Source organism: Mauremys reevesii, unplaced genomic scaffold (genome assembly GCF_016161935.1).
Source record: "Mauremys reevesii isolate NIE-2019 unplaced genomic scaffold, ASM1616193v1 Contig130, whole genome shotgun sequence".
Lineage (NCBI taxonomy): Eukaryota > Metazoa > Chordata > Testudines > Geoemydidae > Mauremys > Mauremys reevesii.
Genome location: NW_024100750.1, coordinates 30,098 through 100,606, shown reverse-complemented (window position 1 = coordinate 100,606; position 70,509 = coordinate 30,098). Strand labels below are relative to the sequence as shown.

The window sequence follows — 70,509 nt, the reverse complement described above, 5'->3', positions numbered from 1 at the left end:
GACACGCTGGAGCCGCACTGCTGTAAGGCGGCTGTGGTGGAGAGGATTGTGGTGAGTGAGACCCGTCATCCGGCAGCTGGAGGGGGGAGAGAGACGTGGGATTGGCCGGGGTATGGCCGGGCTAATGGGTGGGGGCTGGGGGGTGTGGGTGGGGGCAGCAGAGGGCAGGGATTGCTGGGGCTGAAGGCAGGGAGAAGAGAAGGGAGAATTGTGAGATTGGGCAGTGGGGGAATTGTGGGGCTGGAGGGCAGCTGTGACTTGGGGACAAGAAATCACATGGTCCCAGCTCGGTTGTGGGAATGGTGCTGAATGGGGGCAGGTTTGACAGGGAGGAGGGAAGAAGGGGATTGGGACTGAGCTGGGCAGGAATCCTGGAAGGGGACCAGTTTGCTGGGCAGGAAGAAATGGGAGGAGCGGGAGGTAGTGGGGGATCCTGCTGGCCATGTGGGGCACTGGCTGTGTCATCTCCTCACGGGGAGGTGTCAGCAGGGCCCGAATCTCTGACGCTCCTTTGTCTCCTTCGCGTCTCACAGGAGCTCATTGAGGAGCTTCCTAAAGACTCTCCACCCAGCGAGATCCTCGCCAGCTGCCTGGCTGCTGTGGGCAACCTCAGGTACCGAGACAGCCCCCTCCTCCCCACTCCCACCTGCCCTCCGCTGGCTCCCCTAACCCCAGTGCTGCCCAGGCCCAAGGCTGGGAGACTGTCCCTCCCACTCCCAGGTCGCTCACCTCCCAGGAGTGGCTCCTCTGGCAGAGCTGGTGGGGCGGGAAGGGTCACTCTGTCCTGGCTGGGCTCTTCTTTTCACCCCACTAACATTGCAGGGGCCTTGGGGAGGGGCTCACTCCCGGGCTCAGATACAGGAGGGGCAGCAGGCTCCAGGGACCTGCCCTGCCACTGTCTGTCTGTGACGCCTCGGCCTTGTCATTCCCTAGCTCAGTGCCTCAGTTTCCATTCTCGCCAGCCTGTGCCTGTAGCCCTGTGGTTTCGTGTCCGTGTTGGCGACAGTCCCACTCCCGCACTGCGCAGTCTAATACCAGCTCCTCTCTCTTGCCAGCACCATGAAACCAGCCCTTGAGCCTGAGCTAGAGTCCCGCCTCTTGCAAGCTGCCCTTGGCTCGGTCTTCACCCTGGGCACGGAGACGGACGCCACCGACATCCAGGTACATCCTCCGCCTCTTCCAGAGTGGTCCTTGTCCGGGCTCCCTTGATTCGCTGGAGCTCCAGATTTAGGGGTGGGGTAGGCAGAGATGGAACAAGCTGTAGGGTTGGATCCTTCCCTCCAGAGGATTACCCCCTTCTTTCTTTCTTTCTTTCTTTCTTTCTTTCTTTCTTTCTTTCTTTCTCTTCCATATGCCGTGTTTTGCCCAGCAGCCCAGCTACCATCCATAGCAACTTGGCTGTATCCTACTCTTCCGCCTACAAGGCCGTCTGCAGAGACCTGCTAAGCTCATGGATCAAAGATCCAGGTGTCATCAATCCTTGCTAATTGCCTGCAGTGGGACATGAATGAGCGAGGCCAGGAGATGTGTTTGGGAGTCTCACCAGTGCTTCCCAGAGAACCCTCTTCCCATCCTGTGGCAGGGGTCGGCCCAGTTTCCCTAACTCTGACCCATGCTTTGCAGGCGCTACACAAAGTCATGCCAGAGCTCCTGGATGCTGTGCTGGGGAACCTGCTGGCAGAGTCCCCAGACGCAGGCAGGCTCCACTTCATCTTGGAGGTGAGTCCCATAAGGAGGGGTGGGAACCAATTTTACCTTAACTCTTTGGGGGCTGGTAAGGAGAGACTGGCAGATCCAGTTTCTATTCTGTCCTCCTAGCTGGGTCCCCATTGGGGCGTCCTTGGCTGGGGAGGTCAGTGCAATGCAGTGTCAGGTCCTGCTTTCTTGAGGGACAGAGGAAGGAGCTGGGACATCAAGCCAGAGCTCTGCCTGCTTCTGTTGAACACTAATCACAGGGCCCCTGGTTGTCTTGGGGAGTGAGAGTCTGAAACCCCCCCTTCCCCCGCCCCCCCAACACACACACCCCACGAGTTTCCAGAGATGGTTCTCAGAGAAGAGGCACACGCTCCTTCCTAGAGAAACAGGAGGAACCCAGGGAATCAGCCCTTCTCTCTGATATGCTCTGAAATTCCTGGGGGGATTGTGCTCTCAGTGACTCCTTACATCCCACCAAGGATTTTAGTGGCAGGGAAGGGCGAGGATTCAGTCTCCTTTCTGGTGAACTCTTCAGGAATCAGGAGCTCTGGGAGGATGGGACCAATCTAGAGAGACCCTGACAAGTTGTGACCTGCAGGATACAAGCTGCGTCCTGGGGGAAAGAATCCCCTTCTAAAGCTCTGTGATCAATGACTCAGCTATTCTCTCTGTGCATAATGTCTCGGGCCCCTGGGGCTGGGGCGGGGGATGGGGCTCATTTGCAAAGCACCACCTGCCCATTCATCCTGACCTGCCTCCTTTCCCCACAGCATGTCAACCGCTGGATCGTGTCCAGGGTGCCCCAGGAGACAGCCAGGGCCATTAAGAGCAGCACGGCCCTGCTGAGATTTGCAGTCACCCTCCCCGAGTTTGACGTAAGTGACCTCTGACCCCAGCTTCCTGACTCCAGGCGCAGGCGGGCTGGCTCCACCGGGCTGTAGGATCTGCTGCTGCAGGGGCTGTGGGTTCGCAGTGTTCCTCTTGGGGAGGCAGAGTCAGAGCAGGGAATGAGATAGGCTTGAGTCAAGTTCTTCTTGTCCTGGTCAAGTGTCGTCCCTGGGCCTTGAAGGGGATTGTCATAACTATAAAGGGAAGGGAACAGCCCTCCTGTGTACAATACTATCCAATCCCTCCTGGCCAGAGACACCAAAATCCTTTTCCCTGTAAAGGGTGAAGAAGCTCAGGTAATCTGGCTGACACCTGACCCAAAGGACCAATAAGGGGACAGGATACTTTCAAATCTTGGTGGGAGGGGGAGGCTTTTGTTTGTGTGCTCTTTGTGTTGGGGGTTGTTCGCTCTTGGGACTAAGAGGGACCAGCCATCAATCCAGGCTCTCCAAATCTTTCTGAACCAGTCTCTCATATTTCAAACTTGTAAGTACCAGCCAGGCAAGGCGTGTTAGGTTTCTCTTTGTTTTTTCAACTTGTAAATGTTCCTTTTTGCTAAGAGGATTTACCCTGTTTGCTGCAACTTTGAACCTAAGGCTAGAGGGGGTTCCTCTGGGCTCCTTGAATCTGATGACCCTGTAAAGTTATTTTCCATCCTGATTTTACAGAGATGATTTTTACCTTTCTTTCTTTAATGAAAAGCCTTCTTTTTAAGAACCTGATTGATTTTTCCTTGTTTTAAGATCCAAGGGTTTGGATCAGTGTTCACCAGGAAATTGGTGGAGGAGTCTCTCAAGGCTACCCAGGGAAGGGTTCTAGTATTTGGGAGGGAGATATTCTAGGGGGGAGGTCGACAGAGTTTCCCAAATAACTCTTAAATGCTTTGGGTGGTGGCAGAAAAACCAGATCTAAGCTGGTAATTAAGCTTAGAGGTTCTCATGCAGGTCCCCACATCTGTACCCTAGAGTTCGGAGTGGGAAGGAACCTTGACGGGGACCATGTTCAAGCCCCTGCTTGGCATCCCAAAGCAGCTCCTGGCTCCCTTGGCAGCAGAGCAAATGAAGGGTCTGTCTCAGGCTCCTCTCCCCCAGCATCTCCTGCAGAAGGAGCCTTCTGGCCCAGGGGGGACAGGGAGCTGACAGGAAAATGCTGATGGAGTCTCCTCTCCTCTCCCTTCCATTAGATCTCAGCAGAGTTCCCTAGGCTGGGTCAGCACGTGGCCCAGCTGGCTCTGTTTGTGAGTTACCCAGACCAGGACATCAGCCGGCAGGCCAGGGAGGGGACTTACCGGCTGTACCAGCTGCTGCTCGAACAGAGGGGTAAGGAACCCACTGGGACACGGAACCCATCAGGGGACTGAAAGGGACCACAGGTGGATAATGGGACCCCAGACAATTTCCCTCAGCCTGACACCAGCTGGAGAACAAGTCTCTCTCCGCCTCTGTTCTTCTCCACTCCACTGGGCAGCCACCAATGGGATTGGAAGGACACAGAAACTGCAACCAGAATGATCAAAGTGTCTCTCTCTCTCTCTCTCTTCCAGGGCTGAGCATACACGAGGTGGAGGATCTGTGGTGCCACAACTGGTACCAGGACAGCAGGCTCCTGGGCTATCAAAACACAGCCAGGGTGGGGGAGGTAAGGACACTGTGGCAGGGTAGGACACAGCTCAGGGAGTGGGGCTGGCTGGGGTCCCTGCAGTGGATGCCTCCTGGAGACAGGACAAGAGCCCACTCCTTATTTCCAGCTCAGAGTTCCTCACCCAGCACCCAGTGGGACAGGCTGGTGCTAAAGGTCCCACATTGGAACCTCGCTAGTTGCTGTGATTTGAGTGTCTTCCATGGAGCCGTTGCTACGTGGCATAAGGAGAATCCCCGGGTGGGTGAGTTAATAGAGGATTATGGCTCTGGGTGTCTCTCTGCTCCTTGTCCCCTTGGCTGATCCCCAAGTGTCTGAGAGAAGAGCACTGGGTCCGTCAGTCACTAGTGCTTGAGCAGACCCTTGTTTACTTCCCTGCACCCTGTAGAAGCAGAGAAAGGAGGTGGGGTTTGCCCAAGTCCATTGCCAGTCAGGAAGCAGAATGCCCCAAGCCGAGAACTGGGGAGGGGACACAGTGAGCTCCAGAGCCAATATGCACCACATGCGCCTCCTCATGTCTCCAGTCCTGGCCAGGGAATGGCAGAGTATCTGGACCTCAGCCACTGTGCCAAAGAAGCACATTGTCACTGACCCAAGTTGCGACTACTTGCTGCACAAGTAGAAAATCAAAGACCTCCCGGCCCCCTGTCTCACAACTGTGCTGAGAACATCCAAACCTTGGAACACACCATAACCCAGTGCTCCCAGATTGGAGTCAAAGGTGAAATGTGTGATTTTGATAACATCACAGAGGAGGCCTTGGAATGGCTCCTGGATCTCCAAGTGCATCTACAGAATGCTGCCCTATAGATGCAACGTGAGAGAGACTCTGTGAGCTTGTCCTGCCTCCTGTGGGAACTTGGCAGATAAGTATGTGAGAGCTGAAGTGTTTAGACTTCAAGGTCGAGGCTAGTTTTTATCTGCTGGTAGGCAGTAAATAGGATGATAAGTCAAACAGGTGTTAGGATGATAATTACCCTATGGGGTTACAGCTGCGGCTGTGTAAATTTTGTTAACCAATTAGCAACTGCTTGCTTGCCTGCTTCAAGAGTATAAAGATGTATGCTGGAGAGAAATAAATGACTTTGCTGCCAATCAAACTGACTGAAGAGCTTTGTTCATATACGCCTGCGATGCAACAAATGGTGACCCCGACGTGATTGAATGAGGACAGTGTTGGTGGCCTGAACTGAAAAGAAGAAAAGGAGGCGCACCTGAGTCTCAGTGTCGAGCGGCTAGGAGCCGCAGGGCGTCCGAAAAGAGGGGCGCACCTGAGCTCAGTGTTGAGCGGCGGCCGCAGGGCGTCCGAAAAGAAGGGCGCACCTGAGTTCAGTGTTGAGCGGCTAGGAGCCGTAGGGCGTCCGAAAAGAGGGGCGCACCTGAGCTCAGTGTCGAGTGGCAAGCCGCAGGGCGTCTGAAAAGGGAGGCACACCCCAGCCCAGAGGTGAGCAGCTAACATGGGAACCGCTGCATCAGCGGAAGAAAGGACGGTGCATGAATATCTGATGCGCATCGCGGAGCGGCAGGGAGAGAAGCTCCCCTCTGATACGTTATCCCGTCTGCTGCGGTGGGGACGGAGAAGGGGACTTTCTGTTCAACCAAGTACAATTTTTGATAAAACTGTTTGGGAGCGGCTAGGCTCTGAGCTTTGGAAGTCGGTGGCTCAGGGCGATAAGGAGGCCTTCTCCCTGAGTCCAGTATGGAATAAGGCGAAGGAGATAATAGAAACTCTCGTGGCCGAGGCAGGAGTGCAGGTGGCCCTTTCTGAGCTCTGCCGCCCAACGCCCGGAATGCCTTCTGTGTTGCCGGTTGGAGCCAGAGAGTTTTTTGGTGGTGAGGACACGGTGATACCTTTGGCTTCCAACTCCTACCCTATGGATGATGTTGCCCCTGCTACGGCCCCACTACCCTCCAATGTGGCTATCGGCCCCGACATGATTGATCCTGCTACGGTCCCGTTACCCCCCGATACGCCCGAGCCTATGGAGACAGCCTTGCCGTATGCACCCCCTCCAAAGCCATGCCGTGTCCACGGGACCTGGGGGTGCCACGATTGCGGGGGAACGAAGGGGGCTCGGGTGGAACATGTGCCATCAAAGCCATATCCCGATTTGACTACGTTTACTCAGTTTACTCAGTCTGATGCCTTCTATAAGGAGATGGAGCGCCAGGGTCGACAGCTGCAGCATATATGTGACAAGTTGGACCAATTGGAAGGTCTTCCACCTGGATCATCGCGATCGCATCTTCACAAGTGCTTTCATTCGACTCGCCCCCCCGCCCCGCCTGGCCCCGGGGACCCTCCAACTGGGGACCCTCCGGATCCGGTACAGCGCTGGCATGGAGTTTTAAGAGAAGCCATCCTTGAAGGTCTAACACCTGAGGCCTTTCCGGTGATTACGCCAGACCCTCAACACCCTAATCATAGACGGTGGGCCCCTTTGGACTGGAAGTTGATCCGTGAGGCACAGAAATCGATCATGGCTTATGGACTAGATAATCCGTATGTACAGTCTATCATTGAACAGGTATTTGCTGGCCAAGCAATGTGTCCGTATGATGCGATTAAGCTAGCTGACATGCTTCTTACACCTACACAGAAATTGTTGTGGAAAGATGATTGGGCTAAGAGAGTTGACTTGGCTCTTGTCCGCAATTTGGATTTACCGGATGATGATCCTCGGCGCGTGGCCACTGCTGATATGTTTTTGGGAGCCGGTCGCTTTGTTGACCCGCATTTGCAAGCCCGCCTCGATCCCCGGATCCTGCAGCAGTCGCAGGAACTGGCTTTGGCTGCCTTTAAAGCGGTGCCCCAGATGGGAAAGCCGAGCCCTCCCTACGCTAAAATTATGCAAGGCCCATCGGAACCATATTCCACCTTTTTGGATCGCCTTGAGAGGCTATTGATAGATCTCCTAATCTGACGCCAGAGGCCAGAACTGCAGTTGGACTTGATCTTGCAACCCAGAATGCAAATCCCACTTGCCGTGATATTAGCCACCTTGCCCAAGACTGCGACCCTGATGGAAATGATTGAGGCATGTGGTAGGGCCGCTATGCTTGAGGAGACGGATAAGGCAGCAATTCATGCTAAGGCACAGGCCTCTGCACTGGCCGTGGCGTTACAACCCCTGCTCGGGCGACAGCGGGGGGCTAGAAAACCGACCCGGCCAGCCGGCCCCTGTTTTGGTTGCGGAAAACCCGGGCATTTCCGGCGGGACTGCCCTATGCAAAATGGGCAGCGGGCCTCTGATGTGTTACCTGAAGCTGCAACTGGCGCTTGCACACGATGTGATAAGTTTGGACATCGCGCCACCGACTGTTGGGCGCGTTACAAGAAGGATGGAACACCGCTGCCGGGAAACGGATCACGGAGCGCCCCTCGGAGGAGCGCGACGACACAAGTGCCTCCACCCGCCAACCCGGCTGCCTGGAACACCTCACCGGAGCAACCCGTGGCAGTGCCGGAGTGGATTTGGCCACAGCGACAGATGTAGTTTTAGAGACTGACGAGGTTCAAGTTCTTCCTTCCAACACCGATGGTCCATTAGGATTTGGCCTGAGTGCCCTTTTGATTGGCCGCTCGTCAACATCAAAACAAGGTATTTTTGTTTTGCCTGGCCTTATTGATGCCGATTATACGGGGAATATTGGGATAATGGTACGTGCCCTTTGTCCCCCTGTGACTATAACTGCTGGTACACGTCTTGCTCAGTTAATACCTTTCAAGGGATGTGTGCCCCGATCGACCCCGATTGACCGCGGGTCTCGAGGGTTTGGATCCACTGGCCCTCCCCACACTGCCTTTGCTATGGACATCACTTTGCGCAAGCCCACCCGAACTGCTCGGCTTCAGGGATCCGATGGGCGGCAGATCACTCAGGAAGCTTTTATTGGGGATGCAATGCAGAGTGGGGTAACTGAGGCACCTGTGACGACAGAGGTAGAAGATACTGTGTTTACCTTGGAATCAGAGCCCACTGAAGCGGTTGCAGCTGAGGCCCCCATGCAGAATGATGTAGGAGATGCGCCATCTAACCTAGTATCAGAATACCCAGGGGCAGTTGTAAATGGGGCCCCTCTACAGAGCGCCATGTGTCCTCAAGAACTGCCTGTGTGTAGAAAGGGAGACGAAGAGGAGCAAGAGAATTTAGCAGTGCAGCTGGCAGATACTGGCTCACCCATTTTTAGTATTGAAAGCTCTGGGGCTCAAAAAACATTTGTGCCTGTTACAGCTGCAGCAATTGAAGAACAAATCATTGCAGAAACTGTAACATCTATGGAAACCTCAGCTGAAACTTTAAAGCCTTTAGAAGCAGTGCCTGGAAAACTATTTCCTGAACTAGTCCAAGATATTACCACTGCTCATTCGGGATTTGAGGCTGCAAACAGTAGGACTGAAGAAACTGCAACAGTGTCAGTATCGGAGATGACTGCTGCAATGGTGGATGGAATGACTGAGAAAGCAACAAGATTTACACAACCTGAGCCCCTGGAGAACAACTGCTTGTTAGCTGTGCCAGGATCCCGTTTGTTTGATCCTCCCTGATTGATTTAATTGATTGAAATAATTTTTGCTTTGCCTGAATGTATAGGATGGTGTCCTGATAATTTCCCCAGTAGAACTTGAACCACGATGGTGGTGGAACAGAAGAAAAAACACTCGCATCATTGATATTGCCAATGTCTAGAAATTCCTGACTAAAAGGGCATTGAGAACTGACCCTGGTAAAGAAGCAAAGAATTGCACACTGGCAGGAAAAAATTTGGACTCCTGCTAAAAAATGTGGTATTGATTGGATTTTGGGGTTTATTTTACAGGCTGCGCCCTGTGTTGTGGAATTTTTTTTTAGCATGTATTGCGCTCCCTAATTGGATTGTAAATGGTATTACCCCCCCCCCCCCATTACTAGCCCTGTTTTTTAGAGCCTAATTGTTTTTTGTTTTTAAAGTTTGAGAAAACTCAGCCAAAAGGTTTGTTGAGTATTCTCAAAGGGGGGGGGAGTTTATGGTGTTATTTAGGCATAAATTTAGGTAATTTGGGAGAATGGCTTTGAATTTATGTGACCCAAAATACCTTTATGTAAAGTGCTTTGGATCGGGCCTAGGCAGGTAGGCAATAGACAGAGGCTTGGAAAGGAAAAAAGGATCGGGCCCAAGCGGGCAGGCAACAGACAACAAGCTTGGAAAACTGGTTGATAACCTTGAGGGTGTAGTTGATAGAAAAGGTAATTAACTACAAGCGAGTAATGTTAGGCAGAGTACAAAGTTAACTCTGTGGTTGCTGGAGGGAATAGCAGTTGAATTTTGTAAGGATGCTAAAGAGAAAAGTTTTTGGTGTTTTTGAAATGTTTGTAAATAAATTTAGGCAAATAAATTAGTTTGCAATTGTTTGGCCATAAATAATTTTGTTGCATTAATTGAAGATTGTATATTGTGCTATGTAATTGTATTAGGCTACGGGCATATAAGTGGTGATTTTTTTGTGTGTTTAAAAGTAGAAGTTAATAGTAAGAATCCTTAAGCTGTGAATAGCTTTGAATTTACAAGTAAGCCAGGATGCAATTGTATTACTGTAAATGATTTAATTGATGATGTAATTTTCCTTTTTTGCCTGATGGTACTAAGGGTATTTGTATATTGTATGTAATGATTGCTTGCCCAGTAGGGGTAGTTTTGTTTTGTTTTTTAGATATTAAGAAAATTGGTGTTAGCTGCATAGCATTTTATGTACCATGCATTTATTTATGGAGTTCAATTTATGTTATGTGTTTTATGTTTTGTTTTGTGGTGTTTGTTTGTTTTTCTGGCCAGAATTGTCTTTTGCGTTTTATGTGGTTTATGTTGTGTTTTTTCTAGGACCCCCCCTCCCTCAGTGTCAGTTTGATCGCCTGACATCTGAGGGATGATTTGGTAATAGAAGTTTGCCACAAGTTGGTGTGCTATAGAGAAGGGGGGAATCCTGTAGAATTTACACCATTTATTTGTTGTGCTTTGTTTTTGTTTGGTGTTGTTGGGGTTATGTTAAGAATTGCATGGTTATATAGGTTGGTTTTATAAAGTTTTAATTTTGGTTTGTGATAGATTGTAGTGTTATGATGTTATGAGTTGGGAATGTTTTGCTTATGCCTTTTTTCTTTTTTTTTCTTTTTTTATTTTGAGAAAAGGTGGGAGATGTGGGAACTTGGCAGATAAGTATGTGAGAGCTGAAGTGTTTAGACTTCAAGGTCGAGGCTAGTTTTTATCTGCTGGTAGGCAGTAAATAGGATGATAAGTCAAACAGGTGTTAGGATGATAATTACCCTATGGGGTTACAGCTGCGGCTGTGTAAATTTTGTTAACCAATTAGCAACTGCTTGCTTGCCTGCTTCAAGAGTATAAAGATGTATGCTGGAGAGAAATAAATGACTTTGCTGCCAATCAAACAAACAAGCTTTGTTCATATACGCCTGCGATGCAACAGCCTCCCACAAGCTGAATTGCTGCAGCAGAAGAAAAGTTTCCTAGGAGTGTCTGTGATGGGGACTGGGACATGAGTCTCCTTATCCTGGTCAGGTTGCAGATTGGATTCCCTTTGGCAGAAACCAAGGAGCTGCCGAGGCCATAGCCAGCTACTAGAGAAATCACTAATTTGGGGGCAATAGACCTTTGGTCTGTCAGCTCCAACCCCTCCCCCCCCCCCCCACGCACACTCCTCTAGCCACTGAGGTGCAGGAGATCTCTCTGCTGGAAGCAATACAGGGTCCCCTATCATCTCGGTGCGCTGCACAGCAGAGTGGGCCCTGCTCACCCACATTAGAGATCTATTTCCAGCCCATCATGGCCCCTGCGATCAATTGCCCTCCAGAAAGAGACACTGGAGGCTTTGGTCCCTAAGCATCTGCCACCTTTTCATAAAGGTGCTTCCTGAGCATCGGGACCCTGACAGCCTCCTGGGGAATGAACGGCCTTGGCTACAGCAGCTCTCTTACCCTTCCTTTGGGGCACCGGACACTGAGGCCATTCTATCTCCAGGGCTTGGAGGCTGGCTCTGGGCAATCTGCTACAGCCTCCTGTCCTGTTGGTTTTAGGTCTTTGGAAAATTCTTCTCTGCGGGGCAGAGGAAATGCTTCCTCAAGACAGCCGTGCCAGCGATCTACAACCCCCTGCTGTGCATTAGCCAGGCTGGGCTTCTCCTCACATACGCCATCCTGGGGGAAGCCGAGCAACTGCTGGGGTACACGGTAAGCAGCTGCATTCGACTCAGGAGATTGGAGCGGGGCCCAGGCCTCATTCCCATCCTATCACCATTTGCTGGCCTGGGAGCAAGGAGCCTAGTGGGGACTTGTGGACTTCATGGACTTGTGTTCTTAGGACGTGATGCTCTGCTCTCACTCCTGGGAAGGGCAGGAGAGTCCCCTAAGTGCCCTGTGTGAACCTTTCCTGCCCCACAGAGCTGCACCTATTTCCCCATGGCCTAGTGTCCATGTCACCCCAGCCACCACCCAGAGTTGCTCCCATCACTGGCAGCCTGGGAGGCCAAGGACTGATGGGTGATGGCGACCGGCCAGGCAGTTCTGAGGCACATGGGTGGGGGAAGCTTGTCCTGCTGCTGGCAGGGCTGGACCCGCTCTAGAGAGAATGGGAGGATTCAGCCAGCAGGGGCTGCTGACCTGCCCCGTTCACCAGGGCTGCCATCCTCTGGCTTCAGCATTTGTCACTGGGGTGACTTGGGGAAAGGTCTCAACCTTCCCCAAGGCCACTTCACTGCTGTCAGAATCCCTCCTGCCCTACCTGGGTGGGAATGGAGGCAGGGGTGGAGGAGAGGGTTCTACCAACTTGAGCGGTGTCCCCAGGTGGGTTGGAGGTGGAACAGCTGTCAGGGGCACTGAGGGGGAGGCGGCAGGAGCTAACCCTAAAGGAGGGGGGCTGGCACTGGAGGTCACTAGAGAGGACAAGAAGCCTCCATCCTGGGGATCAGGAGAGTGAATCCACCACTCAGACATGAGCAGCTGCTGGGTGGAAATGGTGCTGGTTCCAGGTGCCCTTAATCCTCCCTGATTCCTGGGCAGTGTCTCAGTCTCTGACATGTTCTCCTTCCCCTGCAGCTGGAGGACATCACCGCCAAGGTGATGGGTCAGCTCCGCAGCATCCGGCAGCTGCACCAGGTGCCTGAGGTGCTGCAAGGGCTGAGCCTCACCTGATGCCCTTAAAGGTCCCCCCTCAGCAACTCCCGCTCCCTGCTGCAGGTACTGCTCTGTCTCCCTGGAAATGGGGGCTAGTGGAAGGGGAAATGGAGGCCCCTGTCACTGACAGAAACTCTCTCCCCTCTCTGTGGAGCAGGGTCCTTCCTCTGACCCCAAACTTCCTTCATCTGGGGCATGAGCTCTTCCCTCACTCCCTACCCTCCCCTCTTTCCTTGCTCTCACCCCCATCCCATTCCCTGGGCTCCCAGGCAGAGCTCTCCTGCCCCAGATGGCGCAGAAGCACCTTTGTGCCAGAGCTACATTTTCCATCTGCCCAACTGAAGCTCAGGAAGCTCCACATTTGAGGAGGTGAGGATGGGACAGAGGCTCAGGGCCTGCTTCACCTCTTGCCCTTAATTCTTCCTTTGGCCCTTCTGTGGGCTCTCAGAGGGTGACATGAACGGGAACCTCCTCCCCACCTGTCTGCTAGGCCCTGGGGTGTGTGACAGCCTCCCAGCTGGGCCACCTCAGGGAGCAGTGGGGACAGGTCACCTTGTCCTAGGAAACCAAGCAGTGCTAGTTCTCAGAGAGGCTGAGAGGGAGACCCCGCTCCCTCGTGGAGGTAAGAGCCATTGACTGCTTTGGGCAGATGGCAGTGGTGAGCTGGAGCCGGTTCGCAGGAACTGGATGTTAAATTTAGAAACCCTTTTAGAACCAGCTGTTCCAGGACAACCGGTTCTGAAAAAGCTTTTCCGTTTAACAAAAGCTCGGGCAGCCGTCCCCGCCCCAGCTCACCTCCCCCTCCTCCCTGAACGCTCCGCCCTCCTTCTCCTCCCCCACCCCTGCTTCCCGCGAATCAGATGTTCGCTGGAAGCCTGAAACAAGCAGCAGGCAGGTAGGCTGGGGCTGGGGGGTGCGAGTACAGCTCCAGGGAGGCACAGCGCGGCCCTGTCTGGCCCCAGCCGAGTGCCCCAGCCCAGTCCCTGCCAAGCACCCCCGGCTCTGGCCCCAGTGGCTCCGGCCTGGCTCGGCCCCGTGGCGCCAGTGCTGGTCCCGGACGAGCGGCTCCGGCCCGGCCCAGCCCAGGGAGTCAGGCCCCGCGGCGCCGGTCCTGGTCCTGACTGACCAGCTCCGGCCTGGCTCGGCCCAGCCTGTGGAGTCGAGCCCCACTGCACCAGTCCCGGTCCTGGCCAAGCGGACCTGGCCCCGGCCCCGGCCCCAGGCAGTGTGGTAAGGGGGCAGGAAGCAGGGAGGGGGGGTTGGAAGAGGGCTGGGGAGTTCGGTGGGTTGTGGGAGGGATGGATAGGGGTTGGGGCGGTCAGAGGGCAGGGAACAGGGGGATCGAATGGGGGCAAGGGTTCCAGGGGGGCAGTCAGGAAGGAGCAGGGGTTAGATGAGACGATGGGGGGCAGTCGGGACAGAGAGAAGGGGTGGTTGGATGGGGCAGGCGTCCTGGGGGGCCATCAGGAATGAGAGGAGGGGTTGGATGGGATGGCAAGGGGGCAGTCAGGGGACAGGGAAGGGGGGTGGATGGGTCAGGGGTCCTGGGGGAGGGCGTCAAGGAACATGGGGGGCTGGATGAGGCATGACCCCCTGGGGGGGCACGGCCCCCTTGTGGGTGAGCAGGAGGGACACCCTTTGAATGGATGGGCTTGGACTTAGTGGGGCCTTTGGAGAAGAGTAGCTCCGGCCATAAGTATATCAGGTTGTGGTTGACTATGCCACACGGTATCCAGAGGTGGTACCACTATGGTCTGCCACGGCTCCAGTTATCGCCAGTGAACTCTTGCAGATCTTCGCACGGGTTGGCTTGCTGCAGGAGACACTGACGGACATCATCATCTACAGTGCCAACTGGAAGGAACAGCTCCAGCTGTGGGCGCTGGGCAGAGCAGGACTCACCGCAAACCGAACCAAATGTCACCTGGGCCAGAAAGAACTGATCTACCCGGGCTATACAGTGGGCCAAGGGAAAATACGGCCTTTGGTATCTGAGCCACAAGCTGTTCTACCTAATAGGGAACCCCTTCTCCTTGGTAACAGACCACGCACCCCTCAGGTGGATTAACAGCATGAAGGACTCACACACACGGATCATGTGGTGGTACATGTCCCTCCAACCCTATTCCTTTCGAGTGTTACACCGGCCGGGAAAGGCTCATGCGGATGCAGATTTCTTTTCCCGAGATGGGGGGGGTCGGAGGGGTAGGGGGAAGGGGAGGAGACGACCAAGGGTCAGGCTGCCCAGGGGACTGTCTTAAGGGGGAGAGTGTGTGATGGGGCAGAGCAGTCCTGCACTGGCATAGCAGGGGTTAACCCTTCCTCCCTGGCAGAGGAAGCCCCGCCCCAGAAGTTCTGCTGGGCATGCTCCAACTGGAGCTCAGATATAAAAGCCTGCACATCAGCTCAGTCTGGGCTGACCGCCAGAGGGGAAGGACACACGCTGTTAGCTCCTGCAGAGAGAGGGGCTGCGAGCCAGGATCCAGGCATCAGCCCTGTCGAGGCTCCACCGGAGACTCTGACGGAGGACGACCCAGGGGAGGAACAGACCGGAGAACCCCTCGCCGCAGAAGCACTGCCATTCCCAGGGGAAAGTAGAGATAAACGGTGTTAATGCTGTATTACCACTGGCGTGTTGCAGGCGGATCCCCGCTGAGCAAGCGGCAAGTAGAGCTTGCCGCTACCAGGGCCCTGGCTTAGGGCTCGGTGGAGAGGGTGGGCCCGAGTGCCCCTACCCCCCCACCCTGAACCGTGAAGGATTATATGGACTCTGGCTGTTAGGCCGTGCTACCCCATGTGTACAGGGGGATTATATGGACTCTGGCCACTAGGCCATGCTCCCCCGCCTGCAAGGGGGGATTTTATAGACTCTGCTCGCTAGGCCGCGCTACCCCACCTGCAAAGGAGGATTAAATGGACTTTGGCTGCAGGGGAGAGGGAGGCCAGGGGAGGGGAGACCAGGAGGGGCTCTGACTACTGGAGGCCCGGATGTGAGTGGCTCAATCGGGCCTGGCCGCCGCTTCAGCTGAGTCACACTCTGCATTGGGTGGGGCCACCCAGAGGATTCAGGGGTCCCGGGTCTTTGGCGGCGGGACCCGGAGCGAAGGACCCCCACCGCTGAATTGCCGCTGAAGAGCCAGAGCAGAAGAAGCTCCGGGGCCTGGCCCGCGAGAGTTTTCTGGGGCCCCGGCGCGAGTGACAGACCCTTCTCCAGAGGCCCCAAAAACTCTGAGGATGGGCCCAGGGCCTGGGGCAAATTGCCCCACTTGCTCCCCTCTGGGTAGCCCGGCATTGGGAGGGAAATCACGGACCTTTAGATTTTTACAAATTCCTCCCGACGGCTATATAAAAACCAAAAAGCTGGACATGTCTTGGAAAATCCGGATGCATGGTAACCATATCATAGGGACTCCAGGATCTGAAGCTGATGCCAGCTATATGGTGAATCCTCCAACAAGGCACCAAACAGCTCTTCCACATGCTGCAAACTGGCCTCACTGGCTGACTATGTAGGAGAACAGAAACCCTTTGTTACCGCAGGAGAGTCTCTTCAATGCTGCACTCTTTGCATGGCTTTCAGAGGTCACCGTGAAACACGACTACCCTGCCCCTAGGAGTCTCTCAAGCAGCTGCCTGCGCACTCACTTGGCACCCACCAGTAATGGTCTCTGACAGTGGCATTGCAGAGGGAGCTTAGCAGACCGTCCCTTCTATGACTTCCTGAATTGCTGCCAGGACTGATTCTAAGAGAAGAGCGGATTTCTCCTCTGCGCTAGGGAGATTCTCATAGGAAAAGCAGCTGTGGTACGGGATGGGGCAATACAAGCACTACCCCTGAGCCCTTGAATAGCAGCAACTAGGACTTTGGGAGCCAGGGGATTGGTGTGTCTTGCTGGGAGAGCAGAGCTGGAGAGCAGAAAAGGGCATTGGAGGAATTGTAGAAAAGTCAGTGTCATGGCCGGGTCATGAGCAGCCAGATCTAGTGCTCAGAGGCAGAGTCTACACTCAGAAGACAGGAGTCGAGAGTCAGCTGGGTCAGGATACTGGAAGAGCAGAAGCAAAAGATCAAATTGTGTTCAGACCCTCAAATCCGATGAGCCACAGCGAGTCACATGGTCCAGAAGACAGGGGAGCCCCGGTGAGCAGACAGCTTCTTGTTCCTGCTGTTGGTTTAAGGAGGTCCCGGGGGCCGATTAGCTGCTCTGGGACTCTGCCAATAGGCCTCAGGGATGGAGCCTCAAACTGGGTCTGGACTTTGTAAGTCGTAGGTAAGCAGTTTTTAGTAGGCTTCCAGATGGCCTGCTGGAGTGTGGCTGCTCCCATGAACCCTGCAGACCCGAGTGATCTTCTGAGTGATCTCTCCCCGCTCAAACCTCCAGCAGGAAACAGTCTCCAGGATCCCAGACACGTCCTCTGAGAATAAAAACAAAGTCATGATGACAACTAGGCTATGGAACAGGAAGCCCAAAGTGCCCAGAAGAGTGAATGGTTTTTACCTCCACGAGATACCTGGGATCTTCCATCTAAGCCTCAATGCGACCCATGTTGCTTGGTTTGACAGGATGAGATCATGTGTCTCCACTGCTCTCTGAGCTGGGCTGGCTGCAGCATACGTCTGTGGAAGAGGCTGGGCCAGAGACTGGAAGAGAGATGTTGCAGTCAGGTCCAGGCACCCCAGAAAGAGAACAGAGGGTCTGAAACCGAAGGCTAAGCAATCAAATCAGCAGATTCGACAGAGAATTTTTGTACCGTACAGGGACATCAAATAAGGTCTGTTAGGAAAGCGGAGATGTTAGTCTGAAACTGCTAAGGCCACAATTGTGACTCTTATGATTCAGTTTGAGTCACTACAAAGTGTGTTTTGTTTTGTTTGTCTGTTTGAAATTTGTCTCTTTCTCTTGCTTAGTATCACTTAAATCTCTTCTTTGTTACTGTGCTTCCCAAAGCCCCTCAGTGTTGTGTGTGTGAGTGAAGTGTGAGTCTCCAGCCTACCTACCAGGCTGAGCTGTGCCCTATTTCTTTGAAGGTAGCGAATAATTTCGGAGCGGTGCGGGGCACAGAGTCCACAGGCAGTTCACCAGACATCTCCTGTGAAGCCCAAAGAGAACAAAGGAGCAGGAGAGATTCAGGCCACACTAACCCATGAGAACTTCCCACAGAAGAGGCTGCACAGTGCGCCAGACACAGCCGGCAGGATCCTTCCCACAAGCTGGGCCATGTCCTTCCCCTCCCAGCCCCACAGCTTCTTCCCCACCCCAGCCGCAGTAACCCCACCCAACACCCAGGTCTCCCCACCCACTCGCCAGTACCAGGCTGTTTCCATAATGGAAGCAGCTTTGTACCAGAGTTCACTGGCCACTAGATCCGAGGCTGCTCTGTTTGTCCATGGGCGTAGCAGGTTCATTTCCCTTTGCAGGATCTCTGACAGGTCTTGCTGCTGCTCCCTCAAGATTACCAGCTGCATCTGCAGCTCTGCCTGCACTTCCTTCTGCTTCTGGGGAGTTTCTAGGAGCTGCTGGAGAAACCCCGAGCCCTGCTTTGCCTGCTTAACCAGTCCCTGGAACTCAAATGGGATTCCCACTTGCGGGGACGGACCTTCCTTCAGTATCCAAGACTTCCATGAGCCATCGCAGATGACGAGAGGAATTCATTTCTGCTGACGATGCCAATAATCAATGAATCTACTCATTGTTAGGTGCCCTCTGGTCCTTCATTGACGGTCACTCCAGCACCATGGCAGTCTCTCTGCCTGGTAATTCGGCCCTCTGGCCGGCTCACTACTTTTAGTCACCGCTTCTGGGGCTCAGTTTGTCACACAGTAAAAGTCCAAAAAGGTCTTCCCAGAGAAAAAAGTTCTTCTCCTCTCACTGGGGCTCTGGCTCAGCCTGCAGCCCCCTTGCTGGGCTTGGTAACCTCTCTGGGTGCATTTATGCCCCCCTTCTTTGGGGTCAGTAGAGGAACCCGGTCCCATCCTGAACCTGGTAGCAGCCCAGGGCTCTGTGCTCAACAGCTAGGTCTGCTCTTTTCTCTTTGCTGCAGGTTTCCCTGGGCACATCCTACCTCTCTTCTCAAGTTCCCTTCTAGGCTTTCCTTGCTGCTTTCAACTTCCTACCTAGTTCTCATTCCAGTGCATAGCCCAGACAGGCTTTATCGCTGCTGCAGTCTGGTTCTTTCGGGGCCAATACATGGTCCCTCGGAGGTAGGACTCATTCTGTAATCAATTTGGCTAAGCCCCAGGCTGTGCCGCCCAGGGGAAAGCACTCTCCTTTCCCTGGTACAGACCTGCTCTGCCCAGGCCTGCTCTTCTTGGGTCGAGGTGAGTCTTGCCCACATGCTCAGGGTTTAGCTGATCACCATAGCTGGGCTTTTCACCTTCCTCTGCAGTACAGGGCCTGGTTCACTTGCTGGAGGAGTCTCTGCACCTTAAAGTCTTGAAACCATTATTTGAGGACTTGAGTAGTTCAGACATAGGTCAGGGGTTTATTACAAGAGTGGGTGGGTGAGCTTCTGTGGCCTGTATTGTGCAGGAGGTCAGACTAGATGATCATAAATGGTCCCCTCTGACCTTAAAGTCTAGGAGTCTGTAGTGGACCTGGCACCGCAGCGCCCCTTTGTGGCAGGTGCCGGAACGGTGCTGGGGCCTCGCGTCTCTCTAGTCTCGGTGTTTGCCTCTCTACGGGCCGTCTGTTACTGTCACTCGGTCTTACGCTCTTCCCTCCCCCAGTATTTGCAGTAGCGCGACCTCGTTGGCGGCATCTATAAGGGTGGGGCCGGTAGCACGGCCTAGCGGACAAAGTCCATATAATCCCTCTTTGCAGCAGGGTAGAACAGCCTAGCGGCCAACGTTCATATAATCCAGGCCTGCACAACATACGGCCCGCGGAGCCTCACTGTGCGGCCCGCGAGGGGATTCTAAATCCCCCGCACACGGAGCTCTGCGGGCAGCCCAGAGCCCTTTGAATCCCGGCTGCGGCCAGGAAGCAGAGAGCTCTGGGCTGCCGGCAGCGGCGGGGAGCCCAGAGCCCTTTAAATCCCAGCCGCGGCCGGGAGTCAGAGGGCTCTGGGCTGCTGGCAGCCGCGGGGAGCCCAGAGCCCTTTAAATCCCAGCCGCGGCTGGGAGTCAGAGGGCTCTGGGAGGCCAGAGCCCTTTAAATCCCAGCTGCGGCCGTGAGTCAGAGGGCTCTGGGCTGCTGGCAGCCGCGCGGAGGCCAGAGCCCTTTAAATCCCAGCTGCGGCCGTGAGTCAGAGGGCTCTGGGCTGCTGGCAGCCACGCGGAGGCCAGAGCCCGTTAAATCCCAGCCGCGGCCGTGACTCAGAGGACTCTGGGCTGCTGGCAGCCACGGGGAGGCCAGAGCCCTTTAAATCCCAGCCGCGGCCGTGAGTCAGAGGGCTCTGGGCTGCCCGCAGCGGCGGGGAGCCCAGAGCCCTTTAAATCCCAGCCGTGGCTGGGAGTCAGAGGGCTCTGGGGCTGCCCGCAGCCGCAGGGAGTGCAGAGCCCTTTAAATCTCAGCCAGAGTTGGGAGTCAGAGGGCTCTGGGCTGCCCACAGATTCCCGGCTGCGGCTGGGATTTTAAGGGCTCAGGGCTCCCCGCGGCTGCCAGCAGCCCAGAGCGGTTTGAATCCCGGCACGCGACCACTGTTTGCACCCTCCCCGACTGCCCCCCGGACCCCACCCCCTATCTAAATGCCGCTGCTCCTTGTCCCCCGATTGCTCCCTCCCAAGACCCCTGCTCCAACTGCCCCTTATGACCCCAGCCCCTATCTAAGCCTCCCTTCTCCTTGTCCCCAACTGCCCCCTCCTGAGACCCCCAACTTTCCCGAGGACCCCACCCCTACCTATCCCCTGATAAACCCCTGGGACTCCCATGCCTATCCTACTGCTGCCTGTCCCCTGACTGCCCCCCTGAACCTCTGCCCCATCCAGCCCCCACAGCTCCCTGTCCCTTGACTGCCCCCTGGAACTCCCTACCCCTTCTCCAACCTCCAGCCCACTTACTGTGCCACTCAGACCAGCGTGTCTGGCTCCATGCAGCTCCAGACACATTGCTGCCATACTCCCCCGTGGAGCCCACAGCCCACCCCCTCCCCCAGCGCCTGCCTTTCAGATTTGAACACCTCAGGATTCAGGAGTGCTCAAGCTCAGTTTGGGCAGCTGTTACTTCATTTCTCCCAAATCAAATATACTGATCCACTGTAACTTGCTGTAGAAAAAGCAGGATAAAATTGAGCAAGAAATGCTTATTAGGACTGGAATTGCTATTTTCAGCAGCCATTGCCTTTTTGTTTGTTTAAGGAAGACAGTGATATTGCATAGGCAAATTCCCATAGAAAGAAAGAGGAACAAAAGAATAATAAAGGCACCTCAACTTTTCCTCATTTATGGAGGACAGTCTTATAATATGCATCCAGATATCCTCCAATCACACAAGCTGAAAATTGTTCCACTTTATTGCAGCTCTGTAACCATATGGGAACCAATCCTGTCTGTGTTTTGTGCACATCCAAAATTCCTGCTGAATGACCTGCCCTGGGAGCGCATTAGTGACCCAGGGCTGGGGAGGCAGGAGGTGTGTGGGGAGGCACTGGGGGGGGGAGCCCAGGGCTGGGGCAGCAGCAGGGTGGAGGGAGGGCACTGGTGGGGAGGAAAGGGGGAAGCCCAGCACTGGGGCGGCAGGGGGTGTGGGTCAGTGGGGGGAGAGCCCAGGATTGGGGCAGCAGGAGGGTACAGGGGGGAGCCCAGGGATGGGACGGGGGGCAGCCAAGTTTTTTTTTTTTGCTTGGGGCAGCAAAACACCTAGAGCCGACCCTGCCGGGTTCCCCCAGCCGCTGGAGCCCTGGGCCCTTTAATTTGACCCTGAGGGCTCCCAGTCACCTCTTCAGCTGGGAGCCCCCGGTTGATTTAAAATAAAGTATCACCTCCCCACCCCCAACCTTCCTTTTTGGCCCACAGCAGTTTTGGTGGGGCGGCGCTGGGGAAGGAGGGTTTGTTTCCGCAGAGCTGGGCGGCCCTGGGGCAGGGTGTTTCTGCGGGGCTGGGAGGTTTCGGCCCTCGGCTGTTTTCTTTGGAGGAATGTGGCCCTCGCCGCTTTACGAGTTGTGCGGGCCTGATATAATCCCCCTTTCAGGCGGGGTAGTGCGCCAGAGTCCACATAATCCTTCACGGTTGGACTCGGGCCCACCTTCTCCTCTGAGCCCCAAGCCAGGGCCCTGATAGCTGCAAGCTCTACTTGCCGCCGCTCAGCAGGGATCTGCCCGCAACACGCTGAGTGCTAATACAGCTTTAACACCGTTTATCTCTACTTTCCCCTGGGAATGGCAGTGCTTCTGCAGCGAGGGGTCCTCCGGTCTGTTCCGCCCCTGGGTCGTCCTCCGTCAGGGTCTCCGGTGGTGCCTCGGCAGGGCTGACGCCCGGATCCTGGCTCGCAGGCCCTCTCTCTGCAGGAGCTAACAGCGTGCGTCCTTCCCCTCCGGCGGTCAGCCCAGACTGAGCTGATGTGCAGGCTTTTATATCTGAGCTCCAGTTGGAGCATGCCCAGCAGAACTTCTGGGGCGGGGCTTCCTCTGCCAGGGAGGAAGGGTTAACCCCTGCTATACCAGTGTGGGTCCACTCTGCCCCGTCACACACCCTCCCCCTTAAGACAGTCGCCTGGGCCGGCTGACCCTTAGTCGTCTCCTCCCCTTCCCCCTACCCCCCTACCGCCCCACAACTTGGGAAAAGAAATCTGCATCCGCATGAGCCTTTCCCGGCCGGTGTAACACTCGGAAGGAATAGGGTTGGAGGGACATGTACCACCACATGATCCGTGTGTTTGAGTCCTTCATGCTGTTAATCCACCTGAGGGGTGCGTGTTCTATTACCAAGGAGAAGGAGGGCTTCATAGAACTGCTTATAGTCATTCCTGTCCGCATATGCCTGTATTTCATCTGCTTTGGCGCTCAGCCACAAGTCCCGCATTTTGGGCAGTCGGTGCTGTACTGTTCTGCGAGCATGATAAAGGCTGTCTTCTTTGCCGCTGAGGATGGGTCGTTCTGATGTGCACGATGCAGGCGATGCTTCTCAGCAAGTAGGACCTGGATTTCTGCATCATTTTCGTCAAACCAGCCTTGCCGCCTGCGTGTGGAGGGCCCCAATACCTTCGATGCAGCTGTATGGACAGTGTTGCGGAATGGCTCCCAGTCTTTCTCAGCGTCATCCTCAATACGAAGATCAGCAAGCTCATTCTCTAGGTCTTCCGCTAGATTTTCAGCGATGCGGCTATTCTTCAGCTTCGACACGTTGATCCTTTTGAGAGCCTTACAGCCTTGTGGTCGTCTCTTCGGCATGATACGGCGCTTCATTTTGGATACTATGAACCTGTGATCCGTCCAACAGTCACCACCGCACATAGCTTTTATAACCCTGACATCTTGTCTGTCCCTTCTCCTGATGACGACATAGTCGATCAGATGCCAGTGCTTGGAACAGGGATGCATCCACCAAGTCTTGTTGCGGGTACGGAGGCGGAAGACCGTATTGGTGATCAGAAGGTCATGTGCTGCACAAGTTTTCAGCAGTAACAGGCCATTGCTGTTACACTTTCCCACTCCATGTTTCCCCATGACTCCTTCCCAGGCTGCGGCATCGCATCCGACTCTTGCGTTAAAATCGCCAAGCAGGATCAGCTTGTCTCTGCGGTGCCCTGATGATAACAGAGCACCTAGTTCTTCGTAGAATTTATCCTTCACAGTCTCTGGGTTGGTCATTATGGGAGTGTATGTGCTGATCAAAGTAGCTTGTTTCCCTTTTTGAAGCGGAAGCTGCATTGTCATGAGTCGGTCATTCACACCCTTGGGGAACTGGCAAGTTTCGAACAAGATGATTCTTGATGGCGGTTAACTCCAGATTCGCGACGCTCATCACTGCTGCGGCCACTCCAGAAGAATGTATAGCCTCTGCCTGACTCGGACAGCTGTCCTTCATTAGCAAGGCGAGTTTCGCTAAGGGCTGCAATGTCAATGTTGTAGCGCGCAGCTCTCTGGCGACAAGTGCTGTTCTTCTCTCCGGTCTGTCTGCCGTGATGTTGTCCAGTAGCGTGCGCACAGCCCATGTGCCAATGGGGATCGGTGTCACTCTAAGTTTTGTTTTTGTTCAACCTCTTTGATGGGATCCCCACCAGCCGCGGTATGCTGGCCAGGGTAAGGTGAAGCAGGCAATGTTTAGGACACCTTTTCTAGCCAAGTGAGCAGTGCAGTCCTGAATAGGGCTGCTCAGTCGCTCAAGAAGATGCCGCGCTCCACTGCTGCTTCGGTCAGTGAGGAACGACCATTATACCTGAGCCGCCTGTGTGCAGGTCCGTGGCAACAGCTCCCAGTGTATCCACACCTGCTGCTTCGTCGCTTGCCCATCACCACAGGACTTGATATGTTATGATGTCGAGACTTGCGCGTGAATTGGATTAAAGTGAGGGAGAGTCTATGGTCCACAGTCTTCTGGGAGCTTTCCTCCTGAACTCTGATGGCACTGTGCTCCTTACAGAGAAGACGAGATTCTCCAGAGATGGGCTGAACATTTTGAAGCAGTTCTCAACTGCCCCTCAGTCATCAATGATGAGGCCATTGACAAGATGCCCCAGGTTGCAGTCCATGACTCCATGGATGCTTCACCAAAAGAGGATGAAGTGAAGGAAGCCATCAACCAGCTGTCAAGTGGCAAAGCCCCAGGGTCAGATGCCATACCAGCAGAGGTGTACAAAGTCAGTGGACCCGTGCTGCTACGGAAAGTCACTGAGCTGTTTCAGTCCTTCTGGAAGCAGGGATCCATTCCACAGGAATTTAGAGATGTGTCCATGGTGCACCTCTATAAGAGGAAGGGCAATCGCCAGGTATGCAACAATCACCATGGAATCTCGCTGCTCTCTACAGCGTGGAAAATTCTTGCACGGGTTCTGTTGAACCGATTGATCACTCACCTGCAGCAGGGCTTACTGCCAGAATCACAGTGCGGCTTCCGCAAGGGACGGGATTATTGACATGATCTTCGCTGTGTCAGCTACAGGAGAAATGTCAAGAACAGAATTGTGAGCTCTACACAACTTTTGTGGACCTCACGAAAGCGTTCGACTCTGTCAGTCGCCAGGGCCTGTGGAGGATCATGTCGAAATTCAGCTGTCCAGACAGATTCATACCAATGGTACGTCAATTTCATCACGGTATGATGGCTCGTGTCCTGGATGACAGTGAAACATCTGAGGCCTTCCCAGTCACCAACGGCATCAAGCAAGGGTGTGTTTTAGCACCCACTTTGTTCAGCATGATATTCTCTGCCACTCTGACTGATGCCTTTCAATACTGCACTGAAGGAGTAGGCCTGAAATACAGAACTGACAGGAAACTATTCAATCCGAGGCGACTGCGTGCCATTACCAAGGTGAAGGAAACTGTACTTCGAGACTTTGTCTTTGCCGATGATTGTGCTCTGAATGCTAGTACAGAGCCACAAATGAAAGCCAATATGGACAAGTTTTCATCTGCATGTAACAACTTCGGTCTCACCGTTAGCATCAAGAAGACTGAGGTCATGCACCAGCCAGCTCCCCACGCCCGCACTCAGAACCGTCCATCACTGTAAATGGACAGAGACTCCAGGCAGTGGAGCACTTCACATACCTGGGCAGTACCTTTCCCAAGCAGTGTCAGTCGATGATGAAGTAAACGGCAGAATTGCTAAAGCCAGCTCTGCATTTGGCCGATTGCGCCCAACGCCTGGGAACGTCGAGGGATCAGCCTACCAACGAAGCTGATGGTCTACCGAGCAGTGGTGCTTCCAACTCTGCTGTAGGCCTGCGAGCCGTGGACTGTCTATCAGAGTCATGCACGAAGGCTCAATCATTTCCACATTTCCTGTCTGCAAAAGCTTCTAAAAATCAGATGGCAGGACAAAGTGCCCGATACTGAAGTCCTTACCAGAGCCAGTCTGCCGTCAGTTCACACACTGCTGATGAGAGCCCAGACCAGATGGGCCGGACATGTCGTGGAGAATGTCAGAGGAGCGCATTTCTAAACAGCTCTTCACGGAGAACTCACCAGGGAAAGCGCTCCCATGGAGGACAAAAGAAGCGGTTCAAGGACACGCTGAAGACCTCTCTGAACTCCCTGGAGATCAACACCGCCACATGGGAAACCCTCGCACTGAACCGGCCCAGCATGGCGCAGCCTCATTCACACAGGCAGTAATACCTCTGAGGCGAGGCGTACTGCTGAGTCTGAAAGAAAGCATGAGCTGCGCGCGAGTCCAGAGCTGCCCGCACATCATCGACAGTGCCATCGCATGTCTGTCCAACGCGGTGGCAGGACGTTCCACGCCCGAATCGGACTGATCAGTCATCTCCGGACTCACAGAGTCCGGTCATCGAACGAATGAGTTGTTGAGGTCTTCATCGACAACGATGGACGAACATCACAGTACCTCAGCGCCACGAATGCCCATTTCACTCCCAGGGCCTCCCGCTCTGTGGTGGAATACCGGGTCTCTCTGGGGAACAGCTTGTGGTTCAGGTCCAAAATGGGGTGTTCTTCTCCTCCCACCTCTTGCAACAGTACGGCCCTGTAGTGAGGCGGCCTGGCTCCCGGCCGCACCCGAGAGGGAGGAGCCAGAACAGCTGCCACAGTGGGCGGAGCCACTGCCGCCTGTCCCCGCCCCCGGAAGTCAAGGGGCGGGACAGGAAGTATAAAAGCCCCGGCCCAGCGCTCAGTTGCAGCCCAGCGGCCGGAGAGGACAGACGCTCCTGACCGAGCTCTTGCTGGACCGAGCCTGCCCCAAGCCCGGTACCCTGAGGAGGACTGGCCGAGCCTTCCCCGAGCCCGTTACCCCGAGGAGCTGCCCGAGCGTCCCCCCGACCCGTGTCCTGAGGAGCAGCCTGACCTAGCCAGCCCTCAGCACGACGAGGAGCCCATGGTATGGGACCCCGCCATGGACACCGCGATGAGCAGGTATCCATGGAGGGGAGATGGGTAGCCCGGGGTAGCTGACCCCAGTCTGGCTACTGCAGATTTCGAGCCGATGTCGGTGTGTTGCGGTCAGGACTCACACAGCAGCAGACTAACTGCTGCTGTTAGCCCCGGGCTGCACAGGCTGGAGTGGGTGCTCAGGTGGGCCTCCCCTGCCACCGCCTCACGGGTGGCAGTCTCCCCCTCACATCAGAGCTCAGACCCAGAAGTCTGGACTGACCTATTGTTGCTGCTCAGCTCCTGCTTCGAGGACCTGAGCCCTGAACTATTATTGCTGCTCAGCTCCTGCTTAAGTACCTGAGCCCTGAACTATTGTTGTTGCTGCTCAGCTCCTGCTTTAAGGACCTGAGCCCTGAACTATTATTGCTGCTCAGCTCCTGCTTTAAGGACCTGAGCCCTGAACTATTATTGCTGCTCAGCTCCTGCTTAAGTACCTGAGCCCTGAACTATTGTTGTTGCTGCTCAGCTCCTGCTTTAAGGACCTGAGCCCTGAAGTATTATTGCTGCTCAGCTCCTGCTTTAAGGACCTGAGCCCTGAACTATTGTTGTTGCTCAGCTCCTGCTTTAAGGACCTGAGCCCTGAACTATTATTGCTGCTCAGCTCCTGCTTAAGGACCTGAGCCCTGAACTATTGTTGTTTGCTCAGCTCCTGCTTAAGGACCTGAGCCCTGAACTATTGTGGTTGCTGCTCAGCTCCTGCTTTAAGGACATGAGCCCTGAACTATTGTGGTTGCTCAGCTCCTGCTTAAGGACCTGAGCCCTGAACTATTATTGCTGCTCAGCTCCTGCTTAAGAATCTGAGCCCTGAACTATTGTGGTTGCTGCTCAGCTCCTGCTTAAGGATCTGAGCCCTGAACTATTGTGGTTGCTGCTCAGCTCCTGCTTAAAGATCTGAGCCCTTAACTATTGTTGTTTGCTCAGCTCCTGCTAAAGGACCTGAGCCCTGAACTATTGTTGTTTGCTCAGCTCCTGCTTAAGGACCTGAGCCCTGAACAATTTTGCTGCTCAGCTCCTGCTTAAGGACCTGAGCCCTGAACTATTGTTGCTCAGCTCCTGCTTAAGGAGCTGAGCATTGAACTATTGTTGTTTGCTCAGCTCCTGCTTAAGGACCTGAGCCCCTTGAACTACTGCTTATTGCCCCGCCCTGACTAGGGCTAGGGCTTTACTGACTCTGTGTGCTCAGCCCTGCCTGAGGGTCTGAGCCTAGAACTGTTGTTTGCTGCCCCGCCCTGACTGAGGGCTTGGGCTTCGTTGACTGTTTATTTCTGCTCAGCCCTGCCTGAGGGTCTGAGCCCTTGACCTTCGGAGACTGAACTGCTGATTTAGGCTGTGTAGTGACGCTGCCTGGCTCCCGGCCACACCGAGAGGCCGAGCCCCACACCGACTCTTACACGTGGTGCCTTCTCTGAGGACCTCTCGCCCAGGATGTGGGCGAGCTCTGACGCCGGTGAAAGGGGGCCGGGAGAGAGGCCTCCCGCCAGAGAGATGGATCTGTCCCAGCTCCTGCCCTCATGACGGAGAGCCAGGAGCGACAACAGGCGGCACGGTCGCAACAGCAGCAGCAGCTCGTCGAGCAGCTAGGTTCGCAACAACGGCAGCTCATTCAAGACCTGGTTACCCAGCACCAGGACTTCCAGCGGCAATGTGTCCAGCAGCTCGCAGCGGTGCTGACTCGACCGGGAACCCCATCCAGGAGATGCTGCAGGGGCCCCGCGCCCAGCCCCACCCGCTGACGAAGATGGGGCCCGCGACACCAAGCCTTTCGCCACATTGAAGCGGTGGCCGCCATCGCGGCTGGGCCCAGGACCAATGGGCCACCATCCTGGCCCCATACTTAACGGGACTGCTCAGACGGTCTATCGAGGCTTGTCTGTGGAGGCAGTCCAGGACTACAGCCAGGTGAAAGCCGCTATCCTAGACGCCCTGGATATGAGTCCAGAGACCTACCGACAGCGGTTTAGAAGCCTGGCGATCCTCCAGGGGCCCGACCTCGGATAGTGGCCCAGGAGCTGAGTGGTAGTATTGGAGCAGTTCGCCCATGTACTCGCCGCGAGGAAGAGCCTGGGTCCTCCGCCATAGGCCGCGACAGTGGCCGCCGCATGCTAATGGAGGACTTCCTGCGGCTGAAACCCCGCTGGGCTCGGCTGGCCGACAGCCCGCCCGGACGGAGCGCCCCAACCCAGAAAAGAAGGGGGCGCCCACCTCACAGATACAAGTTTCCTCCCGTGGAGCGGAGGCCCGACCCATCGCCACGCCCTCCGGGAGAGCCGACCCCGGTTCCCGTGCAGAGGGGACTACCGAACCTGCCTGAGGTAACCCCGACCCGGTCACGGACGGACGAGAAGACCTGGGGCCCTGTTTCTCCTGTGGAGAGTATGGCCATTTACAGTGGGACTGCCGAGGACTGGAGTGTACCTTTGGCCAGGTTTACTCAGGGAAGGCCGTGCCCGGCGCTGGCAAGCGCCAAGATCACCGCGTGCCCGGTCGCTGAGGGGCGCCCGACGGTGGCCCTCCTCGATTCAGGCTGCGCCAGACACTGGTCTGCCAAACCATGGGCCCGCAGGCTTACAACCGCCTGGGGAACATTCAGCTGCAGTGTATCCACGGGATATACGGTCCTACCCAAGTACCAGGGCCCAACTGACTATTGATGGGGTCACCCGGCTGATGACAGTGGGACTCGCCCACGGCTGGCGCACCCGGTGATCCTGGGTCGACTGGCCCGAGTTCCCGCCGTACCACGCCGCCACGCCGAGGGCAGCCCGCAGGTCACGCCAGCCTTGGAAGGAGGCCCCAGAGACTGAGGAAGACGAGGTGGAAGCCCCACCACACCAACCCGATGGAAGGACGTGAAGATCCTCCCGGAGTGGGGAGGATCCTCGGCGCCCACGGACTTTTGCCGGGATCAACGGGCCGACCGTACACTCACGCCGACATACGACCAGCTGGCCTCCTGGATGGGACGGTCCTCGACCCCATCGAGCGCGCAGTGGCCGTGACTTTGAATTGCGGCAGGAGCACCTGTATCGCGCCGAGAGGGACCCGCACGGGGATACCAGGACACAACTCCTCGTGCTCGTGTCACCGCTGGCGGTCATGAAACTGGCCCACGACATCCCTGCGGCCGGGCACCTCGGTCACGAGAAGACCCTGGCTCGGATCCTGGGGTGCTTCTTCTGGCCAGGGGTCCACCAGGAGGTAAAGAATTATTGCAACTCTTGTCCGAATGCCAGTTGGCTGCCCCAGCACGAACTCCCAAGGCACCGCTGGTCCCGATGCTCTGATTGAGACCCCTTTGAGCGGTGGCCATGGACCTGGTGGGGCCTCCCTAAGAGCAGCGCAGTGTTCCAATACATTTTGGTGATAATGGACTATGCTACCAGGTTCCCCGGCAATCCTCTCCGACCATCACGGCCCGCACCATCGCAGCTGAGCTGGTGAAGGTCTTCGCCTGTGTCGGCCTGCCCCAGGAGATCCTCATGGATCAGGGGACCAACTTTACGTCACGGCTGCTCCAGCAGGTGTGCGAACCCTTGGGGATAAAGCAACTCTGGACGACCGTTTACCATCCCCGGACAGATGGGCTGGTTGAAAGATTCAATCGACGCTGAAAGAGCTGTTGCGTAGGTTCCCCCAGGAGGACCTTCGCCGATGGGACCAGCTCCTTCCACCCCTGCTCCTGGCGGTGCGGGAAGTCCCCCAGTCTTCAGCCAAGTTCTCACCCTTTGAGTTGCTGTACGGTCGGCGACCTCGGGGCCTGCTGGATCTCATGAGGGAAACCTGGGAGCAAGCCCCATCGCCGTCCCAGGGCCTCTTAAAGTACGTACTCCAGCTTCAGGAGCGCCTTAAGCAGGCGGGGGCCCTGGCGCAGGAGAACTTGAAAGCCACCCAAGACACGCAGGCCCAGACTTATAACTGGGACGCCCAGACTCGGGACTTTCATCCCGGAGACCGGGTATTACTCCTCCTTCCCTCCAGTGAATCGAAGATCCTGGCCCGGTGGCAAGGGCCATATGAGGTGGTTCGGAAGGTGGGCCCGGCACTATGAAATCAATCAGCCGGACCGGAAAAAGAAGACCCAACGGTACCATGTCAACCTCCTCAAGCCCTGGCAGGAACATGAAGGTCTCCCGATCAACCCCTACCCGCCAGAACCTGAGCTAGGACCCCAGGTAGCCCATACAGAGGACCCCGGGGAACCGCAGCTCGGGGAGACCCTAACAGATGACCAACTCAAGCAGACCCGGTGCCTCTTGCAAGCCTTTTCCCACACCTTTACGGGCCAACCGGGATACACCACCCTGGTATACCATAGGATCCAGACGGAGCCTGGGGTGGTGATCCGGGGCGCGACCAGGCCCTTGCCGTATCACAGGAGGCAGGTCGTTGAGGAGGTGGTACGAGCTATGCTGGATCTAGGGGTGATTGAACCATCGCAACATGAGTGGCGCAGCCCTGTAGTGCTGGTACCGAAGCCCGACGGCTCACAGAGATTCTGTATCGACTTTAGGTGCGTTAATGCTATCTCCAAGTTCGATGCCTATCCCATGCCTCGGATAGATGAGCTGTTGGCCCGCTTAGGGGAGGCCCGCTATATCACCACCCTTGATCTAAGCAAAGGGTACTGGCAGATCCCCCTGGAACCAGCCTCCAGGGAGAAGACTGGGTCGCCACACCCACTGGCCTATACCAGTTTACCCGGATGCCCTTCGCCTCCATGGGCTCCGCCACCTTTCAACGCCTAATGGACCGCCTCCTCCAGCCACATCAGGACTACGAGGCCGCCATCTAGATGACGTGGTCATTTACAGTCCTCGGTGGAGAACCACCTAGAAAGGGTCGCAGCCGCCCTGAGGTCCTGCGGAAGGCCAGGTTAACAGCCAACCCTAAGAAATGTCGCATCGGCTGAGAAGAGACCACGTACCTGGGGTATACTATCGGGCATGGACAGGTAAAACCTCTTGTCGGCAAGGTCCAGGCCATCGCAACCTGCCCCCCGCCAGCCACGGCGCCAGGTGTGCCAGTTTCTGGGGCTGGCAGGGTATTACAGACGATTTATTCTCAATTCGCGGCAATTGCCGCCCTTACCGGGCTCCTGACAAAGGATAGCCCGCGCAGGTGAAATGGACCATGAGTGCGACGAGGCCTTCAGACACTCAAACGAGTCTCTGCAGCAAGCCGGACTTGTATAGTCCTGATTTCCACCGGACATTTGTTTTACAGACAGACGCCTCGAAGTGGGACTCGGGCCGTCCTTTCCCAAGAAGTAGAGGGGAAGAGCATCCGGTTCTTTACATCAGCCGGAAGCTGTTCCCCGAGAGAAAAACTACGCGTGGTCGAAAAGGAAGCCCTCGCTGTGAAGTGGGCCTGTGAAGCCCTGAGGTATTACATCCTGGGAGCCCTTCACCTTGGTCACCGACCATTCCGCCTCCAATGGTTGGCTCGCATGAAGGACCATAACATGCGGCTGCAGCGGTGGTACTTGGCCCTGCAGCCCTATGCCTTCACTGTGGCCATCGGGCCGGGAAGGACCATGCTAACGCGACTTCCTCCCGGCTGGGGTATGGAAGGGGCTGACCCCGCTGCACGGGAGCCAGCCTTGAGGGGGGGGCCGTGTAGTGAGGCAGCCTGGCTCCTGGCTGCACCCGAGAGGGAGGAGCCAGAACAGCTGCCACAGTGGGCGGAGCCACTGCCACCTGTCCCCGCCCCCCCGGAAGTCAAGGGGCGGGACAGGAAGTATAAAAGCCCTGGCCCAGCACTCAGTTGCAGCCCGGCGGCTGGAGAGGACAGACGCTCCTGACCGAGCTCCTGCTGGACCGAGCCTGCCCCGAGCCCCGTACCCTGAGGAGGACTGGCCGAGCCTGCCCCGAGCCCCGTACCCTGAGGAGGACTGGCCGAGCCTGCCCCGAGCCCCGGACCCTGAGGAGGACTGGCCGAGCCTGCCCCGAGCCCCGTACCCTGAGGAGGACTGGCCGAGCCTGCCCCGAGCCCCGTACCCTGAGGAGGACTGGCCGAGCCTGCCCCGAGCCCATTACCCCGAGGAGCTGCCCGAGCATCCCCCCGACCCGTGTCCTGAGGAGCAGCCCGACCTAGTCAGCCCTCAGCACGACGAGGAGCCCATGGTCTGGGACCCCGCTGCGGACACCCGCGATGAGCAGGTACCCATGGAGGGGGAGATGGGAAGTAGCCCGGGGGTAGCTGACCCCAGTCTGGCTACTGCAGATTTCGAGCCGATGTCGGTGTGTTGCGGTCAGGACCCCACCGACACAGCAGCAGACTAACTGGGTCTGAGACACAGTGGAGTGGGAGGGCCTGTGTCCCCCCATGCCACCGCCTCACGGGTGGCAGTCTCCCCCTCACATCAGAGCTCAGACCCAGAAGTCTGGACTCACCTATTGTTGCTGCTCAGCTCCTGCTTAAAGATCTGAGCCCTGAACTATTGTTTGCTCAGCTCCTGCTTAAGTAGCTGAGCCCCTTGAACTACTGTTTATTGCCCCGCCCTGACTAGGGCTAGGGCTTTACTGACTCTGGGTGCTCAGCCCCTGCCTGAGGGTCTGAGCCTAGAACTGCTGTTTGCTGCCCCACCCTGACTGAGGGCTTGGGCTTCGTTGACTGTTTATTTCTGCTCAGCCCTGCCTGAGGGTCTGAGCCCTTGGACCTTCGGAGACTGAACTGCTGATTTAGGCCATGTAGTGACGCGGCCTGGCTCCTGGCCACACCCGAGAGGGCCGAGCCCCCACACCGGACTCTTACACGCCCCCAACCCTACCTGCGAAGCATCTGTCTGGAGCATTTAAACCACTCCCCCGCCCATGGAGTGTCCCCTTTTTTGACAGTTCCAATATGGTAACCCTACCCTATGGGCCAAGCCTCCACTCCTGACAGTTCAGGCTAACCTCCCTTGGCTGCTTGGCCTGCCTGCCGAGACAGAGGACTCAGGGATTTCCATCAGGCTGCTCGGTTGCAAATGCAGCCCCCCAAAGAAGTGAAGAATGGAAGTGAAAGAGCAAAGCTGGACCATCCGCTGAGCTGCTGCAATCAAGTGAGCAGAGCCTGGGAGAGAAGAGGGAAAGCTCGAAGGTGGCTAGTGGCTGTAGGGAGCCAGGGGAGGAGAAATAAATAGTTAATGAGGAATCCTACGGGCTTTGTCTTGTGTGGTGAAGGGTTTCAAATGGGTCTAGTTATGATCACGTTACACTTGAAAATAGCTGGGGATGGCTGAAGGGCAGGTCTATAAAGGTAAGAGGTCACTCTAGGAGCTTCAAGTCTCAGATTCTGTCCCTACTGCCTGCTTGGATCAGCTGATCTCAACCCAACACGTCCCTCAGGTGGGAGCAGGGGCGAGCTCTTTTTCCGGAGTAGCCGCCAGAATAGGGACAGGATACATGTGGCCAAGGAACTAGAGAGGCCTGGGGGTCAATTGCAGAGTTGCCTGTTAATGCAGCTCTTCTGGGGGAGCACGGTAGGGGACTGTGCACACAGGAGCCCCATTTCAAATGGTGGGGGGGGGAGGGTAATTTAATTTAATTTACTTGCGCACCTGAAAACTCCAGTGTTTTGGCAGGGAAGTTAGCAATGAGCTGGCAGGAGCCCTGTATCTAATTCCTTTATAAAAGAAAGAAAATTAAATCGATATTAGACCCACTGAGCTCTAATACTAACGTGGTCTGACATCTTGTGGAAAATCACTGTAGGGACACTGGTTAAAATGTGACTGTATATCCCTACTTTGTTACTAACTCTGTCGGGAGAGACCCTGCCAGGAGTCCTGGGTTCGATCCCAGCTCTAGGAGGGGACTGGGGTCTAGTGGGTTACAGTGGGGGGCAGATACAGCTCGGTTAGTTATAAGAACATCAGAATGGTCCGAGTGGTCAGATCAAAGGTCCACATAGTCCAGTATCCTGTCTTCAAACAGTACCAATAAGTCTCTGTTTCCTGGCCTGGGCGTTGAGGCTGCATTAGGGGAGGGAGCTTCCCTCTGGGGTTTAAAGCTGGTACCTGCCTCTTCTGATCCCTCCTCACCAAAAGCTTCTGGCCCCTTCATTGCTGTGTCTCTGCCGCTGGGGCTGGAGCAGCCCAAGCAGCAGGGCCGGTGCAAGGAGATTTTGCGCCCTAGGCCAAACTTCCACCTTGCAGCCCCCTCCCCCCACAACAGGAGCAGAGGGGCCCTGAGGGCAGACGTGGGGCTGCAGGGGCAGAACTGAGGGAGGGGCTGGGGCAGAAGTGATGGGAGGGTTGAGGAGGAGAATTAACAGCCGGGCTGGGGACAGGCAGATGTGGGGGTGGCAGGAACACAGAATGAATTAGGATTTGGGGTTTGGGGGAGAAGCTGGAGGCTCCCCAGGAGCAGGGAGCCTGGGAGAGGGAGACCCAGAAACTGCAGAGTGTGACCTACAAGTCATGAGAGAAGGGAGGCTCTAGTGGGAAGCGGTTAGAGGGTGTGGAGGGTCAAGTACAGGGTAGGTTTACCCAAACCGGGGGAAAGAAATGAAAGAATAAAAGAGAAAAAATAAAGTAAAACCAGTGAAAGGGTAGAAGCCTGGAGAAAGTGGCGGGAAACTCAACTGAAGAGTGAAAGCCAAATGGTGCTGTGAGGGGAAATGCTCTGGGGCAGGCGGCAAGAGCGAAGGGATCTCAAGCTGCAGTGGGGATTCAGGATCCAGATGCCCAGCAACTTTAATAGCTCTTAGGCATGGATGTCAGTCACGTCCATACTGACTGTTACCGGACCAGAATAGCCATGGTTGTTATGAAAGGAAAGGAATTGCTCCTTGGAAATTGATACTCACCACTGGAGCCTATTTAGTTGCACTTAGTATTGGGCAAATAACTGACTTTTGCTTCACTGGCAGTTTTGCACACACACACAAAAAATCAGCAAACCAAACAGAAAATCATTATTGCAGACGGCAGGACTGGCCTCGCTGGCAGGAGCAATTTTAACTATTTGGACCCACTTTGATGCTAAGTAGGACCTGCTGTTTAGGTTTCTAACATGTCGCCATTTCTTATTAATTGCCCAAACATCTTCTCATTGTCTCTCTTGCTGAAGACAGATTTCCAAAGGCGGTCAATATCCCAGCCATGTCATTTTGTCCCGCCGCTACATACACGAACAGGCCTCCTTCTCCAGCATGTTTTCCGCTTGTTGGATAGAGACATTCACTTACTCAGCCAGTAGGTCTAACAGATCCTGATAACGGCAAACACGCAGTGATTTCGCCACACTTGCCTCCAGTGCCGACAATGCAGCTTCAGCTTCCGCTGGTTTCGCAAATGTATTGATCCCTTTGTTAAGCTTTTCTTAGACATTTCTCATTACCAGGTAGGGTGACCTGACGGCAAGTGTGAAAAATTGGGACGGGGTAAGGTAATAGGTGCCTATATAAGACAAAGCCCAAATATCGGGACTGTCCCTATAATATCAGGACATCTGGTCACCCTATTTCCATGTTAACTCCCCTCCCAGGTTTGGGGTTAGTTCAAATCAGTTGCTTCTAGCTTTGTAGCTACTTTATCTTTTATTGGCCTCACAAAGGTGGTTACTCTGTAGCACTAAGCATCACTACTCTGCCATACCTTAGACACGCAGCATTCTGCTAAAGATTAAGCTGTTCAATGCTATCAGAACAGATTCTTAAAAGTCCCAGCAGGCTCTGTCTCAGGGCTAAATGAGCTTCCTCCCCTGGACCAGCTGTTCTTACGGCATGTTACGCTCTTGGCTTTTGTCAGCCCAGGCTGATTTGGCGGAGGAGGAAGGGGGATACGCTGTTCACGGTGATGGGGTGTATGGGCCCTCACTGATCCAGTATTGACTAGGTGCCCTGCCCTCAACAGGTGCAGGGCCTGCTCCCAGCGGAGGAAGAATTTAAAAGGACACCGTAGCCGAGGAAGGGGGAATGAACTGCATGTGGCACCAGGCTACAAGGCTGGTGCTGAGAGCTTGCCAGGAGCGGCAACATCTTTGTGAGGGTTTCTCCAGCAGCAGGGACGGGATTCCTCCCACCCCCACCCCTTTGGGAGATGAAAGCCTGAGAGAGATGGACTGACTGAACTGGACACAGAGACAGAGGGCAATCTGCTAAGCCAGCAGACTGAGGAGCTCCAGATGGGTAGGAGGTGACAAAATTTGGGGCTGGTCAGTACCTGAACTGGACACTTTGAGAGCCCCTCAGGGAGCTGAGCTGACCCCCAATGGAGTGGACGGGCCTGGGCCTAGGTTTGGGATGTAGGAACTGTACAGGCTTGTCGGCAGTAAAGAAATTGACACTGATACAAACTCCTAACATAGAAGCACCAAGTGGGATTTACACCATTGTAGCTTAATTCAGCAACCACATGCAGATACGTACCAGTGTGCACCTTGTGGAATGCGTCTGCACAACATACACTCCCTGATGAGGTCCAGCTCCTTACGTGGGAAATAATGGCCCACGTGGGGGAAAGATTAGCGTATTTCCAAGCTATCTGATTTGTCCAAATGAAGAAAATATTAGAATCCCAAGATAAAATAGGCGCCTCATGAGTCATGAAAATCCCTTTCTTGATTTGATACAAATTAACATAATGGGTTATGGGGGGGAGCTGACGTGAAAATGCCCTGGCTTTGTCCAGGGCTGGCTTTGTCTGTGACATCAGCACTAAGGCAAGGCATAAAACAGGCAAACAGGGGCTCTTTGGCTCACAGAGTCCAATCATCGGAGGAAGGAAGCAGCATCGCACTCCAGAACTCCTGCTTGACACACAGTAAGTACTTTAGCATGTCTGTGTGCCAGCCACACACTCGCAGCCAGAGGTAAACTGGAAGGGGTTGGAACTGCACCTTATTTGAATCCACTGGTTTTTCCTCCACTCTTTGTTTGCTTGTGTGATGCGTTATCTTGGGGACGCAGCCAGGTGTTTTCATGCAGTGACCCTTGTGTGCTGTGGCAATGTGCTTGTTCGCATGTTTGAAGTTTTGGTGTGAGTTTTTCTGCACATGAATGTCTGTGTACTATCCATCCATGTGAGCAGTGTTACACGTTCAGCAAACAGTATTTCCCATAAAGTGCTCTTTGCTGAAAGTACATGAAGCCTGCAACGAAAGGCAAGTGTCCATACACAGTGCGAGCCTTTGAGCTTATATCCAAATGGCTTCTAATTCTGTTTTCCGTGACTGAACTATAACCGCTACTACAATGTTGTTTGCATGGCAAACAGGTATTTTCTGTCGATTGAGTTCAGAGCCTTAGAATTTTCAAAAGGCCTGCAAAGGAAAACTGACTTTGTCTGAGTCTGCTGCCGATGCTAAGAACATCTGAAACAATACCTCTCATCCCTTGTAGGTTGTACATGCTCGGTTAGCTCCTGAATTCCAGGCGGTTGAAGAAAACAACATTGGACATGTTAGGCATCTAGCCTGTGCATTTATACTCAGATATTAACCTCATTGTTTAAGACCCATGAAACCTCTAGTAAAACCCAATTGGAATAAAAAGTGGGGAAGCCAGAAAAGAGTAAAATGATGTGTTCAGTTTCTGATCGTATTATCACCCGCAAGGATGGTGATTGTGCATGAAGTTAGGCACCCGCAGCTGGGTGCGCTCGGTGTTAAAAACTGTGCCCTGTGTGTCTTAGGTCACACCTGCTTCCTTCGCTGACCCAGTTTTTGCATGAAGTTCCCACTGCAGATTGAGCCAGCTCTGGAAAAGCAAGGTGGAATCTCTTCTGTCTGTTGTATCAGCAGCAGAATTGCCAAATTCTGGACGTCCTGATGGCAGAATCTTTATTGCTGATGTAAAAAGCCCTTTGATTTTCAGAGCCTGGCTTGGATGTTCAGGTCTCGCACTTTTCAGGGGGAAATGGCCTTTGATTGAACTGAGCACTCTGCTCAAGCTAGAACAGCCACAGGTGCCATCACTGTCATTGAGAGGTCAACTACATGACACTTGAGCCTCCCAGGAGCCGTAGGAACTAGAAATGGGCTGGGTGGGAATGCTGTTCTTCCACTGATACTCAGAGTTACCACCTAAACATCTGCACATTAACTGGTGTCCCCGGGCCATGTCCTGCAGCAGTGGGGTGTGGACTGCCCAAAAGTCTGTCTTTGTCCAAATGGGGCAATGGACAAATGCAGCAGAACCTGCAGCCAGATCCCACTCTCATTCCTAGTGCATCGGCCCAGTGACCGTCTTTTAAATGTCCACACTCCACTTGAATGGTGAGGGCGATGCATTGAGAGTGTGCCAGTTGCACGGGGAAGCACTGGTGAGGAGTTTTGACTCCCATGCCCGGTATGTTCGGCTGCATGGTTGCCATCAATTTAAACGAGAATGTAAGAAGCACGGTGGAAATTGTGCCATAAGGGGTGTGAAGAAGCCTCAGTGCTCAGAGTCCGTCTCTCCCAAGGTTCCAGAATGCATCTGTTATCTGTAGCACAGAATTTCACATTTTAAAATGGAGTGCACCCAGCGGCGGGTGCATAACTTCATGTACAATTATCGCCGCATGCAGGAGAGAAACCGTGAGGGCTAAAAAGGAGGCGATCAATGGTGATACAGCCCAGGGGAAAAGAACAGGTGTGGATGGACAGAAGGTTCTCTAACGATTAGCACATTTCCTTCCGTTGGATATTTGCTGCTATAAGGTTCAAACTCAGCAGCCTGCTGGCAGCGCTATAACTGCAATCAGCTGGCCTTTCTGGTAAGAGATTGCCAAACAGAGTCACTTCGTTTCTACCTGGAGTCCCAGGGTGATTCCCAGCAAGGGGAAGGGCTATGTGACTTTGTCAGAGTAAATGACGCTGACAAATTGAAACCACACACCAGCTCAGTGGTGGGAGGCATCGGAGTAAACGCAAATCGAGCCTAGGACCGCCATCCACTGACGGCTCGGCCAGTTACAGGTGTGAGAGTCAGGGCTTGTGTGGCTCTGTCATGGGACTCATCCTGCTCTCCCAAAGGGGTGCTCCTGCAGTTCATAGGAATTAATGGTGTAGCCAGTGCTAGGTTGCTGGAACCATCAACCTAGCTACCACCTCTCAGGGAGGTGGATTAACTACACCGATGGGAGAATCTCTCCTGTCAGCATCGGGAGCGTCTACACCAAAGCGCTACAGCGGCGCAACAACTGTGCTGCTGTAGCATTTCAAGTGCAGACAAGTCCTAAAGCACCTGACTTCCAGCCCTTCACTAAGGCACCTGAAACCCTTCTTAGGATGCCCGCTAAGGGCCTGCTGACATCCCTGGAAAGACTCCCAGTGGGCTTTGAGCTGGGCCCGAGAGCTCCAGTGTCTGCAGTGTCAGACGTAGGGGTGCAGGAGGAGTCAGTCTGACAGTTGTCTTTGGTGTCACTGGGAACTGCGTGGCTCCTTCCCCAGGCACAGCTTTCAGTAGGTAGCCGTCCCCACCGAACACCTTCATGGCATCATCCAATTACATGGATTTCCTAGCATGATTCAGACCAATAGTTTGCGGGTGTACAGCCCCGCCCACCCCCCAAGGATCTCAGCCTGCTTAACAAACATTCATTAGGCCTCAGAACCTGCTGCCAGGAAGTATTGTGATACCTGTTTGACAGACAGGAAAGTGAGGACTAAAGAGAGTAAGGGCCTGGCAAGGGTCAGCGATAGAACCAGAACCAGAAATCTACCAGTTCTGGGCCCCAGCCCAATGGTCTCACCACTAGCCAATCCAGCTTCAAGTTCTGCTGGCCTTAGTCATGCACGTGGGCTCATTGGGCCAGAGCTTGGATCCCCTACAGCTTCCCCTATATTTTTCTAACCATTGCTTCATTAAATGACAGCCGGCCTTCCCCCCGCACCCCTCAGCACGAGTTTCCTTTTTATTCACACCAATAAGAAATGGCTTCCAAAACGCCCTCTCTGATGTGCTAGGGAAAGAATTAACAAGGTAGTAGGACTTCGCACTGAGACTGTAGGTTACAATGAACACTTACACTTGTGTTGACTCCTCACGCATGACTCCTTGGTCATTTATTTCCTAGGCTGAAGACATCTGTCTATTTCTGAACCACTTCAGTGTTTTAAGCAGGTCAGTAACTTGGATAGAAAATAACAATGAACAGAAGTAATAGACCAAGAAGCTTTTCAAAGCAATTCTTTTCTTACAATGTCTTATGGTCATTCACCAAGGAGTATACAAAAAGGAAGAGCAATCAGAGCTAGTCGGGAATGGTTTTTACTCAGTGTTTCTCATCAGAACATGCTGATTTATCAAAAACCAAAATTTCTCATGCAAAAGGGTCAGTTTTGATTAATTTCTTTACTTGACTTTTTTTGAAAATGTTCAGAATGTTTCATTTTAGCATTTTTTGAAATGAAAAGTTCTGATTCCTAAACAACTTTTCATTTCAAAATTTCAGCTAGCGATAGTTAAAGAAATTAAGAGTCAAAACTGAAATAAAACACTTTGAAATGATCAAAATGAAACATTTTGATTGACCCAAACTGATTTTTTTTTTCAAATTTTCAGTTTAGGAAATTTTTGAGATTTTGACTTCTCATCCCGAGTCAGGATGGGGAAAAAATTTTGTTCCCATTTCCAGTAACCATGGCCAGAGGGGCAGGAGTTCACCCCTTGCTCCTAGAGAGGAAGGCAGAAAAATAAACAGCGGAGGGGGTAGGGAGGATGACAGGAGTATTTCATTTATAGGCAAAGCACTTTGTTGGTGCTTCATAAATATTACAGGAGTTGGGTGGGTGAGGTTGCGGGGCCTGCAATGTGCAGGAGGTCAGACTAGATGATCCTTTTGGCCTTAAAGTCTATGAGTCTACACACACTGGGAATTGACAGTCTGCTTAGGACAGTATAGTGGCTGCGGTTGTTCCTTGACTTCAAGCTTTTCCAGGTAGCACATCAGGAGATGGACGGAGGGGGAGAGTTGTTCTATGATCCTTAAGATCTTGACATGCCTCTAACTGTGCTCAGAGGAGGTGTCTTGGATTCTTTATGTGCCCACGGCCCTCAATCAGATCACAGCCCCTTTGTGGCAAACACACGGTAAAAGACAGACCAGGCCCCGATGAACTCGGTCTGAGGTCCTGACCCTGGCCACGCAATGCAGGGTTCTGGTCACACACAGCCGCTTGCAGGGTAAGGGCCCAACTTACGACAAGACACACCAGAGAAAGTCAAAAGCAATCGAACAAGCGTAGCAAACAATGTGAGGGAATGAGGTGATGGAACAATAGATAAGGTGACCAAAGGGTGCACAGCTGATGAATGTGCACTGTAGATGGGTCTGAGTCTTCTTACAAGTCCAAATAAATTTTGAGATGCAAACAAATGCACAAAATACTCTGTCAAGTATCAGAGGGGTAGCCGTGTTAGTCTGGTTCTGTAAAAGCAGCAAAGAATCCTGTGGCACCTTATAGACTAATAGACGTTTTGCAGCATGAGCTTTTGTGGGTGAATACCCACTTCTACTCTGTGCGATCCCCACTGTCCATTAATGAGCCATTAGCAGTTGTCACCACCAGTGGCTTCGTGACACACAAGTAGGCCTTGAGGAGAAGGAGGCCTGGGGTGGCAGTTGTGAGGGCTAGTTGGGACAGGAACTCTCTGCACCTGGGAAGCATGGGAGAATTGGACAGACAGGCCGACAAGGGCGGCATCGTCGGCAGAGTGGAGGCAGTAGGCCCAGACAAAAGAAGCGCAGGTAAGGAGCCGAGCCATGAACGACATTAACAGTGAGAACAAGACGTTTAACCGACTGCAGGGAAGCAGGGTGACGTGGTCATAGCTACAAGGTCAGAAGACAATCCCAGCCGTCAGACAGGAGGGAGGGGCTTGACCTGGCTGTCGGGAGGCCTGGAAAGGAGGTTGCAGGATCGAGGCCAGAAATGACGAGGGCTCAGAGAGTTTTTATGTTCCTTGGTGCCTTCAAAATATGTAGCTTTTGGTGCAGGGCTCAATCATCTCCAGGGCAGAGTACTCTCAAAACTCTGGGCCCAGGGCATTCACTCGCACCAACACCCCTGATGGAGGGAGCAAAGGTGACGGATCTCCCCAGTGGCTGTACTGCCAGGACTTCCAAAGCCAGCAGCTACTCGGCGGCTTTACGGATGGATGGGCAGCAGAAACGATTAGCCCTGGCTGTGTTACATCTCTGCCATGAGCAATGCAAATGGGTGGGACAATGCTGGCCTGCCCACTGCCCCTTTGCCCCCACCCCGCCTCTACCCCAGCCAGCTCCTTGGACCATGTCACAGATGCAGTTACCAGCTCAAGGCATCGGTGCCTGTGTCACTCTGGTGGTACGGCTTGCAGTCCTTTCACTGCCCTTTGCTGCCCTAGAGTGTTGCTGCCGCCGAAGCGCCCCTTGTGGCCAGGGATGCCTCTGCAGTGTCTTGCCTCTAGCAGCCCCTTATGGGCCCCTTAAGCACTCCAGAGAGTCTTGTACCCAAAGCCGCCAGGTCTCAGCCCTCTGGCCTTTGCTTGCCCTCCTGCTCCTTCCTCCTCTCAGCCAGCCACACACCTGCCGCATCCTGCTGCCTCTTATATTAAATCACCTGCATCCGCTCAGGTGAGGCTCCTCTTGTACTCCGGCCTGGCTTAGCCCAGACTCCAGAACCCAGGCAAGCCGCCCTGTTACATGCCCACAGAGGAGACGCTCAGGTGTGCACCTGGGTGTGGTTTCACAGGTAAGTTTAGGTCTCAGGTTTAGTTGCAGCTCCAAAAAGGCAACTACTCACTCACTGCTTAGAGTGATGCCAACTCTCGAGATGTTTTATCCAGTTTTCGGAATCCAGAGATCGCACAAGAGTCTTGGCTTTCATCAAAAATGGTTTTTCGATCTACTGGCTGAGGAGAAAAGCTTGAAAATATAACCCAAGTGCACTGTAGCAGCTCAGAAACCAGACTGACAAATAAAAAGAAACATGTGTGTGTGTGTATATATATATATATAGATATATATATATTATGATCATAATCTCATGATTGGGGGGACCTGACTCATGACTTTTGAATGACTAAGGTGTGGTTGACAATGCTGATCATGCATCCGTTCCCACTGGTGCTTGGCAAAACACTTTCAGGGGAACCTTTTTTCCATTGGAAAAATGCAGTTTTGTCAAAGTCCAACTATTTTGTGGGAATGTGTCAATTCTGACAACATTTTAGATGCATAAAGAACCAAAATGAACCGTTTTGACTTTCTGGTTTTGTTTCGATAATGTTGAAGTGGTTCATATTGATAGAGTCAAAACACAGCGTTTTGAATCTCCTCATTTTCATTTGTTTCGTTTTGACTTTTATATTAAACCGTTAATTGTAATGTATTTAAGATTGATGGTTTAATAGTGTGTATTGCTTTGACATTAACTAAACAAAACATTTTAATGGTTCCAAATTTAAAAAAATCTTGGAATTTTTATTTTATGGCAATTTCAGCTTTTCAGTCCAATTTGGAACAAAACCCGTTTCAAAACGTTGGCACTTCCATGTTTCCTCCAGTTTCCTGGGAACAGCTGTAATTCCTGTTATTCAGTGAGTGTCTCTCCAGAGAGTGGATTGATTTGCTCACCCCACCCCCACCCAAGATGAGGTCTCATTAACTCTCCTGGTCTCTGTTTCTGCAGGCTGGACTCACACCTTGCTAAATTCCGGCACCAGCCACAAGCCTTGGGGGAGCTGAAGGGAATGAAACTGCTGGCTGCCTGCTTCATGTACCTGCTGCTCATCTGTCTGGCCCTGCCCAAAGCCGAATGCCGACTCCACGAGCGATCCATGGAAATCAGGAGTAAGTCCCTGTAACTGCAGCAGCCAGGCCAGCTCCTCAGCTGGTGCAGACTGGCGCAGAGCCACCCCAAATGGCTCTGCTGCCCCCCCCCCCCCCGTATCTCTGGCCACCCCCCGAGAATTGGGCCCAGCACAGAAGAGCCTAGGAGGTCGGTGACGGTATCAGTGGGTGGCATGGCAGGGTCAGTGTTTAATAGAGAGGCTTCTCCTGTCTCTCTCCCATGGTAGCCTATGTTCAGAGCCTGGTTTAGTCACAGGGTGGAGAGTCTCCAGAGCGCCCAGGCGTTGAACAGGGTGTAGTGCAGAGGTGCAGGAGCAGCGCTGTGCGCGTATGAAGTCTGCCCGCACTCAGAGCACCTCAAGCCACTCTGCCTCCTCCCTGTATCTCCCCGTGCACACTGACCGCAGCCGGGCATAAGCCTGGCATGGCAGGAGCAGGGTCTCCTTGCACGCACGCACACACCTGTGTAAGGACCTGTCCCAACCTGACCCCAAACACGTGGAGTTGTTCAAATGCAGCAAAAGTTTTTGAAAAGGCCTCTGGGTTAAGGCTGTCATTGCTAGTTACTGTGTGCTCGGGCCTGTGTAGCAGCGCCCTCTGCCGGTGAACGTGCAACATTGCGGGTCACTGCAAGGCTAGAGGCTGCAGCGTGAGATGGCTGAGCTTTCTGTCCTTTCATTATCTAGGCTTTGATCTTGTCCTTCCAGAATCCCCCTCTTGCTCCTCCCTCACCCAGCCACTCTGCTCTGGCTCAGTCCAGGAGCTGGACTTCAAAACGGTCCTTTAGAGAGACTTCAGACACTCTAAAACAATTCCTTACATCTTTTCACCCCCTTCCACCCCCCCACCCCCAAGGCCCTTCTCCCCACCAACGCCAACAAAGGGCCAACAGACGGAGTTTCCTGGCCCAGCCGCGTTGCAGATTCCATGAGCCAGGAAAAGTCTAGAGGAACTTTCCAGACAGCAGAACTCAAAAACTTGCAGTTTTTAATCGGCCTGTCCAGCAAATCTCTTCCTACAACGTGTGTCACGGCAGCACCCGGTGGCACCCGACGCGATCAGGCCGCTCTGTGCTAATCGCCAGGCACACCCCTGGCAGTAACAGCCCTTCCTGAATGAGTTTGCAATATAAACACACCAGACACAGGGGCGGTGACTTTCTCGAGGTGACAGGCAGGGTTAGAACCCAGCTCTCCTGACTCCCCAGCCCACCTGAATTAGCTTGGGCAATGGAGTTGCCTGGTGCTCTGGTGGTGGGGCAGCCTATACACACACCGGGCTGTCGGCAGTCTCAGGATGACAGGGCCCCACGTGCTCATAGCACAAAGCCCATGTTCTAACTGCCGCGAGGACGCACAGGTCGCATGTCAGCAAGTGAGTCACTGCAGAGCCAGAGAACTAAGCACATGGGCCAGATCCTCAGCGGCTGTGAATCAGCAGAGCCCCACTGATTTCAAAGGATCTGCTCCAAGCCAAGAATGTGGCCCTTGGTTCCCGTCAACCCGTCAGGGCCCTGTTTGCGCTGCGTGGCTCAGGGTGCCTGCTGTTGGTTTTTAGCGGTGGTTGTGAAAGGGGCTGGACGGCAGTCCCTGGAGAATCGAGTCCTGTGCTTCTCCATAGGCCTGGCACAACGGGAACCAGACAGGGGAAGAGGGTTGCACCCCATTCCCAGTGCCCTGAGTCACCCAGTCCTCTGTATGGCTACCCCCTTCCCTCCTGCATTACTGTGCAAAAGACATTGTCATTTTAAAATAAGCGAAGGCCACGCCACCTGCTCACCACCGGCAATGACAAGGCAGGTGCAACCACTGGCAAGTGTATGTTACAGGTTGGGGCCTGAGCCTGAGCCACAGAGGATATGAGCGATCACAGCCTAGAGCTTGGGAGCTTTAACTCCAGCTGGACCAGTCCATGGTTTTAGCTCGGGAAGTCCCTCCTTCTCCATCCCAAGCAGGTGGCTGTGACACATGCTCAGGAGAATTAGTCCTCAGCCTCACGTTCTAAAGACTTCCTGGCCTTTGCCTTCTAGACCCTGATATCGACCCTTCCTGGTACACGGGGTGTGGAATCAGACCCGTGGGATGGTTTGGCCGAAGGAGAGCTGTCGTGAGAGCTCCTGAAGTCGGGCTATGGACACAGGCAAGCTTGCTTCCCTCTAGAACAAAGCAGTGAATCCCTTCAAGATGAATGAAATGGCCAAGACAAAGAATGAATTTGAATGATGATAAGAAAAGACCCTTCTCCTCTCTCCCTTCCACATCCCAGCCTCTCTTCTAGGCACATGAAAATGTTTGGTCTCATTTCAATGTAAAGTATCTTTGTGGCTATAAATGATAGAAACCAAAGAGCAGTTGCTAACTCCAGTATTTTTGCAGACAATTTCCCTCTTGTCTGTTTTTTCTTTTTCTCTCCCCTGTTCCCCATTTGTCCCCATCTCTGGCTTTTGCTCTTAAATCTAACATGATTTGTGCCAGAAAATTGCTGGGGGAAAGAAATACAAATTCCCATGTTAATTATCTTCCTAGAACATGGGCTCTTTTATACAAACCAAAAAAATAATTAAAAAAATTGAGAAACCGAGCCCGGCACGTGTCTGCTGTGACTTGAAACGTATCAGACTTGTCTCAACTCTCCTGGGCCGTAGGATCTTTAGAACCGAGTGGCGTCACTTTCCCCTGAGATTGAGTCTCTCTTCCTGAACAATTTCTCTTCCACACAATAAAGTCTTTTGACGTGATCACCGGGCAGAGGAGCCAGCGTTTTAGTCTGGATTCTGAATCCATCTGAAAGCAGGTGGAATATAACTGGCCCTACTCCCCTGACCAATGTGTCATGCCAGCAGGAGTAATACGCTGGCGAATCAAGATGACCATTTCAGCAGGCCCCACACAGCTGGCTTTGCAGCAGTCCAGATGGCAGCCATCTTGCCATTGTGCATCTGTGCAGTTCCACCCACCTCCTAGGACAACAAACACTTATTGCTCTGCTGAGGCCTGAGCTGGCGTCTCTAATTCCCAGCTCTGTTAGTCACTCACTGCGGGCCACCCCTGCCGCTCTGCATGAGATTTGCCTATTAGTCAGGTCAGACCAGATGATCTAATGGTCCCTTCTGGCTTAAAAGTCTAGAAGATGCTGAATTAGGGTGACCAGACAGCAAGTGTGAACAATCGACGGGATGGGGGTAATAGGAGCCTATATAAGAAAAAGCCCCAAATATCGGGACTGTCCCTATAAAATCGGGACATCTGGTCACCCTCTGCTGAATCCACGAGGCCTGACTTCCCCTTCCACCAAACTGCCATGTCCAATGTCCCTGCTCTCCTTTAAACACTGCATGCCTGCTGCCCCGCACTGAGCTGGCTGGGCTGAGCTCCCGCTGCTATCCTGCCGTCCGCGCCCACCGGCAGCCAGCCCGGAGTGCCAGGCTGCGCCACGGTACTTGAGAAACACTGCGGAGTAGGCCAGATCCGCTGCGGGTGAAACTCGCCTAGTGCCATTGGCTTCAGTGGGGCTGCAAGCGCCTCTGGAAAAGGGGGATACGAGTCACGCACCACGTTTGGCAGTGGGAGCAATACGCAGCTGCTAGCACAGAATCAGAAATGAGGGTTGCCAGGTGTGCGGTTTCTGACCAGAAAGTCCAGCTGAAAAGGGAACCTGGCGTGTTCGGTCAGACGTAGTGACCGGACACTAACAGCCTGGTTATTGCGGGCGGGGGGGTAGTGGCAGCCTGTTACCCAGCCCTGAAGTGGCGGCTCCGCGCAGCAGGCACCAGCTTGGGCGGCAGGCAGCCCTTTGCAGAGCCTGGCTTGTGGGGCTGTGGCAGGAGACAGCGTGCGGGACCCTGGCGAGTGGGGAAGGGGCTCTCAGCAGGCACAGAACGTTCCCAGGAGGGAAGGAACACGAGCTGCCCCCAGCCGGCCGGCGCCCTGGCTGCGCCTCAGGCGGCTCCGGGGCAGAGAGGGCTGGAGCGGGCGAGGAAGGGTGCTGCAGGGCAGGAAGCAAAGAATGAGGAAGGAGGCTGCTCTGTCATCTGGGGGAGCAACATGCGTGCTGAGAGCTGCACACTGGCCTCTGCTACTAATGACCATGGAGAGCCCCACCGTGCAGCCTGCGGGGAAACAAAAGCCCAGGGAGAAAGCCCAGCCCTGAGCTCCTGCAGCATGAACAGCCGCTGCTGGGGAAAGCAGCAACTGCTACATAATTAGGGGCCCGGATTTTCCTTTCTACCCACCCAGGGTAACTCAGGAGTCACTCCACTGAAGCGGGTGGGGGAAATTCTCCACCTCCAAAAGTGACACAAGCCTTGCGCACAGTGAGGCTGCTGGGCAGGAAGCAAATGGAACGACAGCCCAGGGGCTGAGAAGGCTTCTGGAGTGTGTCAGCGCTGGGGTGAATGTGTCCCACGCTCAATCAGATGGAAAAGGGTTAATGTTCTGCAAAGGGAGCCAGGCCCCAGAGGCCCTGCTCAGCCTGCCAATTAGAGGCAGCCAGCTTCCAGCTGGGCTTAGCAGGGCAGGTATTTAAGCAGGAAGAGGCAGCAGCCTAGGAGTTCCTAAGAGGAAAGCCCCTGAGACAAACCCCTGGATTCTCTGTGTGACCCAGAGCCCAGCCAGTGATCTGCTCCTGCTGGAGGGTGGCCTGTCTCCTAAAGACCCTTTCAGATAAGCCTCTCCCTTCCCTTTCGGTTTTGAGCTGCCTGGGATGTGGGTGATGGATTGTGCCTGACAGGTCTATGCTGGAGGCAGGGCTGATTCACTTCCCAGAGCCAGATCAGTGCATAGACAAACTATAGACCCAGGCCTAAAGCTTCAGTGCCTGGGATCCCACTTCTGACCCTCCTGGCTGCAGGGCAGTGGATGGAAAATGTGACCTGAGACTAACCAACGTGGCGATGTCTGCCTGGGGTCTGGCCCTCCCTTGAAAGGCTTTGCCCCCATGGATTATTCCAGACTCTCCCCGCCGCCGCAGGGGAAACAAGCTGTCCCAGTAACAGTGCAGTTCTGCTGTGTATCGGCACTCCAGGCTTGGTGCAGGCACAGGTGTGTTACACAGGGGTCACCCCCCCGATCCAGCCATGCTGGCAGAAGGCTGTAGTGATGACCTGGCTTGAGCCAGCGGATGGCCAGAAACAACCACCCTGAGAGGTGTGAACTGCCCCATGCCTCTAAATGTTTCTTTACAACAAAACCCACTGCAAGGGGGGCTAATGTGCCACCCAAGCAGGAGGGGAAGAGAGAAGCATGCTTAGTCCACCATCGAAACAGATCCACCCTGGCTCCTTGAGAAAATACACCAGGGGGATGGGGGCGCCTGACATGCCTGTGTGACACATCCAGGACCAAGCCTGCACACTGCTAGGAGCTGTCCTGGCCTCAACACAGGTGATGGGAGGTTCCTCTTTCTCCATGTGGTGCTAAGTGCACTTGTCTGTAATACTTGAGTTGATGGCTGATGCTAATAGCAAGGTGGCCCCCCTTGCTGTATCTCAACACAGGCCAGTGATGGCCTCTGAATTCCCTATACCCTGACATAGGGAAGCAAGCTGGGAAGTTTTCCGTACTGTCTGTCTAGAGGAGAAGCTCGTATACAATTGACACCTTTGCAAAGCAATGAAGCTCAAAACCAGCTGCAAGATGCAGCACCTCAGTGTAGGAGTGTGGCTGTTTGTCAGTAACTAATTGCGGTGAACCCACCACAGTGCAAGCAAAGTTGCTAGGTTCAGCCCCAGCTGAGTCAATGTGGCATACTTCAGCCATGGAACTCTGTAACGGTTCCCCTGGGCTGAGTCTGTCTGGGGTGGGATGATGTGTATAAGCAACAGCAGGATTTTAGCGGTGAGATCATGTGACGTGCTGTAAGCACATGCGTACAGGAGGATGACATCACCCTCCTGAAATAGCAGAGACTGGCTGGTGGCTGCTACAGCTGCAGCGAAATGAGCCCCTGCACTTCCCAAATGTGGGGTCATTGAACCAATTCACTGAGTCTTGAGCACTGGTTATAGCAAATGCCCTGTAGACCCTCAGCTGTGACCCCTTCCAGGGGTGTTTTCTCGCTGCATGTGCAGTGCTCCTATTGACAGTACATCTCACCCTGGCTTTATCTTGCAACGTTGGCTGCAGTGTAAATACTGTAGCTCAGATGGTAAAATGGCTTCAGTTAAAGTCCGTTTTCACAAGCTCATGATCCTGTGCCTTTTCAGATCAAGCTTTCCATGCTTGGTCTCCACTGGAACTTAGGTAAAAAATTCAGTAAACCTGAGCAAAGTCCCTTCAGCTCTTTCGTGCTCCTCAGACATAAGTGAATCAACTCCCTCCCGCCACACACCATTAAAACTACTGCCTCTCTTCAGAGGGACAATTCCCAAGTATCAGAGGGGGAGCCGGGTTAGTCTGGATATGTACAAGCGGCAAAGAGTCCTGTGGCACCTTATAGACTAAGAGACGTATTGGAGCATGAGCTTTGTGGATGAATACATCATACATTCGCGAAGTGGTTATTCACCCACGAGAGCTCATGCTCCAATACGTCTGTCAGTCTATAAGGAGCCACAGGACTCTTTGCTGAATTCACAAGTAGATGATCTTTGAATCTTGACATGCCCTTAGCATTGAGGCATCGGTGATCAGTTCACAACTAAGTGTGCTGAAATTAACAAGGTTAGATATGTTAGTAAACTGGTTACCTGACAAGCGCAAGACAAAATTTGATTTTTTTGCATAGTCTGCAACAGAAAAAGTTTGCTGGGCTTGGGTAGCATCCTGGCAAACCCTTTTTGTGTAGATGCAGCACCACTGTGCCAGCTGGAGTTTCTAGTGTGGATGTGGCCTAAGTGAGAAGGTCTGATTCTCTTATTTACACCAATGTAAGTTAACGCCGTTCGCTTTAGTGTTGCAAGTGTGTAAGTTTGAGCAGAATCAGGCCCTGGTTTATTTCTATAAATCTATACTATTGAAGTATTGCCAATCCCAGGTACTCAATTGAGAAATCAGCCCCCATCTCCTCCCAGAAATTCATGAGACTTTTAAATAATGTTCAGAGTCTCCTTATTTACAATCTGGTTTCTGGACCTTCAGGGTGTGCTTCTTTCATGTTCTCAGTTTTTTCCACAACCAGGAGGGCCAGAAAATGTTAGTCTTGGATTTGTTGTTTGTTTAAAGATTCCCAAATGATCATTTGACTCCAGCAGCTGAAGCTTTAAGAAACGCCCCCAAAATCACAAGACTCATGACAAAATCATGAGTTCTTAAGGCAATATTAAATTCGAGCTGCATGTTCTGGCTATTCCATGTCTTGCATTTAAGATTTGGTGACCTTAATGTTAACAGCCTCTGTAAAAGTTTTATAGAATTTGCAAAGGTGAAGGGGGGGGGAGAGAGAGAGAGAGATTACTCCTCCTTTTTGCTGTTTTTATTTGTGAAGCTATTTTGCACTGTATTCTTGTATAATGATAACACTGAGCAAACACCAGCGAGAGGAGACTTGCAGCGCTTTTCAGGTTCCTTGCATTGGGCAATATCTCCTCTCGTACAGTTCTTCAATCGAACACTGACAATAATGAAAAATAAAAGCAATAATCACGGTCTGACACACCAGCTGCCCCCTAGAACCATGCTGCCTGCACACAATACATAGGGCGAGCCTCCCTTCCCCCCTTTCCCCCCGCCCAATAAAAACACACTTGATGGTAACCTTAGGTCAGTCTGCCATTTCCTTTAGTTCATGCAACACTTCTTAGTGTGATTGCTTGGCTCTCGCAGGTCCACGCGTGACTTCTTCCAGGGCTGAGGCTGAGGGGCTGGTTCCTTCTGTTGTTCCTATTTCAATAACTCGGGAGCTGTGAAGAAACTCAGAATAAGAAATTCTCGGTCCTTCTCTGCTGAGCTATTGTAACATTTTGTGCTACATACTCGGACCCTGCTCTGACTTTGTTAGGGCAACTTTCCATCCGCTAATGGAGCAGCTACGGGTTCCCCTGCTGTGTCCCCCTCCCATCAGCAGTGGGCTGGGGTGTGGCCCAATCCCCAACCAGCAGAATGGTTCCTGGTGGTGAAACTTAGAGCAGCCCCAGGGCTCTTTCAATTTATGCCAAGGACTGACCCACAACAAGCAAGAGAGAGAGGAAAAGGAACCTTAGGAGCCACTTTCTCCATCCCTCATGTGCTTTTTGGCTAGGCCTGGGGATCTGCCCCTCTAAATTTATTAAGCTTTAAAATATCTAAATATGAGCAACAGGGGATGCATCACTTGAAGATTACCTGTTCTGTTCATTCCCTTTGGGACGCCTGGCAGTGGCCACTGTCAGAAGACTGGATACTGGACTAGATGGACCTTTGGTCTGACCCGGTATGTTCTTATTTATAATGTTGATTTAAGTTAAGTTTACATTTTAACTTTATTAACTTCCTATTTTTTTACCTTGAGACCCATATGGTTCTTGGCCTAGGACTCCTGCATTTACTATTTAACAAACTTCCATCCACAATTTTCCTCATGCTCCTTTGTTCTTTCTGGAAAATGGTCCCTCCCTCAGGACTCTCCCATACACCTCTTCATTCCCCACCCTAGAACATCTACAGATTCCACCGCACCTGCATCATGGACATCCCCCTAAAAACATCCCAGGACAGCAAATGTTGTATTGCACCAAGTTGTCTGTAGGAAATCCCATTATCAGATAGAATGGTGGTGATGATGTGCAAATCACATCTCTATAAGCTTTAGTGAAATTCTTTTTAAAAGGAAGTAGAAGTAGGAGACCCTAACTTGAAACTGGCATAAGATGGGTGCTAGGTGACTCATGAATTGTCACTCTCAAACTGCTAGCATTCTTAAGGACCAAGAATATCTATGGGGTAGTAAATGCTTATTATTGGTTCATGATATGCTGTAGGTGGAATCTGTTGCTGCCGTTGTGTCCTATTATTCTAGAGCTTTCTCCAAGCGGTTTCATTAATAGGAACAAACATGAGAAGACTCTATTGCCATCTCACGGACTGCCAAGGTAATGGCAGCGGTTTGCCATTTGTGCACTAGTGCAGGGTCAAGCGGGAGGCATACCCCACGTTTGAATCCCCATATGGCAATACAGGGTCAGCTGGCTAACGTCTGTGGGGTAAGCTACGTATCAGAGGCCCAGGAGGCGAAGTGGGATGGGTGGGACAGAGCCCCAGGGTTCCAGGCCTGGGCCAGTCCAGTGGAGCGAGGCTGACTCAGTCTAGCTGAGCCTCTGGCTCTGTTGCCTAGCCCCGTGGTTCTCAACCAGCGATATGCAGAGGGCTTCCAGGGGGAACATCAGCTCATCTAGATATTTGCCTACGTTTCCAACAGGCCACATTAAAAAGCAGTAGCTAAGTCAGTACAAACTCCAATTTTATACAGACAATGACTTGTTTATGCTGCTCTGTGCGCTATACACTGAAATGTAAGTACAATATTTATATTCTAATTAATGATGGTAAAAGAGAAAGTAAGCAACTTTTAGTAGTTGTGTGCTGTATATTTGATTTTACAAGCAAGTAGTTTTTAAGCGAGGTGAAACTTGGGGTACGCAAGACAAATCAGGCTCCTGAAAGGGGGACAGTGATCTGGAAAGGTTGAGAGCCACTGTCCTAGCCGGTTCGAGGGCTTTATTCTACCCCCTAAGGAAGAAGGATGCAGGGATCTTGTTTTGCAGCCTGGGTGAGGCCTCTGATCTCTGGCCTGAGGGATGAAGGAAACATGGCTTGGTTTGTCTGGGGATCATAACTGGGGCCAAGGGGAATGGGTCTCGGAGAGAAGAGCTCCTCTGGGAGTGACAGTGAGGAATCTGGGGAGTAGGGAGAAATTCCCACTTCCCCATTGCTAGGGCCAGTGGCTGGTGTTCCAAAGGGTGGGTGAACCTCCTCCCCATTCAGCGCTCAGCAGGTTCCACCCTCACCCCGGCGGCAAAGGCAGAACCACTCCAGAAGTTTGCTTGTCTCAGAAGTTGGGGGGGGGGGCAGCAGGGGGGCAGCCTGTCTGTGTTTGCAATGGGGAAGCCACTGCTCTGGATCTGTCTCGCTCGCTCTTGGCAGCTGTGAGGCTTGACAGGCCAGAGTGTACCAGTCACCTCTTGTCTAGGCCTACAGGCAAGGCACTGCTGCAGTCACAGTAAAGACTTTCCAGTTCCTGGACCTCTTCAGGTCAAGTGACTCAACCCTAATTGCCCCTGAGCAACTGGGAGCAGACAAGCGGTGCAGTGCTATCGCTCACAAGGCAGAGAGCTGGCACAGACCTCTCTAGTGCTGTTACCTAGACCGCTTAAAACTTTAAACGGAGTGGAGATTAGGGATAATCTTGGAATGGCACAATATCTGAACGAATACTTTGCCTCGGTCTTTAATGAGGCTAATGAAGGGCTAAGGAATAGTGATAGAGGGACCGATGGGAATGAAGATATGGGGGTAGACATTACGGTATCTGAGGTAGAAGCCAAACTTGAACAGCTTAACGGAAGTAAATCGGGGGGCCCGGATAATCTTCATCCTAGAATATTAAGGGAATTGGCGAGGGATATTGCTAGCCCGTTAGCGATAATCTTTAATAAATCCCTAAATTCGGGGATTGTACCGACTGACTGGAGATTAGCTAATGTAGTTCCTATATTCAAGAAGGGGAAAAAAAGTGACCCGGGGAATTATAGGCCTGTTAGTCTAACATCTGTAGTATGCAAAGTCATGGAAAAAATCTTAAAAGAGAGAGTGGTTCCGGAGCATGAGGCCGATGGCAACTGGGATAGATTACAGCATGGATTTACGAAAGGTAGATCGTGCCAAACCAACTTGATCTCCTTCTTTGAGAAAGTAACAGATTTTTTAGACAAGGGAAATGCGGTGGATCTAATATATCTGGATTTCAGTAAGGCGTTTGATACGGTACCGCATGAAGAATTACTGGTTAAATTGGAAAAGATGGGGATCGAAATGAAAATCCAGAGGTGGATAAGGAGCTGGTTATAGGGGAGACTGCAGAGGGTAGTATTGAAGGGGGAACTGTCCGGTTGGAGGGGGGTTACCAGTGGAGTTCCTCAAGGCTCGGTTTTGGGTCCGATTTTATTCAATCTATTTATTGCTGACCTGGGAACCAAGAGTAGGAGTGGGCTGATAAAGTTTGCGGATGACACCAAGTTGGGGGGTATTGCCAATTCGGAAGAGGATCGGGATATTCTCCAGGAGATTTAGATGACCTTGTAAACTGGAGTATTAGTAACAGGATGAAATTCAATAGTGAGAAGTGTAAGGTTATGCATTTAGGGATGTCTAACAAGAACTTTAGTTATAAGCTGGGACGCACCAGTTGGAAGTAACGGAGGAGGAGAAGGACCTAGGAGTCCTGGTTGATCGCAGGATGACTATGAGTAGGCAATGTGATGTGGCCGTTAAAAAGCTAATGCGGTCTTGGGTTGCATTAGGCGAGGTATTTCTAGTAGGGATAAGGAGGTGCTAGTCCCGTTATATATAAGGCGTTGGTGAGACCTCATTTGGAGTATTGTGTGCAGTTTTGGTCTCCCATGTTTAAGAAGGATGAATTCAAACTAGAACGGGTACAAAGAAGGGCCACTAGAATGATCCGAGGAATGGAAGGCCTTTCGTATGAAAGGAGACTTGAGGAGCTCGGTTTGTTTTCCTTAACCAAAAGAAGGATAAGAGGAGATATGATTACACTCTTTAAATAAAACAGACGGATAAATACCAGTTAATTAGAAGAATTATTTCAGCTCAGTGCTAATGTAGACACGAGGACAAACGGATATAAACTGTCAGTCAGGAAATTCAGGCTTGAAATTAGACGAAGGTTTCTAACCATCAGGGGAGTGCAATACTGGAACAGCCTACCGAGGAAACAGGGGCGAAGGACCTCCATGACTTTAAGATTAAGCTAGATAAGTTTATGGAGGATGGTATGATAGGATAACGGGCTTAGTCAATAGGTCAATTAAGTGCCACACTGGTAAATAGTACAATGGGTCAATGGTATGATATAACCTTTTCCAGAGGGTTTGGCTGGAGAGTCTTGCCCGCATGCTCGGGGTTCAGCTGACCGCCATATTTGGGGTCGGAAGGAATTTTCCTCCAGGAAGATTGGCAATGGCCCTGGAGGTTTTTCGCCTTCCTCCAGCATGGGGCAGGGTCGCTTGCAAGGAGTGGGTGGATCGGCTTATGTGGCCTGCATCTTGCAGGAGGTCAGACTAGATGATCATAATGGTCCCTTCTGATCTTGAATTCTATGATTCTATGATTCTATGATACCTGTCCAGCGGCTTCTCACTTGGAACTTACCTATGGCCATAAGCACCTCGGTCACTTGGTGGTTGGATTTTGCCAACGTTTCCATGTAGATTAAGCTTTCACTCTTTGCAAACTCCTCCGCCTCCTAGTTGGGCGGGGAAGGTACAAAACCAGGGTTATTTCAAAGTAGACGTAGGTGTGTTCTGCACGGTAATCACATCCAGCTTGGGAAATGTCCTGGAAAGTGGTGGAAATAAGGGCTCCATTTACAAGGTATTGGCTCTTGTCCTTAGGCCTGGCAGGGAGGCACAGCTCCTCCCTGTATGATCAGACACCTCAGGCGTTACAGGGCCCTGCCCAGTGTGGACAGGGCTGCAGGGTGCCAACCTGGAGAAGCAATCTCGGAATGGACACAAACACTAGTGTAGCAGGGCAAGTTGCGGTTCTTCTGACTAGTGGCTGAGACGTAGGAAGAGGAGCATGCAGAAATCTCCAGCTATTTGCAAGGGTGGCTCTGGAACAAATCTCCAAGCCGGATGCTGCAAACTGCCTTAGGGCCTCGTACCCCCGTCGTTAGCTCCAGCGCTTGCACTGTCAGACTAATGATGTACAAGGAGCCTTAAGGCTCAGAACTCATCTGCATGGTGCATTAGTCTGCACTGGAGTGGGACACATTCCAGTGTGTTGCGCACTAACAGGCCTGTGCGTGCTGCAGTGATGCACACTAGGGAACTCTCCGTGCATGCCAGCAGGTCCTTATGGGCCAGTTAGTGCACAACACACAAGTGCACCCTAGACCTTGCCCCCCCCCGCTCGTGCAGACAAGCTCTTAGTTTACACTGACTTTAGTTCCCCACCTTTCTGAAGAGCAGCGTGTCCGGTGATAGAGCCACCGTTGCATTCCAGCAGATTCTGCCAAGCCTAAAGCTTCCTATTTCCCCAGCTCACGCTCCTTCTGTTCCAGGCACACGGTTGCAGCCGAACTGTTTAGGCAACACTTGTTTTCTCTCTTGCACAGCTCAAGGCATTGCAGCCGCTCTCTGACTGGAACCTGTTAAAACTCCCTGGCTCACCGGGTTTGGATGCACTAGCCTTGCAGACGGCTTGGTTTGGACTGGACATATTCAGAGCGAGATCTTGTCCAAAGTGGAGGGGAGGGGGTGAAAAGAAAGGTGTCAATACATTAATACCACAGGGTCAAAGCAGGAGCACAACTGCAACCATAGATGCACTAACAGGCTCTCCTGGGCTGAGATTTAAAGCTTCTTAGGGAGCTTCCTGTTTCCTGCTGCTTCCCTGAACCCGCTTGAGGAGAACAGGCAGTCAACTGACATAATAGGAGCCAGTTAGGCTTAAGATGCTGATATCTTCCCTCACTCAGGCCCTGCTACCAGCCTGCTTATTTGTCCCCTTCAACTGAGTGTTGAGAGCCACTCTAGCTGGCACAGAACAGCAGTCATGAGTGAAAGAAGAAAACGCCCCTCTGGGGCAGCATTCAGAAAAAGAAAGAAAGCAAAGGAAGCTTTTGTATCTAAGCAGGAAGGAGCTCTCCTGAGATACATAGACACAAATGTTCACCGTGAGCCTTCCGGCCCCAGTGATGATGTGAGTGGTGAGGAGATGCCTGATCTTCCAGTTAGTCAGAGTGCAGGTGACCTGGCAGCTACTGCAGCATCCATATCTCCCATCTCAAATGGATGTAACCAAGCACATTCCTGAAGAAAAGCGTAGATCAGAGAAGAGTGTGGTGGAGGCACAAGCAGCTGCTGCTGAGTTTAGTTCCTTAAGTCTAGATGATCCAGGACTGTGGACCCACTTGAGCAGTAGCCTGAGGGACTTCCTTGTTCTGCATGGGCCACAGCAAGTGAAACTTCATGTTCCCCAAAGACAATGAAAATAGAAGTTTCCATCCAACACATTACTGGTGTGAAATCCCCAATGGTGACAAAGTGGAGAGGCCACGGCTTATGTACTCAGAAACCCAGAATGCTGCATACTGTTTTGTTGCAAACTCTTCCAGTCTAATGTTCCAGCCACATTGGGTTCTACAGAAACAAAGGACTGGAAACATCTGGCAAGAAATCTGGCATGCCATGAGAAGGCAGCAAATCACCAGAGAGCATTGCATAGGTGGAAAGAGCTTGAGATGAGACTAAGGTTAAAGGCCACCCTAGATGATCAGCATCAAGAGAAGATTGCATCAGAGTCTCTGTACTGGCAAAATGTTCTGAAAATGCTTCCACCCAAAACCTAGCACTTCAGATCAGCTGTCTGGGCCAAACAATGGAAACTTCCTTAAAACTGTGGCGCTAATGGCTGAGTTTGATGCTGTACTCCAGGAGCATCTAAGAAGAGTCACCACTCAAGAAATGTACATACACCACTACCTTGGAAAAACCATTCAAAATGAGATCATATAGTTACTGGTAACAAAAATCAAACAGAAGATTGTGGCAGATTTGAAGTCAGCAAGGTATTACTAAAAAGAACAGGCGTACTTGTGGCACCTTGGAGACTAACAAATTGATTTGAGCATAAGCTTTTGTGGGCTACAGCCCACTTCATCGGATGCATGCAGTGGAAAATACAAGAGGAAGCTATATATACACAGAGAACCTGAAACAATGGGTGTTACCATACACACTCTAATGAGAGTGATCAGTTAAGGTGAGCCTTTACCAGCAGGAGAGGGGAAAAAGAATTTGTAGTGGTACTCAAAATGGTCCATTTGCAGCAGTTGACTTCTGGGCTGCACACCTAACATCAGCCATATGCAATAAATGACTTTAATGGTGCATTTTGTAACAAGAGAAGAACCTAGTGAAAATGTCCTTGCAATGGTGACGGTCAGAGAGCATTTTCTAGAATTTATTGACATTGATGATACTACAGGAGCTGGTATGACAAATGTGCTTCTTAAAAGCTGGAAGATACAGGAATTGATAGCTGACATGAGAGGTCAGGGCTACGATCATGGTGCCAACGTGAGAGGAAAGAACAGAGGAGTGCAGACACGGATCCGAGAGTTAAACCCTCGAGCTTCTTTTGTCCCATGCAGTTCTCATTCACTGAACTTGGTGGTCAGTGATGCAGCATCAGCTTCTAGTGAGACTGCTGAATTTTTTAATGTAATTCAAAGCATCTATGTATTTTTCTCTGCATTGACTCGTCGATGGCAAGTTTTGAAGCAACATCTGGGAACATTCTGTCTGACATGGAAACCTACCGATGCACACTCTGAACCCTCTGAACAAACCCACCAAAGCTCAGAAAAGTCTCGAAGATCCAAGAAAGTTAGCAGCTGAAACAGATGGCAAAATGGGATTTATGACCTCTAACATCACTGGCAGCCAGTGGGGCCTTGCTATATTGCTCACTGCTAGGAGAATGGCGTTCACATAAACATTTACTTATAAACTGTTCAGTGTGAAAGCCTGAAGTGCAGCACTTGGGAAACACGCTGCCGTGGTGTTTTTGAAAGAGAGAATCTGCCAAGTGCTGAGATTTTACTGTAGTGCACTTACCTCAAAGGTGAATTCCCGCTGAGCAGCAAGATCTATCTTATTGCCGACTAAAACAATCACGAGCTCATCGGGAAGAAATTCCTTCTCTAATTCCCTCAACCATAGCTTTGCTCTCGCAAAAGTTGCCTGGAAAGGTGAGAGAGAGAGACACACACACACCGACATTAAACCAACAGATACTCAGCAGCTGTCACATGGCCCAAAGGAGATTGGCAGGTGAGGGGTAAAAATGGTAGAAACAAATGGGTAATGCACTTGACAGATAGTGATGCTAGGAGCACTACTCAGCATGGAACCAGCTCTAAATATACTTGCTTCCCCAAAGCCAAGGATGACTTCTCCTCCATCAGACATGACCCAACCACCATGGATCCCCAGTGGGTCGTAGACCCAGCCTACAGGTGATGGGCTGAGGTGATTGGGCTCTCTTGTGATGGGGCAAGGATTCTTAGAAGCTTGGTCTACCTCTTCAATAAAGCTCTGTTACTGTGAGATGTTACTCGTCAGCAGCCTATGGTCTCCTCCTTCTGTAACTACCATGGCAGTAATACAGACATATGGCCCTCGGTGTTGCGGTTCCTGTGTGTTGCATATTACTAGTAAAAGGGAAAAAACCTTCATAACGTAGTGGGAGATCATGCGACATGTCCCCCTGGAACAGTCCATCAGAAACAGACATTAGTGTAACTCATTTTATCTCTCTCTAAGTCAGGGCTTGGCAACCTTTCAGAAGTGCTGTGCCGAGTCTTCATTTATTCACTCTAAGTTAACGTTTCGTGTGCCAGTCATACCTTTTAATGTTTTTAGAAGGTCTCTTTCTATAAGTCTATAATATATAAACTAAACTATTGTTGTCTGTAAAGTAAATAAAGTTTTTAAAATGTTTAAGAAGCTTCATTTAAAATTAAATTAAAATGCAGGGCCCCCCGGACCGGTGGCCAGGACCCGGGCAGTGTGAGTGCCACTGAAAATGAGCTTGCGTGCCACCTTCGGCACCCTTGCCATAGGTTGCCTACCTCTGCTCTAAGTGGTGTCGGTGCCACTAGATGGGACAGGACACCACACCCAGGTGTGGGGTTACATGAGGGTAGGGGAACAAAGAGCACTTAGTGATGCTCCCTCATTACCTACTTGGCTGGTGAGCTGGACTGGGCTGGGAGGCAGGGGTAGACAGAGAAATCTTGGCTTTGAGGGGGAAAGCGTGAGCATTTATTGTCCACTGTCAGTGAAATGTCTGTACCAGTTCCTTGCATGTCTTCACCCACCTTTACCAGAAGAGAAGGATAAACCTGCCCATGATGTGTAGCCCTTACGTGATGTGTGCAGGAAAAAGCAGTCTTGGTTGAAATGTCTGGAGACGTATTGGGAAGCGACCCTACACTAGAACTATTGCAGCCTACCAGCAGCGTGGCTGCATGATCAAGATTCAGTTGGGATATTTTAGAAAGATAAAGGCAAACCCTTCTGGAGGAGAGAGGCAGGAGAACAAGCCATCGCTGCTCTTACCTTTCTGGCTATGTCAAATACAAGAAGGGCAGCACTCGCCCCCTGTAATAAAGATGGCAAACACCATGGTACTTCTCCTGTCCTGCAGTGTCCCAGATCACAAGCTTGATCGTGGCAGTCTCTAAACATACCAGCTGGGTAAAGAAAGAACCTGGAAGCGCAGAGATGGGACAGCTCCTTGAGAAAGCCATAGCATGCACCTTAATTAATGTTAACCTTCATCTCGGTGATCTGTGTGAAAGATGGGTGTCGAGATTGGGTTGGAAAGGGCTGCAGGGGGAGGGAGGATGAGAGAGAGAGAATTAAAACACCCCCCCCCCAAAAGCAATGTAACAAACAGGCTGGTGAACTGGTCTTACCCAATCACAGCCCGGTAGTGCACCAATGCACATCAGCAGGGTGTAGCTGGGAGATGGGGAGGGGAAGAGGAATGAGAACAATGGTTCTTGCTCAATCCATCAATATTAGTGGCATTAGCAAGCTTTGGTTTTGCAGCTGTCTAGCTGGAGGAAATGTGATGGCAGGGTGGGAATTAGGAGTCTTGAGTTCTAATCCAGCTGTACAGTGCCTGGCCCCTGTTGGGTGCTGCTGTAACAGAAATACTGCTGTCTCCCGACACTGATTTGCATGACCTTGGGCAAGTCACTTAAGACTCGCAGGCCCCTAAGCACAGCCCTGATTATACAGAAGCAGCGCTGTCCCAGGAGTAGCCCCGGGGAGGTGCTCAGATGCTTCTGAGCTACAACTGCTTGTTCTTGCTCTTAGCCCATGCCAGCAAACCTGCCCCACCCCCAAACTGGCAGGGCTCTGCTGGCCAGTGGGCGGGGGTGACACCAAGGCCATGCCTGCTCCTCTCTCCCTGCTCTAGGAAGTGAGAGGTGCACGTTTGCTCCTGCACACCTGGCCCAGAGGCGTAAAGGGGGCAGAGGCCTTGCTCTCCCATACTCCCCAGGCAAATGTGTGGGCCAAGTCCCAGCCTAGCCCCTAACCTTTCTGTCTCAGCTTGCCCAGATGGAAAATGGGTCTAATTAAAATCCACCTCCCTGGAGTGCTGAAAGCCAGCAAATGTCTGCAAAATGTTTGAAGATCCTTGGTCTGAAAATGCTATAGCAGCTCAAATGTGCGGCTGTGCACAGTAGACAGGCAGAAGCCATCGGTTAAGGGCCAGATTGTCTGACAAATACATGGGCTTGAGGTAAAGGAGGCAGTACAGAGCCAAAGCTCTCCAGAGAGCCCTGGGAGGGACAGAAGCTTTCTCTGAGTGGCAAGTAATGTAGGCGAATGACACCACGCTCCTTGGTGTAGGCACTGTGACTGCCTGGTGTGTGTGGCAGCGTGGGAGACCCCTTGGGCCCTCCATCCCCACTCTCCTGGCAAAGGTCAGGGCCCTTCTTTAAAACAGGAAGAAAAGGGTCTTTCTGCCTATTTCTGACGTAAAGACACCGAGCCAGATCCTTGCTTATGTAAATTGGCCTTGCCTCCATTGAAGTCAACATCTAACAGGTGGGGATCAGTCCCATGAACATCAATGGCCTCCCTAGCTCATACCAGGGTCTGTAAGCTTGCAAAACTTCCTAAAGAGACTTAACCGACCTTGGGTTGACATCTCCAATAAAAACTAAAGCCATGTTTTCCACCAATGTTGCCTACTGAGATGAATGTTTTTGCTTCTGATGATGGGAGCGCGTAGCAGAACTGGGTGAATAATGGTGGTTTGGTTTTGTTGTTGGCAATTTGAAAAGTCAAAACAAAATTGATTGCAAGTCCAACACCACATGAAATGTTTCAAAGATTTTGACTCTACGTCGAGAGAAATTTTATTCTGGGTCAAATGAAACATTTATTTTAACTTTGACCATTCTAAATAATTTTTTTTTAAAATAAGAGCAGCGGCACAGGAGGCAGCAAACAGGGCTGCCAACAGGGGAGTTAGCGTGGGAGTTGGCAGGGGGAGGTGGAAGGGGCAGCTCCGTGCACCCCAGGTAAGAACACCAAGCGGAGCCAAGACAGCAGCAGCAAGCAGCCATGAGCCAAGCAGCAGAGGACACACCAAGGATGAGAGCATGCAGCAGCTGTGGTATGTACCTGGTCCTAGCAGGGGACCCAGAACAGTACTATATATGCATGAAGTGTCGCCTAATAGAGCTGCTGGAGGAAAAGATCCAGGGCCTAGAGCTGCAGGTAGAAACCCTGATAGACAATAGAAGGGGGTTTGAGAGGCTGATGGAGCAATGGCAAGCAGTAACTGAGGGGGAACGCCCAGGGGCACAGGGGGGAGCAGGGGCCGAGGCCAAGGAAGGGGGGCCACCAGAGGAGGAAGATGGGCGGTGGAAGCATGTGACCGTGAGAAGCAGGCCAAGGAAAAGGAGAGCCAGTGAGGGGGAAATTGAGCTAAGGAACAGGTTTGAGGGTTTGGAGAATGAGGAAGGGATACAGCAAGTGGTAGCTGACAGTGGGAGGCCAAAGAAAAAGAGACGAGCGGCCAGTCCCATAGAAAAAGGGGTGGAGTCGATGGAAGTAGCACCAAGTTTGGGCCCAGGGAGGATTCAGGATGGCTTAAGGGGAACCACAAGGGATGATAGGAATGGAAGGAGCTTGCAACCAGGGGGAACAGGGGATAGGTTAGAGGACCGTGCTGTCCCCAGGCGAAGGCAGGTCTACGTGATTGGGGATTCCATAGTGCGAAGGTTGGACAGGCCTGTGACCAGGGCCGATCCAGAGAACAGAAGGGTGTGCTGTCTACCAGGTGCTAAAATACGGGATGTGGACCTGAGGTTGAAAAGGATCCTAAGAGGAGCGGGTAAGAACCCTTTGATCATCCTTCATGTAGGAACAAATGACACGGCTAGATTCTCGCTAGAGAGGATCAAGGGAGACTATGCCAGGTTGGGTAAGACGCTCAAGGAAATTGAGGCTCAGGTGATCTTCAGTGGGATTCTACCTGTCTCTAGGGAAGGGCGCCAAAGGGCTGACAGGATCGTGACGATTAATAGTTGGCTGAGGGAGTGATGTTACAAGGAGGGCTTTGGGATGTATGGACACTGGGAGGCTTTTGGGGACAGACAACTGTTCTCAAGGGATGGGCTCCACCTAAGTAGGGAAGGAAGTAGACTTCTAGGAGGGAGGCTGGCTCATCTGATTAAAAGAGCTTTAAACTAGACACTGGGGGGAGACGGTCGGGAGAGGTCCTGGTGCTCTCCACGCCAAATGTATACATTGGGAGTGAGGACAACAAGATAACAACAGATATAGCCAGAGGGGGGCAGTTACATGTAAGGAAGGGGGGGGGGACAGATACTAGATCTATAAGTCATACTGGAAGTACTGTGTCCCTACCGAGTTGGGTGAAAAGAGTGAGAGGAGCCCAACGGGAAAAATTAGGATGTTTGTTCACCAATGCGAGAAGCTTAGGTAACAAAATGGAGGAACTAGAGCTCCTGGTCCGGGAATTGAAACCGGATATCGTAGGAATAACCGAAACATGGTGGAACGGTAGCCATGACTGGAGTACAGGTATGGAAGGGTATGTGCTGTTTAGGAAAGACCGATGCAAAGGTAAAGGTGGGGGAGTAGCACTGTATATCAATAATGAGGTGAAATGTAATGAGATAACTAGCAATGCAATGGATAATACGGAGTCTGTTTGGGCAATGGTCACATTGGGGAAGAAAACTACCAGAGCCTCACCCGGGATAGTGATTGGGGTGTGCTATAGACTGCCGGGATCTAGCTTGGAGACGGATAGAGAGCTCTTTAATGTTTTTAAGGAGGTAAACACTAATAGGAACTGCTTGATCATGGGGGACTTTAACTTCCCGGATATAGATTGGGAAACAAATGCTAGTAATAATAATAGGGCTCAGCTTTTCCTAGACGTGATAGCTAATGAATTCCTTCATCAAGTGGTTGCTGAACCGACGAGGGGGGATGCCATTTTAGATTTGATTTTGGTGAGTAACGAGGACCTTGTTGAGGAAATTGTTGTAGGGGACAACCTTGGCTCGAGTGATCATGAGCTAATTCGTTTCCAAATAAATGGGAGGATAATCAATAGTGCATCTGAGACTAGGGTGTACGATTTCAAAAGGGCTAACTTTACTAAATTAAGGCGACTAGTTAGGAAGTGGACTGGGCTAACATATTTAGGGATCTAAGGGCAGATGACGCCTGGGGTTACTTCAGGTTGAAGTTGCAGGAGTTGTCAGAGGCATGTATCCAGAGATGGGGACACGGCTCGTAGGTAGCAGTTTTAGACCGAGCTGGATGAGCAAGCGTCTTAGAGGGTCATTAAGAAAAAGCAGAAAGCGTACCAGGAGTGGAAAATGGGAGGGATCAGCAAGGAAACCTACCTTATTGAGGTCAGAGGGTGCAGGGAAGCTGTGAGAAAGGCAAAGCGACGAGTGGAGATGGACCTAGCGAAGGGGATTAAAACCAATAGCAAACGGTTTTTTAGCCATATAAATAGGAAGAAAACCAAGAAAGAAGAAGTGGGACCGCTTAAAACTTTAAATGGAGTGGAGATTAGGGATAATCTTGGAATGGCACAATATCTGAACGAATACTTTGCCTCGGTCTTTAATGAGGCTAATGAAGGGCTAAGGAATAGTGATAGAGGGACCGATGGGAATGAAGATATGGGGGTAGACATTACGGTATCTGAGGTAGAAGCCAAACTTGAACAGCTTAACGGAAGTAAATCGGGGGGCCCGGATAATCTTCATCCTAGAATATTAAGGGAATTGGCGAGGGATATTGCTAGCCCGTTAGCGATAATCTTTAATAAATCACTAAATTCGGGGATTGTACCGACTGACTGGAGATTAGCTAATGTAGTTCCTATATTCAAGAAGGGGAAAAAAAGTGACCCGGGGAACTATAGGCCTGTTAGTCTAACATCTGTAGTATGCAAAGTCATGGAAAAAATCTTAAAAGAGAGAGTGGTTCCGGAGCATGAGGCCGATGGCAACTGGGATAGATTACAGCATGGATTTACGAAAGGTAGATCGTGCCAAACCAACCTGATCTCCTTCTTTGAGAAAGTAACAGATTTTTTAGACAAGGGAAATGCGGTGGATCTAATATATCTGGATTTCAGTAAGGCGTTTGACACGGTACCGCATGAAGAATTACTGGTTAAATTGGAAAAGATGGGGATCGAAATGAAAATCCAGAGGTGGATAAGGAGCTGGTTAAAGGGGAGACTGCAGAGGGTAGTATTGAAGGGGGAACTGTCCGGTTGGAGGGGGGTTACCAGTGGAGTTCCTCAAGGCTCGGTTTTGGGTCCGATTTTATTCAATCTATTTATTGCTGATCTGGGAACCAAGAGTAGGAGTGGGCTGATAAAGTTTGTGGATGACACCAAGTTGGGGGGTATTGCCAATTCGGAAGAGGATCGGGATATTCTCCAGGGAGATTTAGATGACCTTGTAAACTGGAGTATTAGTAACAGGATGAAATTCAATAGTGAGAAGTGTAAGGTTATGCATTTAGGGATGTCTAACAAGAACTTTAGTTATAAGCTGGGGACGCACCAGTTGGAAGTAACGGAGGAAGAGAAGGACCTAGGAGTCCTGGTTGATCGTAGGATGACTATGAGTAGGCAATGTGATGTGGCCGTTAAAAAAGCTAATGCGGTCTTGGGTTGCATTAGGCGAGGTATTTCTAGTAGGGATAAGGAGGTGCTAGTCCCGTTATATAAGGCGTTGGTGAGACCTCATTTGGAGTATTGTGTGCAGTTTTGGTCTCCCATGTTTAAGAAGGATGAATTCAAACTGAACGGGTACAAAGAAGGGCCACTAGAATGATCCGAGGAATGGAAGGCCTTTCGTATGAAAGGAGACTTGAGGAGCTCGGTTTGTTTTCCTTAACCAAAAGAAGGATAAGAGGAGATATGATTACACTCTTTAAATATATCAGAGGGATAAATACCAGGGAAGGAGAGGAATTATTTCAGCTCAGTGCTAATGTGGACACGAGGACAAACGGATATAAATTGTCAGTCAGGAAATTCAGGCTTGAAATTAGACGAAGGTTTCTAACCATCAGGGGAGTGCAATACTGGAACAGCCTACCGAGGGAAACAGTGGGGGCGAAGGACCTCCATGACTTTAAGATTAAGCTAGATAAATTTATGGAGGGGATGGTATGATAGGATAACGGGCTTAGTCAATAGGTCAATTAAGTGCCACACTGGTAAATAGTACAATGGGTCAATGGTATGATATAACCTTTTCCAGAGGGTTTGGCTGGAGAGTCTTGCCCGCATGCTCGGGGTTCAGCTGACCGCCATATTTGGGGTCGGGAAGGAATTTTCCTCCAGGGAAGATTGGCAATGGCCCTGGAGGTTTTTCGCCTTCCTCCAAAGCATGGGGCAGGGGTCGCTTGCTAAGGAGTGGGTGGATCGGCTTATGTGGCCTGCATCTTGCAGGAGGTCAGACTAGATGATCATAATGGTCCCTTCTGATCTTGAATTCTATGATTCTATGATTCTATGAAGACTAAAGGAATTTTTGAAAGTCATTTCAAACCAAAAAAATGAAACATTGTGATTTTTTTTAAAAAACAATTCAGTGAAACTACCATGAACTCACAAGGTGGGTGAGATAAGATCTTATCTCGACCAACCTCTGTTGGGGGAAGCGACACACTTTCATGCTACACAGAGCTCTTCTTCAGGTCTGAGGAAGGAACCGGAGTGTTACAGCTAAATCCTCTGCTTCCTACCCAGACCCCGAAGAGCTCTGTAAAGCTCAAAAGCTTGTCCCCTCTAGGGTGACCAGACAGCAAGTGTGAAAAATCGGAATGGGGGTGGAGGGTAACAGGCACCTAGATAAGATAAAGCCCCAAATATTGGGACTGTCCCTGTAAAATTGAGACATCTGGTCACCCTAGTCCTCTCGACCAACAGAAATTGGTCCAATAAAACACCTACCTTGTCTCTTCAATATTCTGGGACCAACCTGGCTACATGAACACTGTTACCATGAACTCCTAAAATGTGGTCGTGTCCCTGGATCTGCAGCTTTTTCAGAAAAAATGTTCAGCTGAAATTTCACCTAGTTCTAGTGAGAGTGGGTGTCTGTTGAAACAGCAGGAAAATGTCAAAGGCAGGTTTGCTGATCACATTGGAGAGTCTAGATGGGCTGCTTTGACTAGAGTGACTGGAGCGATATCATGGGCAGAGCTGCTGGGAGTCTGGGAAGATAGCCTTTTAAATGTCATCCGTTGGAGGCTCCGTTGTCATACGTCCTCTGTCACAAACAGGGCAGAACAGAGTGTTACGTCTGTTTTTCTGACACCCAGGAATTATACAAGGGGTGGTTCCAACCCAAACCCACTAGATCGGACTCTGAAGCGCAGTTCCTGGGATTCCAGGATGCGCCTGTGTCAGTTTGTGCAGCGAGAGTAAGAACGTGGTGCAATGTCGCAGTGAGCGCTGGGACTGGGACTGGCACCCATCCAGAGATAATACAGTGCGATTGGTAGTATTTCTGTGGGGGCAGCTGGGAGAGCCAGGACTAGGGGGAGAGCACGGAGAGAACGCAGAGGGGAAAATCTATAACATTGAATAGTAAATGGTGAACACTCTCTTGGGTTACTCAGAACTGGCAGGTGTAGACCAAAACGCTCCGCTGAGGTGACCTATTTAAATGCTGCACTACCTGCAATGAACCGCTAGCTGTCACTCTGACTCCACAATGAACACAGCTGTGTTGCTGGTCCCCTGTTCATGATTTCCTGTCTCCAATCTACCCCAGCAGAGAAATGTGTCCTGCCTGGGGCCTGAGCCTCCCTGCCAGTGAACTCCAAAGGCCCTTTGCCACTGGTGTCGGTGGAGCAGGAGATGCTGAGGCCTGACTTTTTTCAGACGTGCTTCTTAGGTTGGTGCCTAAAGATCCAGCTCTGAAGAGCAGCGTCAGACAAGGCCCAGCTTTTAAAATGGGCACATCAGCCTGCACAGCTTGTGCCGCCTTAACCAGACTTTTCCGGATCTCGCCGTTGTCAGTCCTGTGCCTGAGCGGAGAAACCAAACTAACCCCGCGCTCACGGGCTGTACCGTTGGGGGTCTGTTGGGTCACGTTCCGTTAGCTGCCAGAGCTGCCAGCTGGAGCCCCTAACCCTGCCTGCTGAGTGACGTCCTGCTGCTGCTCTGCTGGGCCTGAGAGCTTAAGCAAAACCAAACATCACGCTAGCGTCGCTCCGCTGACTTCAGCAGAGACACTCCTGCTACAAGGGAGATGCAGATCAGGCCCTTTGTGTTGCACCAAAGGATTAGTTCATTGCTGCCACTCACTCACATCCCACAGTGGGCACGGATTCCCTGACGTCCTTTTTCACATGGCGAAAGGCTGTGCTTGACTTTCCCACGGCCGCGCTCCCCAGCAGAACCACCTTGGAGATGTAGGCTTGCTCCGTGGACGGCCCCGCCCCCACCTGCTGCGTTCTTCTCGGGGCCATATTCTGCAAAGAAGAGAGAACCCTGTTCAAAAGGCATTGACAGTGTGCTCCAAGGCCCTCGGATGATTAGCTGTGTACACTCTAAAGAGTTAGGCCCAAGTCCTCGATTTCCCACTCAGCGTAGCAGGAGACGTGGCTCCAGTTTAACCCTGATATTCTGTGATTCTATCTGCTATTCTATGATGCTGTATGATTTAGTTGGGAATTGGTCCTGCTTTGAGCAGGGGGTTGGACTAGCTGAGCTCCTGAGATCCCTGCCAACCCTGATATTCTATGATCCTTCCTGCACCCTGTTCCAATCATTCAAGCTCAACATGCTTAAAAGAATCCTAATGGGAGTCTAACCCTACGGGTACATGTACAGTACAGGGGGGCTGTACCAACAGAGCTCTGTCACTGTATTGGCCAGTATGACGCCGTGGTATAGACACAGCCCACACCAACAGAAATGGGGTTTCCTTTAGTGTAGGCCACCACTTCCCCGACAGACAGGCGCTTCAGCGATGGAAGCCTTCTTCTGTCAACACAGGTGCATCCACCGTGCAGGTTAGGTTGCCATGGCAATGTCACGCAGGAGTGTGGCCAACCACAGGGCAACGTGCTGACCTAACTTAGGTGTAGACCAAGTCTCATCCATAGACTCATCAACAGTCTGAGCT

General features: G+C 52.2%; 1 protein-coding gene and 2 pseudogenes across 1 annotated transcript in view; 2 read left to right on the top strand and 1 right to left on the bottom strand.

Annotated features, from left to right (window-relative positions):
* The window catches only part of LOC120392980 (maestro heat-like repeat-containing protein family member 7), a 15,952-nt gene extending 1,402 nt beyond the window's left edge, over positions 1–14,550 (top strand). Inside the window, exons 3-12 of the mRNA XM_039517632.1 lie at positions 1–51; positions 534–613; positions 1,056–1,161; positions 1,624–1,719; positions 2,466–2,570; positions 3,767–3,902; positions 4,127–4,221; positions 11,292–11,444; positions 12,309–12,449; positions 14,179–14,550. The exon at positions 1–51 is cut by the window's left edge and continues 72 nt beyond it. Of these exons, the coding sequence (XP_039373566.1) occupies positions 1–51; positions 534–613; positions 1,056–1,161; positions 1,624–1,719; positions 2,466–2,570; positions 3,767–3,902; positions 4,127–4,221; positions 11,292–11,444; positions 12,309–12,404 (918 nt within the window). The 3' untranslated portion in view covers positions 12,405–12,449; positions 14,179–14,550. The remainder of the gene's footprint in view (positions 52–533; positions 614–1,055; positions 1,162–1,623; positions 1,720–2,465; positions 2,571–3,766; positions 3,903–4,126; positions 4,222–11,291; positions 11,445–12,308; positions 12,450–14,178) is intronic.
* A 1,651-nt stretch (positions 14,551–16,201) lies between these two features.
* On the bottom strand, positions 16,202–69,856 carry LOC120392981 (annotated as a pseudogene).
* LOC120392982 lies at positions 32,482–46,695 on the top strand (annotated as a pseudogene).
* Positions 69,857–70,509: the final 653 nt, after the last annotated feature.